Raw genomic sequence first — 71851 nt, 5'->3', positions numbered from 1 at the left:
ATGGCATTTTCACTGCGTCAGCACATTTCGTGTTTAAACTGTTGTGGTGAGGCATCATTTGTTGGCAGCTTTCCTGCAAAAACAAGTTTAAAAATGTGACAGTTTCTGCAGAATTTAATGTGTTTTTTTATTTTTTTCATGAGAAAAAAACAATCACAGAGTCAAAATCTGCTTCCACTTTATTTTCATCATGTTTAGCTCACTGCACCACAGTGCTTATTTTTGGTTTGTAGTGTATTTCCTCTTTTAGTTACCTTCACGGGTTACATCCCATGTTTCCCCCTTCGTGTCTTTTCCCGAACAGGATGTGACAGATGAGAGTATGCGAACTAAACACACAGACTCAGATCAGTTAACTGATTTTCAGTGATGTAACAGAAAGAGTCTAAAAATACCATAACACTACAGAAAAACCATAAATCCACATCGTACCTGTGTGTCTGAGGTCTCATAAAGCTTTGTTGTTGGACTGCAGCCCAGGTAGTGCCGCTGTCTTAAACTGGCTGCAGGTGCAGGATTCATCTTCGTCCTTCAGTGCAACCACATGAAAGTTACAGTAAGGCTCCATGTTGTCCTAAAATGTTTCATATTCACATCTATAAATTCTTATATATGGGTTAAACCAGAATATTCAATCTGACATGTTATACTAGTTCCTTCATATGTTTGTTTGCTTGTTTATTGTTTGGTGTCCTGCAGTTATTTTTTAACTCAACTTCTGTGAAATAAATAAATGATGTTCATAAAAACTTCATTTCCTCTGATGTTTTGCTTCAGTCACTCTTTGACTTCCTCTTCTGTTCAGAAACCTGAGAATAAACCAAAGTGTTATCTCAATAAATGATAACATCGTCAGCGTACAGAGATATCCGACAACCTCCTCTTTCTATTTTGACTTCTGATCTAATCCTTTCAGTCAAAGGTTCGATACCTTCAGAATTTTCCAATAAAACCAGTGCTTGCATCTGCCAGCCACCTCTGTAGGACGAAGCTTAAAAGTTATACGTGAACTTTGTTCACCATTTTGCCAAATTAGCTAAAACTGATGGTTTTGTTGGATCCATCTTTGGATCTGATTGGTGTAACTGTTCGTAGGTGTTCGATTAAAAGATTTATGCACAAGAAAGTCCTGAAAAAGTTTCTTAAATTCTTTAATGCAATGGATTCCTCATTCCTTCATTTCAAATGTGTGATATTGGAAGTATTTTTGACTTAATGATGAAGTTGGTGTCATTTCATACACACTCACTGGATTTGCAGGCTGACCTCACGTTGCCTCACTCTGTCACAGTAGCACATTCACGGTCAGCTGAGGACTTGGCTGTGGTTTTGCACTCTGGACGTCCTGAACTGGCCGGGACTTATCTTTCTGTCCCCATCTCTTTCACCTCTCTAACACCCTCTCACCTTCTCTCCAGCTCTTTGCCGTCCATTCACCCTCCCCCACCCTTCACTCATCGTACTTCACCTCACCCTCTTTGCAGCGTTAAATACAGGATTTGGCCTTTTCCACGTCTTTATTCAAGCTACCACGATCTGTCGCAGCCTCCATCTATCTCATGTCCACCTGTTTGAGCCGTCTGAACTAAAATTAATCACCTGACTGTAAATACATTCTGCACATTCTGTACATTCTGTACATTTAGGGCAATGCAGGGCAGTATGCAGCTAAATTAGTTTATCTTGTTGTATCTGAACTGAACTGAAAAGACTTTCACCTACACATGACCTCTTTGATCATGAAAATGTAATGGCATATTTAGAATTCATGTATCTGTGGTAGGACAAAACAAAAAAGAAAATGCTATTTTGTAACAGTATTTTTGTGCCAAGAAATGAACAAAATGTCCACAAATTTGCAGCTCTGGTTAAAACTGCAGGAGCACGGAGCTGCTTCACCTCCCAAAATCAAGAACAGGGTTTGGTTTCTTCAACAGGGACGACTAAGCAGTCAAAGACTCCAGATCGCACATCAACAGTAAACACACTTCAAACATTTTACCGTTTTTTGTCTCATGTTGGTGCTGAGCTACACATCACACCAGCGTCCTGAAAAATGAGCCGACGAGATAAAAATTCATAGCTGAGTGGTGAAAGGGAACAATAAGAATAATTAAACTGATTGAAGTTATTTTGATTGGCTCAAACGAACCTGTTCCTGCCGTCCAGTTTCTCTCACCGCTGCGCGCTCTGCGTGGCTTCCTGTTACATTTTGTCCTGGACGTGTGTGTCAGCACCGAGTTGTGTGACTTTCAACACCACTTCATCAGTTCAGCCTCGTTCTGCACCTGCTGTGCTCGGCGAACATAAACCCAGGCCGGCGCCACTGCCCTCCATATCCATATTATATGTTCACCTATTCAGTAATTACTTAAACTGCTGGTGATTTTTAGCCGTTTAAGCTGCTCTGGTTGCAGGATGTTGGAAATGTTGCAGATGCTGACATCTAAGGTGACTCGATGATGAACGAGGGTGGAAGCATCGTTAGAGGGTTGACGGACTTCAGAAGCCCCAACAGGCCTCCCACCATGAGCTCCTTCACTGTGCCTCATCTGGCATTTGACCTTCGCCCACCTTGAACTTTCTGCTCTGAATCACTTCTGTTTACGTTGTGATGAGATGAAGAACAGAAGCTTCAAAGACATAAAGCATCCTGTCCTTCTCTTGTGTGTGTGTGTGTGTGTGTGTGTGTGTGTGTGTGTGTGTGTGTGTGTGTGTGTGTGTGTGTGTGTGTGTGTGTGTGTGTGTGTGTGTGTGTGTTTACGTCTCAGGTGGAGTTAAAGGTGAACAACTGCTCACCCGTTCAACATACTTCATGCATGCTTGTGTTTGCATTCATGAGAGGACACAGGTCTATTAATGTGTGTTTTTATGAGTGTGAATGTGTGTATGTGCCACTGCTTGTTAGCGGAAGATAAGGGCTGTGTGTGTGTGTGTGTGTGTGTGTGTGTGTGTGTGTGTGTGTGTGTGTGTGTGTGTGTGTGTGTGTGTGTGTGCGTGCGTGCGTGCGTGCTCTGATGATGCCTCCGCTCTCTTTGTCTCCTCTCTGGCCAATCAGAAAGCCTCTCTGTGATGTTCAGACTCACGTGGATTCGGCTTCTTTTCAGACTCTCCTCGTCACATTTCTCTGACAGCAGACACAACAAGACCCCATTAACATCCCCTCAGACAACAAACAGCCCCTCCTGCGTGAGCATTACTCGTGCTAATGGAGGCTTTTATCTCTGGTGGCCTGAGTCTGAAGCTATTTAATGATTGTCTTTTCCATTCATTCCAGCATTGGTCAGTTTGCTTTGCAGAGCAGGCTGCAGACCTGCACTCGCAGTAGAAACACGTTCAGTAGATTTCTGTGCTCTTCATGCACTTGTGATGAAAGAATGGTTATAAAATGATGAGTGTGTTGACTGAAACAGTCGCTCATAAAGAGGAATAAACAGAGCTGTGTAAGAATGTGTGACACACTTCAGATGTGCTGAGTTAGCAACTGCCAAGCAGCGACGACTGTTCGAGCCATTTGTGGCTGCTAAGTGAGAACAGGCTGGACAAACCGGACTGCAGCCAGGATGTTTAGGAACAACAAAATATAACCTGGAAGAATTATTTCATTATTTCATTTTATGTGAATGTTATAATTGGTTTAAAGGCAGCAGTGTGTGTCAGACCTGAATCTATTTTAGGATCAGGGCATAAAAAACTGAACCCTTGCTCTGCTCCACATGGACCCTGACAGGTCTGTTGACACTCTGGATTCTGGATTTGGTCGAGCTGAGGTCAGGGCTCAGAGAGGCTCTTTGGATCTGCCTCAGCGTCTCTCTCTCCGGCGCTCATTATATTTCCTCCCCTCGTACTCCGCTCTCCCATCACCCTCCTCCCCGCTGCAGCTGATCACGCTCTCGCAGCGTGGACCCGGTGTGGGGGGGCATCGCGTTACAGTTACACACTCCTGCAGCAAACCCCGTCAGCTGCCGCCGCTGGACAGGAATAGCCGCCCTTCGTACTTCAAACGTGACCTCGGCTGGCATATCGAAGAGAGCGGCTACTTGCATTATGCTGAAAGTGTTTTTTGTGGAGGCTGTTTAGATGCAACAGAAACTGCTGGTGTCGTGTTTTATGAGACCCTCAGACTGTTAGCTGAGTATTAGTGCTTTCCACCGTCCATCACTGCCCTCTGAAGCTGCTCGGCCTTTCGATTAACTGACGATACCCTGAACATCAGCACACTCCTGTGCCACCACAAACCTGACATCACTCTCATTTACTGATATCTTCATGGACATGGATCAAACTCACACTTGGTTCCTGACGTCTTTATATTTGGAGGCACATTCATTCTGTTACCATTTTATTCTGCAGGTCGTTCAAGGTCACAAAGAATAAAATATGCAGAAAATATGTAATTATGATGATCGTAAATATACTAAGTGCAATCAGTGTTGTTGAATACCCATGAGTAAACACAGCCACTGCACGAGGAGCTCACACCATAGCACTTGACCCCGGTCACCCCCTCGGCCACCCTGTGGTCGGCGTTACAGGTCGCTGGCGTTGAAGAGCGTGAAGCTCTGCAGGAGTTTTGTCCCCTCTGCCGTAACAGAACTGAACAGGAAATCCAGACTGTGACGTGCCTGAGTGTGGGTGTATGGTGTTTGATTCACGTATGTATTTGTCAAATTTGATCCAGTTTGATTGCAGACTTAAATCTAAATCTAACATTCAAGTGTGCAAACTAACCAGAGACACGAGCAGTCTGATGCATGTAGGACTAAAAAGAAAAATGAAATGTACTGAGATAGGATAAAATAAGATAAGGTAAGATAAGATAAGATAACACTTAGGGGGCGGCAATAGATTTAGGAATATAAAAGGAGACATGTAACAGTAAACAGTAAACAGTAAAAAATAATAAATGCACAGAGTAGCAGTAACGGCAAGGACACACGGTGGTCTTCTTCTTCAGTCAGGTGGAGACGACGGGTTTCTTTCCTCTGTCAGGACTGTGTTTTGGAGCTGAATGGGAGCATTTGTCCGTCTCAGTAACTGCTCTTTCTTATCACTCTCACTCGTTCTTGAGCAGGAAAGAAGTGATCGCCGCAGACAGATCACTCACTGACCTTCTGAAGTGGCCGTTTGACCCCAGCAGCTCTTATTATCATCGTGAATACGTTGACCTGCAACAGATAAGAAGAAAATGATTCTCAGAAACGAGGTGAACTCTAGTCGGTTATGATTTGGAGAAGCCTTTTGCAGCTTTGAAGCGATCTTTATCTCAGCTTGGCTCGCTGTCTAGCAGAGCTTCGTTATCTCCTCGGCTTTGCTTCAGCCAGCTGTTTACAGCCTCCGTCGCTCTTATCTCTGAACGACCTACTTTAAACACAGTCTACAGCCGTGCTAACAGCTCACTGTGACAGCCAGGTTTAATTTAGCATGTTCACCATTGTACTTCAGTGCATTAGCACGCTAACGTTGACACTTTGCATTAAACACAAAGTGCAGCTGTGGCTGATGGAAATGTCATCAGCTCTGCAGACGTCATAAACCAAAGCACTGGATTGGCTATTTACAGGGGAGGGCCTTGGGGACAGGCAGGCCAGGCAGCCGCTTGGAGCCCCCGGCCACTAGGCGGGCCCCGGCCACTTATTTACTGCAATGATTATTGATAGGCCTGGGCTTTCAGGGACCTCTGTTGGTCCCTGGACCTCACTTTGAGAACCACTAATCTATTTTTTCAGTATTCATCTCAAATGTCCCAGAAATTGTGCATTTATGTGTGCAAAAAACACATTTTTGCAGTGTGCACGGGTGGGGTGGGGGCCTCAGGGATTAATTGCTTGGAGCCCACTGGAAATGGACCTGATCATGGTGCTAGAAGAAACATCAGAAGATCCTTCTGTTGTTGTCGGGACTCATTCTTTGGGTTGTGTGGATGTCTGCAGCAAATGTCAGGGCAGTCCATCAGATAGCTTTGAGACATAAAAGCTCACAGCGTCTGAATTTCAGATAAAACGTCCGTGAAAAAGCTTTAATGTATTCTGCTACATTTCTCAGCTTCCAGTGAAGAGAAACCTGGAGCTTCAAAGTACTTTCCCCAACTCGGACTAACAAACAGACAAAATCCTGACACGCAGGTTTATTTATGAAGGCTCTAATAACTGGTTGTAAAATAACGTGCCGAGGCTCTTTTGCTTGTAAACATATTCCGGAGTCGTTGCTGCACGGCTCAGCCTCAGGCAGAACAGCCTCTTTGTTATTCATCGAGCATCTTGTTTCTGTTTTGAGTTTGAATCAAAGATGGTTGATGGTTTGATTTGCAAAGTGTTTCAGCATATTTGGTAAGAAAAGCGTTGCCTGATTGTCTGCGTGTGAAGACTTAAGCCACATTTAAGCTGCCATCTGCTTTGGGTTTGATCTGTCTTTGAATATTTTCACTCAGGATGAATGATGGCGATCATCTGTGTGAGCACGCTGGCAGCACTTTCTCTCTGTTTGTCAGATAACTGAATGAATGTTTTATACTTGAACTCGTATCTTTAGCCTGCTTCCTCTCAATCATTGCCTGTTTCTTCTGTTTGTTCAGTGATTCAAATGCGCCTGCGTTTCTGCTGGTTTGTGCTGGTTCCCACAGTCGACCGACCGAGCGCTTCGCAGACAGGTTAAGAATGAGGACGTGATCCTCCTGCAGGAGAGCCAGAATCCATTCTGACCAAAAAAATATATGTTACAACATAAACTCAGCATCTTTCTTCAGCGGACAGAAGTGGTCGAGCCAGAACAACCACCTGCAGGAGCAGGTTAGACTGAAGCTCAGACAGGTTAGATCTCATGGTCCTCTCTGGTTCTCTCTTATTTTAAGTAGTTTACTTTGAAGATAAACTTTCAGAGACTTGAATTTGAGCTGGGAAAGAGGCTCTGCTCAGCTTTGTTTACATTTTTGCTGAAACATATTTCTGCCACAGAGGAATGAACTCATCCGTGTTCGAGTTCAGGAGGCAAAATATTTCTGACCTTTAAGTCTGAGCTTCATCGCTCAGACACGAATACACACACTGACGCACAAGCAGACGACCTGTTCATGGTAAAAACACAACAGGTTTATGAGCTCGAAAACTGAGCGGCCCCCACAGCTCGCTGTGTTTATCATCAAACAACGCTGCAAACCTCCCCTGGAGCAGGGGATGAAGAGGAGCCCTCACCTTCCTCACCCCTCTATTGATCTGAGAAGCTGTAGTCTAACAGATCGGTGCAGTCCAACGATCCAGTGTTTGCACTCTGCTGTCACCTGAGAGGAATCTCATCAAACACTGTGAGACCCTGAACTCGACACTGGCCCCCTGACCCCTGACCCCTGACCCTGACCCGGGCCTTCATGTTGCCAGACACGCCGCAGCACATGTTACAGAGAGTACGTTACTGTACATCACGTGAAGTGAGCTGCAGCAAAGAGAGGAAGATGTCAAAGAGGAAGCCGGCCGGCGCTTGGCTGATTATGAACTGAAAATATGTCTCTGATTGGCTGGAAGGTGTTTGATGGCTTTAGTTACTTCTCAGATTAGAGTTTTTCATCCCCCTCCTGTCCCATGAAAAGCTCGTATCTCCAGATGTGTTGAACATTTGTGCTGAGCTGATGGATGAAGCGTTCCTCTATGTCTTGAGGAAAGGTTCATGTGCTATGAGATGTAAAAATGGAATATAAAGGTATGCTTGTGCTTTGTTCGTCTCTCTTGTTGCTTCCTTTGCAGAGCCAGAAGCTCCCAGGCAGCCGTCTCTGTTTCTTCCATTTAATAAAGTGCTGCTGACGGGCTGACGTCAGTGGACTTTATTAAACACAGGATGCCATTACGCATTCTTTTTACTGCGTTACGTAACTGAACTTTTATAAAGAGGCTCTTTGAGGAGCAGTTTGCTACTGGGCAACAATCAGGGACTCTGCTTTCATCCGCTGTGCAAACACGCTGAGCTAAAAGGTTTGTATCACTGAAGGCTGATCAGGTGGAGAGGCAGCTTTCATTAACCTCTGCGCCATCAACTCATTAGAACACATTCAAACAAAGGGCTCCTCTGGTCCTCGTTAAAGCCTGACCCTGAACCAGGCAGGTCCCCCTGAACCAAACCCTGGACTCGTTTATCATGTGTGATGTACTGCAGTACCTGGGCCAGGAAAGTTCCTGCTCTGCAGCTCTGACACACTCCGTGTTCTCGCTGCCACTTTAAAACCTCGTTTTCTGCAGCAGCAGAGGAACATTTAGTTCTGTGGAGCAAATCTGGTACCTGAAACAGAACTTGTACCCAAATTTGGTGTCGTGGTCAAACCCGTAAACCACACGCAGCCCTGCTGATCTGTCGTAAGATCCAGAAGTGAAACTGCTCTCCTGTTTCACGACCTCCTCGACCCTCCTGCTGCCTCTGCTCCTGGTGTGTGAAGCTCAGCCTCAGAGACGCACATTCAGGCTGTGTGACAGCCGCAGTGGACGCGTGGAAACAAGGTCTTTGTTGTTTGCTGCCCCACCTGAAGCCCACAGAGACTCCACTGTGCTCCTGTTGCTCACGGTTGGATGTGAACAGAAGTGTTTTCATCCCCTAAGCCTCCTGTAGGTCAGACCCCCAGTGTTCCCACCAGTCCCCCATCGCCTGACCTTCCGGCCTGTGCCTGGTCCCTGAGTGGATGATTTGGCCTTCCTCTCCTGTCTGCTTTTGGGTCCAAACCTGGAAACAATGACCTGTTTTGTGCTGATCAGTGAATCATGGTCCTCAGAGGATTTTAGCTCTCTTGGCATTATTGCTCTTGAATTATTCATTAATCCATTAAAAACCATTATATTTCCTGTGGATATTCATGCTCCCCTCTGGATGAATCCTATGACCTTTAATGACGCCCTCCTCCTTTCTGCAGCTCCACCATCCTGACGAACTCACTGGTGGAAAAGGTCGTCTTACAGTTGTGAGACTAATCACTGTCATGAAGCAGCAAAGGCAAAGCAGGTTGATGTGTTACAGCATCAAAATGTGACAGGAAGTGTTTGACATGAGACATCACGTCCACGCTCATACCCGTTTCTTGTCATGACTCCATGACTTTCTCTTACGGCAGCTTGTGTCAGCTACCTGATAGCACGAGCCGTGACTCACGTCTGAGTGCTGATTATAGTTTTTCCTCTGATGTATCTGCGGCTCATATGTGCTCCTACATGCCTACATGCCTCTGTCATGTACTGACAGCCTTCATGGCGGCCTTCCAGCGCACACACGGCCTCTCGGCTGCGTCGAGCAGCTCTTCAGGCCAAAGTGGACGACACACAGACTATTTCCATCCTGGTTAACCAGCGTTACGCTCCTCCTCCTCACAGCAGAACAGAACGTTTGTGCTTTGACAGACACGCAGATCTGAACCCGTGAGCCTTTAAAAGATCATCCATAAAATGCTAAATGCATCTCTGCCGGTGGACTGTCTCACATGTTTACTCTACTTGACTGTGTGCTACTTCCTCTCACATAAATCTGTGATTATTTAGAAAAACCCGAAGTGCTGGGACCACATGCTATTTATGTTATAACATAACTACATTTTCACTACACTCCCCTTTTTATCAGTCACCTCATTTTGGGGTTAACAGTATGTTTAGGATCAGTTATTCTGCTTAACGTTAAGTTAGAGATGGTGTAGTTTCTTTTAAAAACCTCTGACTGGGTTCTCCTCTTATACCAAAATCAGATGAAAAGTAATATTTATTGTTATTTTATGAGCTTTTACAGCTTTTATTTTAAAGACAGTTGCTTATAAAGGACTCTCCATATTTGGCTTGTGCACAACTAGGACTTAATTTGTGTTTGTAAGGCAAGCCAGGGGGGCATTCCTAATTTTCCAGGTAAAAACTTTTGTTTCACCTGCTGTCACTCAAATTCATCCCATATGAACATTTAAAAGCACAGCAGGACAAAACATTTCCCCTTCATTCATTCATTCATTCATTCATTCATTCATCCTTTTTATCGCGGGCAGTCTTGCATCCTGCTGCTGCGTGGACGAGCGGAGTGTGTTGGTGTTCATGTGTTCACATGTACATTAAGTATGTGGAGATGTGCTTGGGTTCATACACGTGAGCAGGAGTTATCACTGAAGGTCAAAGGGCAGTGATAATAATGGCCCAGCAGTACATCAAACACATTGTTACACTACCGACATTTCAAAGCCTTCTGACTGGAGACCGCTAAGTTGTACAGTACAGCTGAGCTGGTTCAAGGCAGCGCACTTTTATTTATATAGCGCTCTTCAAACACGGAGGTGAAGCACATAAGCACTCTGCTCAAAGTGGAAAAAAAAGGTTTTCTCACATCCTTTCATTCTCGTTGGTTTTCGGTCACATGTAAAAAGTTCAAAAGTTGAGCTTTTGTCAACGTCTTCATCAGAACATCACATGAACTTCCACTGAAATACATGGAGCTCAAAATGTTTCTCCTAAACGACTTAGTGGGCGGCTGTGGTCGTCCACCTATCAGGAGGTCGCTGGTTCGATCCCTGGCCTCGGCAGAAGTATCCTTGGGGAAGATACTGAACCCCAGAACCGCCCCCGATGCAGCGCCATGGGTGTGTGAATTCATGTGTACGTCGCTTTGGATGAAAGCGTCTGCCAATGACGGCCTGGAACTGTAAAACAAATGGCTTCTGGATTTTTTTATTGATTATCACAGTCCTCCTCTGAAAATGTCACCGGACAATCAGTAAAAGTAATCAAACACACAAACACGTTAAAAGAATACCAGCCGTCCCGACTCATCGCTTATCTACGTGGCCACGTGCTGGAGGAAGCCCTGTCTGACGACCTTTGACCTTTCCACTGAGACAACATGCATGTACAAGCCACAACACGGGCAGGCAGCCTGAAGGACGTGAAACGATGAGACGGTCAGTTCCTTTGTGCGACCTCGTGAAGTCCGAGCACACACCGACACAAACGGGTGTTTCTCAAGTCGTTCTGCTCACCTCAGAAAACAAACGAGGACAGGTACGCTCACACGCCAGCATCCACCTGCTCACCTAGTTTCCTCTTCCTTTTTTCACACAATGAACACGTTGTTGTGTTTCTGTTTGTTTTATTTTCAGCTGGGAGATTTATGAGTTTGAAACATTTCACATCTCTTTTAGTCTTATAAATAAACAACATGAACCACAAAATCCCCACAAAGGAGATATTGTTCCCGACCAATCAAAGGCTTTCGTTCAGCCTGTCACGACACATTAATGTCACTGTTTGTTCTGGAAAAGTCTGCTTTGGTTTTTTTCTGTGTTTTCTCCTCCTGTGCTCCTCCCCCCACCTGCCTTGTGTTAACCTCGTTAACTTTGCCCGTTGGCTGTGTTTTCTCCTCCTCCCCTGCTCTCCTGTTCCACCTCACCTGAGCGTCTCCGCCCTTCTCTCCACCTGCACCTCATCCCCTCGTTAGCTTAGTCTGGATTTTAGTCCAGTTTCCTGCTCAGCCTGCTCCTCTGCCTCGCGCTGCTCTGCTCCTCTTATGACAGGAGAGCTTCCTCTGGTGACCCAGTTTTTGTCACGTAGTCTTCATCAGCTTCACATCAGAATCGTATCCGCAGCTTCAAAAGATCTGCGTGTTCTCGTAAATAAAGATGAAGAATTTGTCCTTAAATGACTTGGTAACCTGTTTGAATCCGACAGGCTTGGGTGTGTTTTTGTGACCTTACTATCGTTGCATGGGAGGATTCTGTCTTCCTCATCATTGCATCATTTACATCCAGTCGTTCTCCCGATGCAGCCCGGCCTCCGTTAATGTTTGACCAGTGTCAGACTGCGAGCTACATGTGACTCCGGCTGCACATTTCTTGGCCGACAATGAAACTACATATTTTGTAAAGCTGATGCTTCAGGCGAGAGAGAATTAGTGTAGGGAGGCGTTGTTTCTGTTGAATACCTGTAATATTTTACCTGACGCTGAAATGTGGGGCGCTCAGCTGGCCTGTTTAACCCCATGTGTTCACCACTTGGAATCTCCCACATGTGTTTTCAAAAATCATTTGCTTATTGGTCGAAAGGCGTTTATTTTATAATGACAATAAAAATCAGAACACCTCAAAAACAGTTCAGCAGTTTAGCGTCTAAATCAGCAGCCAGGTTGTGTTGAACTGCAGGGATTCCTTCATTCTTTGCTGACATACCTTTCAAATTGACCACTGACATGAAGACAGAAAGGACAAAGGAATGTAAACAGGAAAACCGAACAGAGAAAAGGAAATGAGAGTAGGCCAGGCAATAAGCAGAAAGACAGCGTAGAAAGAGATACGTACATACAAATGCAATGGGAATGAAAAACAGAGAGATGGCAGGTTGGACAGAAAGAGGCTGTTTGCTGTGATCCATCAGGAAATTACAGGTATTAAAGGAATGCGGTTCCATCGGCCGTCAGGTGGAGATGAGCTGGAGCCCGGGGCCGGCTGAGGTCAGGACGAAGGTGTCTTTTGAAGCTGATATGAGATCAGCTTTCCATTTTCCACAATAAAGCCCACAGTGAGAGCAGGAGGAGCAGGAGGAGCAGGAGGAGCAGGAGGAGCAGGATGGTGATCGTCAAGACCTCTACCGATCTGTAGATTATCCAACACGCTGAACAAAACACAAAATGTGTTCTTCCATTTAAATTCCTAAAATCTCTTGTTGTTGTTGTTGTTGTTGTTGTTGTTGTTGTTGTTGTTGTTGTTGTTGTTTTTGTTGTTGTTGTTGTTGTTGTTGTTGTTGTTCCATATGAACTTGTGGGATGTCTCACGTCCTGCAGGTTGTTCCATGTTTGGATATCATTTCTTTGTTTTTGTCTGTGTTCCTGTTATCAGCCATGACGAGGCTCAAAACCCTGCAGCTCAGTCACCAGAACACAATACCTGCACTGACGTTTCTACGTCTCATATGAGCCAAAACATGATCTCAAACAAAGCGATTTTTGTAGTTTAACCAAACAAAACATTAACAGCATTTTCATGACATAAGAGTGAAAACTGAAACGTAAAGAAACATAAAGTTTGAATGTAAAGTTTTGTCATCTAAATGTCTCCAGATATAATCTTTATGGGTATTACAGCCATGTAGATCAATCCCAACTATCACTGACATGATTACTGGTTAAATCACCACTGCTATGCCCCACAGAAATGTGATGTCACGGTACTGTTAAGTGCTTTGAGCGAAGAATCTCCGTATTGAAGAGAAATACCCAGAAAAGCAGAGTTAAGCTTGTACTCAAAGAGTTAAAGCTGTGATAAAGCAGGAATTTGCAGGCCTGAGAAGGTCATCCTGGGCCAGCCTGGGGTCCTTCCTCTGTGCATGCCAAAGACAGGGAGTGAGCATTCTTCCTGCTGAATATGAATCCAGCATGAACAGCAGCATGGACAATTAAAATGAGTCTGAGTGAAGCAAAGAAAAACGCCTGCAGGCAACGGAGGCTTTTCTCTGCTTTCATCCTCGTCCTGAATGTTTGGCAAACGGACGCGTTTCTCTTACTTTGATAACTGTACTGCTAAAGTGGGTTTTAAGCTGCAGTGTCGGAAGCTATGGAGTTTAATAATTCAATTTCAAGGTCTTGCAAATTAAGGGAAATTGTGCAAGATTAGTCATTAATTCTAATAAATGAGGTGTGCATTGTGTGCAGAATGTATTTGAATGTAGACTCAGATATCTGAGAGGCATTTTACATGTGCTAGGCTTCGTGTCTGGTTTGGTTGTATTGGTGGCCTTTGTGTGAACGAATGCATCATGTAGGTCAACATAAACTGGCCGACTGACGACTGGTCGCACTGTCACAAGAGGGAAGCTTCCTTTAACCTGACTCTGACTTTAACCTGGCATGGCTGTGCAGCTGTGTTGGTATTTGTGGGCTTAAAGACAAAAACTTTTTCAAAATAGTGTAAGTTAAAGCCTTTTGCTGAAATGATAAGAAGCTCTTAATGTTTGCTTTGGTTGTCAGTACGAACATGCAGTTACAGGTACTAATGGCCTGCAGAGTAAATTCAACATAGTCCTGTCAATCTCAACCACTCTGCTGTTGAGCAGAAGTTCAGATTTATTCATTATTTCATTCGTTCGGATCGTTTGTACTTCACCGAACTCAAATGTTAAATTATTTCACAATAAAAGTTCTCCAGCTGTGAGGCTTTTAACATGAAATGTGAAGGAAATTTTTATTTTGTACTTAATTTATGGCATGAACAGTAAATTGATGTATAATTTGTAAATGTGTAAATAGATACAGTAAATATATACACAAAGAGCTGTCTCTAATTACAGCTCCTCTCAAATAAAGGCCTGGTTTCCTTTTGTTGAGGTAAGCGTAAGCCCCGCCCCCTGACCCTGCATTCACATGCATAAATTATTAACCTAATTTAATGTTTGTAAACACAAGTTTTTTTTTCTCCTGTGTTTACAAATATCACTTATGTAATCAAAGCTTTCAGAGCATCATGAGTTACGTATGAGTTATGGTTCAAACTGACCTGCGGTCAGATTGCAGGTGGACGCTTCCAGCTTTGTGTTTTGATTATTTGTGTTGGGACTTCTTGTGTGTTTATATTTGCATTATGCATAATTGTACTTTTTGTTTATGTCTTCTTCTGAAGTGCACATTGGGAAAGCATTATAGAAGACACAAAGTAAAGAAAGTGAGAAATGTGTATGTGATACTGCTAGAGCTGAAAATATATTTAAATATTAAAACCATCACTACAATTTTGACTTTTTAATGAGTATTACTGCATTTTTAAGTAGTTTTCAATCAAAAACTCAAACACCATAGTAAACAAAAGGAGTCACAGTATATTTTAGCACAAATATAGAAATTTATTTCTGAAAAGGAAATACATGACGTGGTGGACGTCAGCAACACACACCTTCAAGTGAAATGAAATGCTGGGGCGCAGACCTTTTCTTTACTGTGAGAGAACCATCACAACTCCAGCCACACATACTCTACACTCATCACATCATTGCACTTGTGAACACAAGCAAACATAAACATTCGGTCGTTGCATCGTTCCTTTTCTTGACGTATCGTGACCACAATCATTTCCAAACGTCTTCCCCGTTTGAGACAACCAATCACGTGCAGAGTCTCTCTTGTGACATTATCTGTAGTTAGCAGCTCAGTTCCTTAACAAACTTACTTAAAAATTACATCAGCCAGACTTTTTTTTTTTTTTTTTTTGTTATCAGAAACACATGTGCAATGTACATGGAGGGAAAGAAAGGGCTGCATGACTCACACTAAAAATTGAGATCATTTTGAATCATGTTTGATTAATTTCTTTTTGAAGGTGCTAAAGTTTAGTGTGCATTTTTCTTTAGAAATGAATCAGCTGGGTTTCCTTGAGCAGAGAAGCGGTTTGTCGCCATGCACTCCCCGTCCTTTCCCTTCAATATGAAGGACTTAATCAGCTCCGATTCCACGACTTCAGCTTACAGACATCACATTGAGAGGGACGTCTCAATCAGTGCATATTTAACAAACAGTCTGTGTTTTAGTGGGCAGGCACTCTGAGAAGGCACATTAATATTTACAGAAGGGGAATCTGTGAAACATGATAGACTTTACAGGTTTATGCCTCATCCTCCAACCATAGATCATCAAGTCTCTCAGGCCAAACGACCACGTTACAGCAAAAAGCAGGTCAGTTGAGCACGTTACGGCTCAGTTTCTGTCTGGTTTGTGCACTTCCTCCTCTAAAAAGCAGAGGTTGTTTACTTCAGTTTAGTTTCTGGCTGAGAGCCAGTCTAGGCTCAGACCCACAGCTGGATTCGAACTGAGTGCCCTGTCAGTGTCTCTTATCTTAATTCAGTGCCGTTTCAGCAAACATCCTTGTGTTTTCACCAATAAGGCACGGTGTTATCAATCTGACCCCAGCTCTGCCAGCCAGGAAAGAGTCCGCTGGACATGCGTGGGCTGCCAAACTGATCAAACTCCATCTCCAGCACTTTCACACCGCCATTTTTGTGCTCTGAAGGCTTCTTCTGCTCTGCAGAAGTTGGCGGCGTCGCATCGTTCAGGTCCTGTCCGTTCCAGCCAACGTGCTTGAGACAATAGTTCTTGCCATCATTATTGTCCCAGAAGGTCTGGTCCTGGACTTTGAAGCAGATGCAGAACTCGACCCGATTCTGTGGTGGGATGTAGGTGGGCAGTTCCAGGACGAATGCGAAGGTGTCAGTGTCCTGGCAGCTGTAGATGTTGTTCATGAAGGTGCACTCGACGTCGGTGAAGCTGACCCATGAGTCGAAAGTGGCACGCAGCTGCACCGTCTTCTCAAACCCCATGTTCCGGACCTTGATGGTGCCGGTCAGCGAGCGCTCCTGCAGCGAGCAGTTCTCTAAGCAGACTGAGTTCTGAATCAGGCGGTTCCGGAAATCCAGGTAGTCAGCTGAGGGCTGTTTAAAGTCCAGCGCCAGGCTGCGCATGGAGCTGATCTTTAGATCCATCGTGGCTGTTTCCAGGTCTGTCATGTCGAACTGCAGCTCCTCCGCGATTCCCTGACAACGCTTGTTTTGATATGGCTCATCGTCGAACTTGGAGAAGACGTGGATGGCAGTGAGCGACATGCCCTTGGTGTCTGCGAACACCACCTTCTTCTTGCCAGCCTTGTTGCTGTTCCAGCCCACGCACGAGGCATCATCATCCGCCGCTTTCTGCTGGTTGCTGAGGCAGGGTCGCAGGGGTTTGTAGAGCTGAGGCTTGTGGCTGCAGGTGGTGGACTGGTTGACCCGGTTCTTGGTCCTCTGCAACTCCTCATAGGAGCTGAGGAAACCTCTGAGAGGAGGCGGAGAGTGGCTGATGTAGAATCTCATAGCCACATCCATCGGCATTACTGGGCCAGGCATTGCTGATGGACTGAAAGACCTGAGCACACTGAGGGCGGGAGAGGGGGAGAGGAGGGAGGATTGTGGGAGGGAGGGAGGCAGAGAGAAGGAAATTGCGAGAAAATTTAAGAGGGGGGGGGGAAGAGAAGGAGAAGGAGAAGGAGAGGGAGAGATTAGAAAAGTGAGCAGTCATCAGCTTTTAAAAAGCAGCTTCACTTTTCTGACTTTAAAAAAGCTCCAGTTTGATGAATTTCACTTCAGCAAGATATGAATTTCTGTTGGAGTCTCCATCTCACAAATGATGCCTTCAGTTTTATAAAGGCTCAACTATGAAAATCAGATTTAAACTACCTAGAATCAAGAACATTTTCCACAATTCGGCATAATGTAGGTCACTTTTTCAAAACCTAAACCAGACTCTTTGTGTGATCCTTACCTTGCAGCACTCATGGAATAGAATAAGCAGGTCTGAGGAGAAAGCTGTTTAAAGTTTTCAGTCCCGCTGACTTCAGAACTCTCTGCAGCGACTTCTTCTAGAAGAGCATGCCGTCGTCACTCCCCTCTTCTTCCACCTCTCTCTTGCTCTCTTCCTGCCTCTCAGTGCCGGGCTTCTCAGCACTCAGGGATTTCAACTGCCACATAGAGACAATTTGCATATGCTGTCAGATGGTTCCCCAAACAGCCAATGAAAAGTTAGAGGAATTCCTCACAGACCAATCAGTGCAAGCCTGACCTGGCGGCCAGCCAGCTGATAGGGGAGTGTCGCCAGCATGGGCCTCAGGGTCGGGATGCCAAAGCCTGTTGCCTCAGCTGCTATTTGAGAAACATGATGGACCCCTGCTGGTGTTTCAGATGATCTTCAGATTACTCAGCATTGCATAAACCCTCTGGATCTCACCTGACATGTCTGGGACTCTCTCAACATGCCACAGCAGCACTACTTTTCTCAGTGCCTTGTAGAAAGAGGTGTAATTCATTAAAAGATTATTAAACGTGTTCAAAAAAGGCTTCCAGAAACAAATGAGTCCATAATTTTTTCTGCTATGATGGCAGTTTCAGACAGAAACTTTAATTGAATCATTATTGAAATGTTATACCCACATTACATCACTTCTTTCTAAGTAAAAAAAGGACAATTTTAATGTCCCGAAATATTATGAAACTGAAATTAAATGTCAATGAGTTTCAAAGAAAGCAATATTTTACTTCGACCACACTGACATCAAGACATTATTATTATTTCTGGACTGTATTTCGCAGAGGTTACATCATGAGGGTCAGGAGTTGATCTGATGTGATGGCTTTTTAACACGTCAGGTAGAAATGAATTAATGGTGATGAGCTTTTCTTCCTCGTCTGCGTGTTACAAGGGTGTGAGCGCAGATCAGACCAAAATACATTCGATATGAGAAAAACCATTTTGTAATGAGTTGTTACTGAAAAAACTTGTGTTTTATTCAAAGCATTAAAGATGTTAAGTAAAACATTTTCAAGCCCAAATATTACAAACATTATACTGAATTAGGCTCTAAAAGTTGAGTTACTGACCCTTCTCTCGGTCAAAGCTGTTGCTGTTTTGGCCTCCGTACGTGTTGACAGAGATGCTATTTTAAAGCTTGTTTGCTTCATTGATTTTCAGCTGTGGGTTAAACATTACCCTGCAAAAAATCAAATGAACAGTGTTGACTTTATCTGGAGAACAGAGATCAGGGAGAAACTGTGCTGTTCCAACCCAAAACTAGAGCACAGTGGGACAATTGGTCCAAAAGAAACTGTCCACAGGTTGGTCCAACGTCTGCGTTCAGTCCCATCTCATTCACCTGCATCTGCAGCCCTTTAATAGCTGCAGGAGAAAGCCCTGATTTACCCAATCAGCCCGTTTCAGGGTTGGGGTTGTCTTTGAATTAGTGCCAGGCAACTTTGGTGAACCTGTAGGTCAGAGGGCAGGAGTCCTCGTGTCGCTCGTGTAGGGTTTCCCCCCCAGCGACACCTCTGTGTCCCTCTGAATCATCTGAGGGGAGACTTTAGACTCAAAGTACCAAACATGCCACTTTCACATGGTCAGAAAGACAACAGGCAGTATTTATCAGCCTGGTCTGCTTGTGTAAGGGTTACCGACACCAAGCTCAACATGGACTCAGGATTGCATCAGAAAAAAATCCAACAAAAAACAAATAGATAGATAGATAGCAGAAGTTATGACTAAGTATGTCCTTCTGCAACAAAAATTGTTTCCACCTTCGGACTGATGAAAGGCAAACGCTAAAACACTTCAGAACTGATAACAGATTTATATACAAAGACAAATTGAGCCTTACTTCAGAGTTTAGACAAACGTAGTTTCACTCATTTGATTGTTTATGTGCAACTTTCATTTTCACCGTTAGTGAAGAAGTTCATGTTTCCACCCACGTTTTGAGTAAAGATATAAACATAAACATATAAACTGCTTTTGTCTGGAATTTGCTGGTCACGCTGTCCTCTCCGCAAAGATCAGCTGTTCTTTGTGGTGGTGATAAACTTAAGAGATTTCCAGTGTTGGATGTTCACCCTCTTTGAGCACCAACTATCAGGCAGTGTTCATGTGATCGTGCCAAAGTTAGAAGTCTGGGATATCAACCTAGAAACAGGTCAGACGAACTGAGATCTCAGTGAGCCAAGCTGTGCAAGTCAGGATGACTTTCAGAAAAAACAAAAGGTTGAATTAAGTGTGAACACAGATGTGATGATAGATGGGAGGAGCCGTGCAGTGCCAGCAGCTGCCGTCCACGCCCTCAGAAGATGTTACTTCACGTCTGTTGCAGTTTTGTGGTTGTGGCTTTTTATCAGAAACAGTGTTGCTCAAGAAATTTGCAAAAAGGGAATTATCTAAAAACAACAAACAGAAGCTGCTGACTGATGTTCCACAACGACGAGAATTCTGCGAAATGTCAGAAAATAGTGAAAATGCCCGTCAAAGCTAACGTCTTCTGACTGTCCCAGACTTCAATCTACAATCCTCATGTTTGAGAAACGGGAACCAGAGAATTTTTGGTATTTTGTCTTGACAAATAAATAAATTAACTGATTGGCCGATTTATCGATTAATTCATTCAATCACTTTTCTAAATTCATCTATTTTAGCAGGGGTCACACAGGGCCTGAGTCCCAGCATGCACTGGGCAAAAGGCATGTAAACAGGCTGCATGTCATCACAGACCAACAAAAAAACATTCATCGTTAACATTTATTAACAAATTTAAAGTTAACCATGAATAAGTTTAAATTGTATAAAAGTCAGAAAGCATAGGATAAATATTTCTTTCAGTTTTCTGCTCTCTGTTGGAGCTTTTCAGCTTTCATTTAATCTCTTTTTCTTTCTTGAAATTTAAATTCAGTGACCTTTTCTGATCTGTGCTGCTTGTGTACATATTGCTAAAGCAGAAATTCAGACCTAACAGACAGGGATGAAAAACCGTAGAAAGGAAAGATCAGCAATGAATCAACATTTACATATTTACTGTTACATCAATGCAATATGAAAAATGTTGAACAAAAACGGGGATAGATGTTTCAAGGACAAGCAGTTGCTTGAATAATTTCCTTCATGCTGTACTTTGTTTCTGATCATTTCAGACTCAGTCATCATTTACACATTTCTTAATATTCTAATATGTTTCCCACTACCTGAAAGCTATTACCATCTGTAAAATTAAAACTATGTTCACATAGTATGTAATGTCAATAATACCATAATACATACACTCAAATATACTAATTTTCTTAATTTTTCTTAAATTTGCTTCTTCTGTACTTTTATTTTGGTAAAATGCTGTATTCTTTTTGCATTGGCACATATTCATATTGTGGTACTGGCATTGTTCACATTATCTAAGCAGCTTTATGTTCCACCTCCTGTGACCGAGGTTTCAGATTTAAGTTTCTGTTCTTAGAATAATCTAATCTGGGAATCCACAACAGAAAAGAACATTTCTCTGCAAACACGACTGTACATTTTTTCTTTTTCAGTCTGTTTGGAAATTCACAGCATTACAGCAGAAACCCAACCTGATCTGAGGACGACAGGAAGGTTGTGACACTTTTAGTAACACACACACACACACACACACACACACACACACACACACACACACACACACACACACACACACACAAAGAGCGAGAGAGAGAGAGAGAGAGAGAGAGAGACCTTTTGACATCACTGGCTCTTGTGTGATTTCCAGGCTGCCAGCTGGCCCAGTGACTGTTCACATAAAACCACTCGATGGCCTGCAGACAAAAGCTATCAGAAGAGGCTATCAGGCACTGTGATTGGCTGACTGCTGTCACATACCTTGGATTTATCTTAAGAATGTTGACGGCTAAGTATGATTCTGTTTCCCACGAGCACCGAGGTCCAGCAGAGTCGAGTGAAATATCAGGCATACCTGTCAGACACCCAGAATAGAAATAGTCATGATTCCTTCCATTAATATTTCATGTCATCTTCATTTACTCAGGTCATTACAGTGACAGCAATGATGTTCCAGGGAGTGGTCGATGGAACCAGAAGCTTCAATATGTTGTCTTTTATCTGCATATTTTGAGAGAAGCCAGAAATCCTGCACACGTTCAATCTCCAAGTAAGTCAGTGTGTCGACGGGCAGCCATTCTTCATTCTTCAAATTCAAAAAAGCAACAATGTTTTATTTTAAAAGATGTTTAAATTGATCTTTGTATGCAGCCAAAACTGCTAAACTATTATTTACAAATTCATTTCTGCCCTCATTTGCATATAATAGAGTGTCATCTGCATAGAAATGTAATCAGCAATTATGAATGTGCTGCCCTCGCTTCTTAATGTCGACCGTAAAGAGAACGGGAGTTAAATGGATCCGTCATTGATGTTTAGTTCACAGCACAAACCTTCAGCCACAACACATTTGGCCTCATTAACTAATATGTGCTTAGAAATGTTCGTACTTTGTGCACAAAATAAATGCGCACACGTGATGGCACATGCGCACCAGCCAGTTTTGGTCTTCCCACCGTGTGTGTTATGGTGCAAAGCAATCAGAATAACATTTCCCTTTTACTCAAATGAAAATAGGATTGCAAACAAAACTTGTCATATGAATCATAGTTCCAGATAATGCTGGAGTGGCAGCTGACGTGCCTTCGACCTCTCAGCTGCCAGCCACACGGTCCACTTCCTAAAGCATGGCAGTTATCTCATCAGCATGCCGGCGTCCTGACCAAAAACTTTGTCCACAATCAGCTGGCACTCCTGGATGTTTTGAAGTGACAGGCATAGAAAGACTGTCTGAACACTGAAGCATCATTAACGATTACTGGATGTTGTCACTAATAAATAAGTGCATGTTTGAAGTGTTGTGTCTTGCTTGCTTCAGAAAAAATAGATACTGCATGGTAGCCTGTGTTGTTCATAGTTGCATTAGGGGTTCCAATTTCGGGTTTAAGCGTTCAACATGGAAAAGCCAGTAATTACATAACAGTATTATCCAATTTGTCATTTTAAAAATAGGCCCTGTAGCATCCCGTCATTAGAGATGATCTGAGCTGCAGCCCTGCCAGGAGGTTCCACATCATGTGGCTTGCAGTGTAGTTGCAGCTCTGTTGCAGGTGGTGGATGAATGCAATGAGCTGTTGTAATGTTGTGAAGGACGCAGCATGTCAGAATGATCCTGCACACCTTCTCAGCAGTTTAAAAGCGCTTTCCCCAGATGTGTCCACACATATCCAACAGCCCAAAGGTGCACTCTTAGAGTTTATGGGATCGGTTAATGGGGTCATCAGTCATGTTTTTAGGTCATATGCCAAATCACTTCAACAATATACAATAAAATATTTATTTTTCCTCAAACGAAGGAGTGTGTTGAGTATGTGGCGTCTCAACTGCACGTTGATGCAATGGTCATTTTTCTGGTTCCTGGATTGGATGGGGTCAGTAGATGGAGCTTTGAACACATGTGCAGTTTATTGCTCCAATATTGTTTGGTATTCCAGCAATGCCATGGAGGCCCTGCGTCATGTTATTCTGATGTTGTTCAGCAAAAGGGAATTTAATATGGTTGGGCCTCAGCCTTACAGTGCCATTTAAAACCTTTGGGATAGCTCAGAGATCTGAGCTGCTATTTCCCTCTGAAATGTCCCTCTAGCCAGGAAAATGATGGTAGACAGGACTTGAACTTGAGATCAGTATCAGATGAGAGCAGTGACTTGGATATCGTTCCAGGGAATTGCAGAGTTGCAGCAAAACGTCCTGGCATTCAGAAATGGCTGATAAGACATCTGTCACTCTCTTCAAATATGTAACGTCAGTCTCTGAAGATGCGTTTTCTCCTGAAGGCACAAACTGCAGCATCTCCCAGTAAAGCTAGATAGGCCATCTGAACACCTGCTTGGAGGTGACCAATTAACCAGTGGCTGACCAGTTAACATTGGCTATATATATGTAATTTAATGGCACTAATTGGTATGAGTAGCCAATCATTACAAGCCAAGTCAATAAAAACAATGAAAACCAAGACTAAGCTTGGACTGTGGTACTCTATGACTGAATGTTTGAATTGTATTGAAGTGATGAAGCACTATTTGGCTTTTGAGATTAATGAGGAGCATTTATTTCTGCAGTGCCTTTCTGCCAGTCTGCCAGAGTCGAGGTAGAAGCCTAATCAATAGTCCAGGCTTTATCTGTCATATGATGAAACAGAATGAAACGAGTCAACAATAGATTAGATAATCCCGTACTTTATTCTCGGAAGCACGGGACATTTCTACATGGAGTGTGTTTGAGATGTGTGTTTTCACTGAGGACCAGGTCACAGTAACGTGAGTTTGAGGAAATGAGGAGGGGTGAGTGGATGTGAGGAAGATGAAGAATGTGGGGGAGGAAGTTGTGAATTTCGGCCGGTCTGGGACTGAGGTAGTGAAGCCCGGGGCAGAGGAGGCTCAGTGTGGAGGATTAATTTCAGGTGCTGAGTCACCTGAGATGATGAAAAGCCCGAGAAGGTAAAGATGTGAGAGGTATGTAGACGACTGAACGTGAGGTTTTCTTTCTTCAGGGTCAATAACGGCTTCTCACCTCTGACTTTTAAGGATACTTCTCTGACTTTCATTCAAACATGTCAAGATGCTTTTTTTAACCTCTGACTTTCAAGAATTATCTCTGACTTTTCAAACATACTCACAAACTTTCAAGCTTCCTCATGACTTTCCAAGAAAATTGTTTTCAAGGTTATTCCAAACATTTCAGATTCATCTCTGAATTGTTTCTGACTGCATTTTAAAGTTTATTGAAAGTTTTCAGGATCATTGCTGAATTTTCAGGGTCATCTCTGACTCCTTATGCTTGTCCACTGTTTTTCTGGGTTGAAATTTTAACATTAAAGTCGCGTGCATATGGTCTGTGGATGAACTAAAAAGAGCGAAACAGCTAAACTACAATACAGTGTCTACAGTACTTACAAAGCATCTGGATTTTTACATATTTAGATAATTTATTTGTCTCTATGGAGACAATCACAGTGCTTTTCTTACAGCATCATAAAAGTCAACACTACACATACACATACCCATACACATGCTCTGCACTTTGCAACACATTAGGTGAAAGAAAGAAAGAAAGAAAGAAAGAAAGAAAGAAAGAAAGAAAGAAAGAAAGAAGCTTTGAGGGATATGGCGTCCTTTGTGACCCAGGATGAACTGCTCCCGCATCACCTTTTCAAAAACTTTTGGCTTGAAGAACGAATGAATTCTTGGATCTATCTTTGTTGTTGCCCTTCATCTTTCTTTGTAAGTGCATTCCAAACCTGGCAAAGGATCAGATTGGCAGATTGCTGAGTCTTTTTCTGTGCCTCATTAGTCGCCTGCATAATCGCCAAACCAGCAGAGCACAGGACCGTAGACCGTGATAACCTTTATTCTACTTATAGCGTGGTCAGTTGGTCAGAAGTCACGATCCACTTCAAACAATGCAGTTCATCTTTGCATCATGTATCACAGCGACAGGAATAGAAGCAGCTTTTAGTGCAGAGACGGACTCTCAGGCGGATGAAGCAGGTCAGATAACAACATGCTGGACGCGAGAGGAGCGCCGAGTGAGCCGACTGTCCAGTGTCGGCTTCAGGTGACAGAGATGTTAGAGGAGGAGGAATTCACAGGAGAGGAAAGAGACTGCTGTGAATGTTATTCACATTAATGACACTGTGACAGCCACTGCTGTCACAGAATTCCCTCAGAGAGATCAGCTCTGATAATTTCAGATCAGTCTGTAGTGTATTCAAGAGGAGGGGGCAGCATATTTAAAAGCTTTTTTCCCAAGTTCTGTTCTAACTCTGGGAACCACCGTCTGCTGAATGGACTGAGATCGAAGGCCACATTGATTTTGATTTCTACACATGTAGGAGGAAAGATATGGAGGGACTAGGCCAAGAATGTTTTATATATGAAAGTTAACCAACGCGAAAGTCTGCGTACATGGAGGGACGGTCAGCAGTAACATATAAAATACAGTGATGAGTGCGGTTTCCACAGCCAGTAAGAAAACGCAAAGCACAGTGGCATCTGAAGCATTCAAAAACAACAGGTCACCATAATCCAGCAAAGGTAGAAAAGCTGTTGAAATCAAATTCTCCCTTGTTTTGAGGGAGAAGTTTGATTTGTTCCTGAAAAAGAAACCCAATTAGATTTTCAGCTTGGAGACAGATTTTCAGTGTGTGCTTTGAATGACAGTTTCTGATCGATGATGATACCTGCAATACCCTCAGTGTGAAATAATTTGTAATTTAGATTAATTCCACCTAAAAATCCAGTTTATAACAGTAACACATGCCGACCATGAGAAAGATGAGAAGTGCTAAATATATTTGTACACTAAATATCAAGAACCAACATTTAAAAGTCGAGCCTCGACTTGCTGAGGATAATTTGCTGTTCCAGACATTAGACCTGTTATCAGTCTCATGTTTTTACTGCCTATCACTAAATCGCAGCCTGAACGAGCTCGTGCAGGTTAATATTAGCAGCCAGACAAACACCTCAAACATCACTGTCTTTGTGTTTGTGTAGGTGAGGCGGAGGTGTGGGTGTGTCTGCAGCAAACTGCCGATATGCATGACCCTGCCTGCAGCTCCAGGAGCCTCCATGCCTGATGTTGAACATTTCTTTTGGGTTTATTGTTGAAATTCTTAATTGGAATTCCTCTTATCTTATCTTGTCTTGTCTTATCTGTAATTCCTCTTATCTTCGCTGCTTTTCTCGCTCTGTGAAGCTCTTTGAGCCGCATGTTTGTGTGAAAGGTGCTAGATAAATAAAGTTGGGTTGAGGCGAGTTGAATTGAGTTATGGCCTGGAGGACATTGGTAGCGATTAGCCAACTGAAGCATCTCTCACCTCACCTGAACTTAATCCTGAGTTTAACTTTAGAGGACAGCTCCAGCCTAACTACTCATCGGTCAAAGGACATAAAAACATATTAACGAACTGTTGTGTCCTACAGACTGTTTCTCTGTAACATAATGTCCCTGCAACAACCTCACCTGCACCGCCAAACGTTAGACAACATTAGTGTTCCTCCTCCTCCTCCTCCTCTTCTTCCTCCTCCTCCGCCTCCTCTTCTTCCTCCTCCTCCTCCTCCTCTTGTTGATAAAAGCTTTAGGAAAAGCAGTTTCATTAAGCTGTATGTTCTGAAGGTTTTCCAACTTCTGAGTTGATTATTAAACGTAGAGAACTGCAGAGCAAAGTGTGGAGGAGGCAGCATTCATGTAAATAATGGTCCACAACCCTGAATGTAAGCGTTTTCCTACCTGCTGATCTGCTTTGACAATAAAACATCCAGCCCAACCTTCAGTTCCTTCACTAAAAGAAAGCCTGTCATTGATCCAAAGGCCCAAGCCTTTGAAGGATGCTACTCTTTCAGCTGAGTCCCCTCCTACGGTCTGAATGCTAACATCATCTGAGATTTGAGAGCGAGCTCTGGAAAAGATTGTGAATTTCGTGGGACCGACGTGGGACCCTACAGTGAGGCCTGCAGCTGTTCCAACCTGGAACAAATGAAATGATATGCAGGGAATTCCTGAAGCCATCAAAACTAATCTCATCAAAAGAACCATCGAGGTGTGATCTGTCTCACTCCATCAGCCAGCAGACGGAGACGCATCACAGGGACGTAATTCAAGTGTCAGTCCTGAAAAGGTCTAACCAGCCAGAATAACTGAGGATACCTGTGCAGGTGTTGCTGAATGACATGAATTCTTTTACCTGTTTCACACACAGCTGTTGTCTTCTTAATTCCGGCTCCAGTTATCATGCAACTACATGCCGCCCTTTCAAAATAAAAGCAGCATGAGGAGAGAATCACAACATTCATATGACTGTCTGATAGGACGCCACAGCTGACAGAGACAGCAGCTCAGTTTGTTATGAAGAGAAATGTTTGTGCGTTTCAACTCAAAATGAAGAGTCATTTTGGCCAGGAATCTAATTAACAGTATGTTATAATTTGCAAAACATGTACTGCAGGAGAAACTTAATAATACCAACAAACATGTGTTGGGAACTTCAGGTCCTGGAGGAACACCAGTGAGCAGCAGCGGCAGGTGTTTGAGCTCCAGTAGAAGCCGTCCAATGAGCTGCCACCTCCAAAAAGCTCAGGTGACCTGCAGTGGAGGACAAACTGATCCTGGTCTCTGCTGAACTTCAGGAGGGTTGTCCCCGCCGTGCTAGGACTGCAGCCGTTCTGCGTGTCCTTAGTTCCCGTGTCAGTGGGCCATGAGTTAAGAGTTAACTTTCTGAGGTGTGTATGAGGTGTCCCCCTTTAACCCTCACACTGGCACACCTGAGGACACACACACACAAACACACACACAGTCTTACAGCATGTGGAGTGTATTATCTGTTATGCATTGATTGAAAGGCTCACCGTATGTTGGAACATTTCAGGCACACTCTCGTCCTTATGTGAGCCGCATGAACATACACACCCCCTGACACACACACACACACACACACACACACACACACACACACACACACACACTCGTAGGCAGTGGCAGCGTGCCACCTCAGGCTCAGCTGGTCTTGAAATAGCCAGGCGTCCGTGGCCACGCTGTAATCTGACTGATGTTTGACTGATGCTGCAGCTTGTGTAAATATCCTGAGAGCAGCGAGAGCAGCTCATCCTGCACGAAACAGCCCAGCAGTCACTTCGGTCCAACGCAGGAGGACAACAAAAGTCAGAGGGCTCATGTTATCGGGCAGGAGCAGCGTCACAAATTAACGGGAGCAAATCTCAGAATGCCCCTAAAAACAGTGATTGAGGGCTCAACATTGCGTTCATTAAATTTCTATTTTCGTCTCCAGCACAGAAACTCACAAAGAGCGCTGCTGTTTACACAACACTGTTGTTCTGATACCTCGCAGAGGCCACGCAGTCCTGCTGCTGTGGTCAGCTCCTCATTAAATATCTCCAACTGTTACTCGAGAAAACAACCCAAATCACGAGCGTCACCAACACCACAAATCCACAAATCACATGGAATAAGAGCTGCTGCTTCTGCAGTCGAGGAGTGGAACGTGGACTGGCTCGGTGTTGAAGTGAATGAGGCGGCTCTCCTCTTCTGTATGATGATGATGATGATGGGAGCCAATCAAACACAGCCAGACAGCTGGAAGCTCATCACACAAACACCTAAAAAAGCAGCAAACAAGCAAGAAAGCATCATTGATTGATTAACAGCAACATTAGCCACTTTAAAATGTCTTTGCTGTGTTAGCTAACGGTGTTAGCAATAAATGCTAACGGTGCCAGCTAACGTTAATGTTACGACTACATGCGGGTCTTATGCCAGGATCAGAGCGCTGTGTCACGATACATCTTATCTCACGATTATGTGGAAGTTCAGAGGTCATAAGTGTGAGTGAAGCAACTGTCAATCATCAATCAGTCAATTTATTTCAATCATGAAATATTGTTCCAGTGATGTATCACACGTCTTTTATCTGAGTAATTAAAAGTACTGTTTCCCAACAACTTATCTCCAGCTTTGTTTCCTTTATGTTGGACAGCTTTAAAATGAGAATCAGATGTTTGAAAATCTCACAGAAAATCAAGTGTTTGTCTGTGAAAGCGACAGACATTCAATCATTCTGCTGTCCAGTCGCTGGAACGCTGGACTCACCTGCTGGGCTGGGAGTGCTTTGTGTGTTTTAAAGTCAATGAGTTGCCAGACTTGTCAAACTCATTTATCACACAGGTGGCGATGAGAACGAGGCCGAGGCGAGTCACCTGCTTCGCGTGTCAACCTTTGGCTGAACGAAGCTGATTCTGATGCAAGAGGCGGCGGCTGCGTGAAATGCCCACTTTTCTTAACTAACCTGCTGCTGTCAGGTGAACTGTTCGAGGACGAAGCCGTTCACAGCTGAGACCAAACTGTAAGAGATTACAAACTACAAGATCAAATTTAATCAAACTGTTGATTAATAAATGTTGAAATGAAGCTTCGGTGATGAGGAGAGACACATACACGTCACACACATCTGTGTGAGTTCCTGCTCTTTCACACACACTCACGCCTCATGTGGTGTTTTCAGTGATCAGTGACCTCTGGTGGTAAAATCTTTTGTCCTGTGTCAATGTGCAAAAATTACACTTATGAAAGTTAAATGACGTCACCTCAGTGTCACTTTAAGCTTGTTAATAACATGTTGGAACAGGCAGATAATGGAATCTGTGATGAGCACTCAGGTCAGGTCTTATCTTCGCGTGGGAAAGCTCTGAGATTTAGCATTTGTTCTAGATTTTAAGTTTTATTCGTTTAAAGCTAACATTGCAAACATAAAGCTGTGCCTTTTATTTAGAAGTTACAGTCAGTATTTTGTCTGACCACAGGAAGACCTCCCTCCTTTAATTTCTGCTGAATGTCTCTGGATTCATTCTGGATTTATTAAATTTGGCTTTGACGAACATGTTGCAGTTCTAACTCTTCTCCAGCAGAGGGCAGCAGGGACTCGTTGAATTCAGGATTAAACCAGTGCAGCTGCTGGTTCATTTCAACCAGGGCTGGACCACATGAGCTGAGGAGGGAGCAGAGCAGCAGCCACACAGAGATGGTTTCAGAGAGCAGGAGCAGATCTGGAGTCTGCGAGTTCTTCAAATGTTCAAAATTCAAACAAAAATATTTACTATCATTGATCTTTAGTGTCAGTCCCTGAAATGATATCTTCCATCAAATGAGTCATGGGTGATGTGCAGTGTATTTTCTATCGAAACACTGCAGCACAAATGCTCTTCACCACAGTCAGTTATCACCACCGAAGAGTTTTCATGGTGCTCTGACTGACTGAAAGACGCTTTAGGCTGCAGAACATTCAGAAAATTATAAAGAACAAACTCTCTACAGAGCCAGAATGTTTCAGTCTCACACGACACACAACTTCAAAATGAGTTGGACTGAAAGCAAAACATTAGTCCTGAGTGTCTGCTAAAAGACAGCAGGCGCTGAAGACGCGAAGGCAAAGCTGGCGACAGAATCACGCCAGAGCAGCTCGGGAGGCTCTTCGCAGCTCAGTGGAAGCCTGCATTCGTTTGGCAGCGTGCATGAAGGTGTGTGCCCACAATGAGCAAAGAGAGGAGAAATGAAGACGGTGGAGAAAAGCTGAGGAATAAAAGCGGAGTGGAACTGAAGCGGCGAGCTGCCAGACCCTCGCTGTGCCTGAGTCCTCACAGGCAGACAGCCAGCGTCCAACATGGGGGGTCTCAGTGTCCGAATCTATGGAGGATCTGACCCATGCTGCTCCCTGCTGTGCGTGTGTGTGTGTGTGTGTGTGTGTGTGTGTGTGTGTGTGTGTGTGTGTGTGTGTGTGTGTGTGTGTGTGTGTGTGTGTGTTGTAAAGGACAATCAAGCCACCATGGAAATGTGAAGTAGGAGAGGTGATTATGATGTGGGTATTGGAGTCCTGGATGTGAGAAGCCTGTAATAATGGACGTAATAACAGACGATCCAGCTGATGACTTTCTTCCAGTTTTGCTCGTCAGTCCAGCATAAATACTAATGTGGAAGATGATTCAGACAGACAAAAAGTGTGCACATGGTTGGCAATGAAAGGAAAAGCTTTAATAAATGAGAGGAGAAACATAAGATGCCTCCACACAGAGCATAAAAGCCCAGTGGATGGTTTGATTATGCAGATGATGTCGATCATAAACTGTGGAGCTGCAGCGCTCAGCTCTCAGCCCAGTAACACCTCAGGAGGGAATATTTCTCACCGACCTGCAGGATCTCTGCCAAGGAGCACTTAAGCTGGCACTTAATGTTCATGTTTCCAGTAATTTGTGACCTAACTGTCCGCCCCCTCGCAGCAGGAGATCTGTCAGGCTTTAAGGTCGACTTGCTGATGGTCTGCTCGCCTGCAGACTCTGCAGTAGTGCTGGATCACTGCTGATGCTGCTTCTAAGGAGTCCTTAAAGGAAAGTTATCACCATCGCTCGCCAGCCTCTGCTGTTTTAATTGGTTTGGCTGCAGAACAGGTTGTTTGCAGACGACGTCACGTCAATCTTTTGTGGTGGCGTGAACTGCAGATGGAGGGCAGGAAGTGATTTTCTGCATAGCAAGCACGATAATGCACACTCAAAAAGCTGATGTTTTGTGTCCTTTACAGAGAAAACACAGGAGCTTTTATTGAGTACCAAGTGTTGTTGTTCATGAGGGTGAAAAATGAAAGAAATTTAGCGAAAACGCTGGAAAAAACAACTTGTTAACTGTCTGCGGTTGGGAGGAGCCGAGTGGGTTAATGGTGGAAATGGTTTAACATTAGCGACTGTTTTAAATCTATGGTGAGAGATTTAAAGTCATAACTACAAGCAACACCACCAACACCTGTTAAATCAGCGTTTCACATGAGACAGCTGAAGGTAAATAACTTACCCTGTCTTGTTTCGTAATGATCCACGTCTTTCGTAGAGTTTCAGCGACCTTTGTGAGCGGTTACCGAGCAAACAACCTGAACGTAAACGCCAACATTCAGCACCGCAGCGGTTGCTGAATGTTGAAGGTTTGCTGCTTGGTTAATCCATAGGACATAAAGCTACACACCCTTAAAAACCCAAACGACAGTCATCCCGGGGCACTTTGGTACCGAGGTCGTGGACCCAACCCTTGTTTGTCTCCATGCTTTCGTCTGTTTTCATTCATTTTTTTTAGAGCAGAACGAGCAGTTTAACGTTTTGATTCGGCTCTGCCGCTCTGAGCACGTGTCCTCAGGGCGACGAGGAGCATATTAGCATGTTAGCTTGTTAGCATGAATGAATGGATGAATGTACGATCACCATGTCTAACTGAACAAAATACAAAGCTCTGCAGGTTCACACTTTAGTTCTTTAGCATAGTGCATGTGTGTGTGTGTGTGTGTGTGTGTGTGTGTGTGTGTGTGTGTGTGTGTCAGTGCCAACAAGTACACAGGGTCATACAACCCCTTTTAACAAATTGCAGGCTACACTATACATTCTGCCAGACTGCAACAGATCTTACTTCAACACACACACACACACACACACACACACACACACACACACACACACACACACTGCACTTGGGCTGTTGACATGGCAACCACTGAGAGGTGTCCAGGCTCTCCAGATTCCCGTTTCCTCCCTCTTTTTCTGTCCTTGGGAATCACTCCACCACAAAGTTAGATGTTCTATTTTTAAAGCCGAGCCTGCTCGCTGACTGGAATACTGAGTGGACTCGAACCAGGAGGAGAGTCACTGTGTCTCAGAGAAAAACCACAGAGATGCTCCTTAACCAGCTCCTCCAAGGTTTTTATCTAAATGTCAGGCACGCTGCTCCACCCACCCTCCCAGAGAGCTGCTCTCCTCCACCCTTTGGCCTAAAAGGATCCAAATTTTCTGATTTTCCAGAACATTAGAGACACTGCCATCATCTTCTGATCCTGAACCTCCATCAGGCGCTGGAATTATGGCGCTGTTAAGAACTTACTGCTGGAAACGATGTCGTCTCAGCAAAGCTCTGCTGCTGCCTCGAATATGTTTAGTCGCTGTGACCTCTCACTGCAAAGGTGGGTGCTTTCTCTCAAGGTTACAGCTGTAGAGCTACACATGACTGATTCCCCCATCTGTCTGTTTTGTGTGGGACAAACCTTTGTTTTCTCAGAGGCTGTAAGAAAATTTGAGGGGTTTGTTTCCATTTCACAGAGCAGCAAACTGCAGCCACAGATCAGGGGAAGAGCCCAGCGAGGAAACATGCAGCTGCAGCGTTCAAGGTGAAGCAATGACGACGGACTTGTTCTGCAACACTGCGTCAGAGCTAATGGATCAATGAAGTGGACAACGACAGGAAAGCTGAGAAAAAATGAGTCCATGTGAGGCGGAGAGAGAGACAGAGTTAAGAAACAGGAAGAAGGGACATCAGGCGACTCGAACGACTCATCCATAATGTATGACTTCATGAGACGGAGCAGTGAAACATCTGAAACGTGGCTACGCCTGAAAGCTTCGCCTGAAGGGTCATCAGACCGGATCCAGAGAAATACCCAAAGAATGCAGAACTTTTCCAGGATTTCCTCTTTGAATGTTTCTGACGGAACATTTTCATGAAGAGAATATCAGACCCTAATATTACCAAGACGTTATGACCTCTGTTCTATGAAACTACATATCATATATGTATCTGATAAAGTGTGAAGTACATGGCAAGTGGAAAAACATTTCTCTGTTTCAGGTATTTTGTTTTTATTGTAGAATTCCAGAAACAGTGTTAAAAGTCTGTAAAAAAAAAAAAAAAAAGGCTAACTGACACAAATCACATCAAAGCAGACTGTTTTTACAGAACACTTACACAAAGTTTACAGAAAATATTAGTCACACGAATAATAAAACACTCAACATACAGCATCTATTCACCTACTGATCAATACTGCCACCGTCATCGCGATGGCGATCGATCGATTGTTTTTCTGTTAGTCAGCTCCAACATGACACAGTTTACAGCTTCAGTTTCATCTGATTAAACGTTTCTAGAGAGCAAAACAAACTACAGCAAACTTCATATGAAAAAAACATCCCAAAGCTAAACGAGCTCGTTAACACAAACTGTCATCTGATTGGTCCTTCGTCGTTCTCTCCGCTGTCAGTTTACTTCAGCAGATTGTCAGCGTATCGATCATTAGAGTATCGTTCAGATTGCCAGGTTTTTGTACGAGATTCAGAAGAACAAAGTGTTTTATTTCTGACCTAATATTCAGTGATATTTGAAAATGTGATGCTCTTATACTTCTGCAGCTCAAAGTTGAAATAAAATGAGAAGTACCATCAAAGAGGAGCTGGCTGATGACATTTAAAGAACATCTTTACGCAGACTGTGAGCTCACGGCATCAAAAACGAGCTTCCGTCATCGTTTCCCATCAACCCTCAAAAAACTTGACGAAGAAGGAGCAGACGGAGTGCCACCCCTCGCTGCAGTAACTCTGCACCGGCTCCATGTCGTTCACCACTCCCTCCTCCTCAAACCCAGTCCTCTCCTCCCTCCTCTTCTTCTCCTCTTCCTCCTCCTCCTCCTTCTTCTTCCTCCTCTCTGCCTTCCCTCCGTCTGAGCTCTTGCTGGCCGTCGCTCCCTTCTTCTTCCCTCCCTTCCTCTCCCCCTCCCCGCTGCGATGGGCGAGCTTCATGTGGGCCTCGGTGGGAGCCTTCTTGCAGGTTTTGGCCTTCAGGACTTTCTCTCCTTCACAGGCGTTCTGCCTCTTCTTCAGCTTCCCCACCAGCTGCTTCCAGTACTGGCTGGACTTCACCCCGTAGGCCTGGCAGAGGTCTGGCTTACCTGCATAACGACACCAATACCTGCAGGAGAGGAGGAGGAGCGGGAACGGGAAGAGGAAGGAGTTTGACAAAGACAGGAAGCTGCAGCTTTAATGAGATCATGAGGCTTTCAGACAAACCGCTGAGGTACGGAGCCGTGTCCATGGACACAGCAGGGCCGATACGTTTGATGCACACCTGTTCTCTTAATCAGCCCTCTAATCACAGCAATCAGGACTGAGGGTAAAAATATTCCTCTTCTTTTCACTTTAGTGACAAACCTGCATGTGATCGAGTAAAAAGAAGCTCCTTTTGATTGGAAACTTAACATGAGAGATAAACCTGGTCCATGACGTTCAAAACATTCAGGGAAACGATGGAAACTGTAATTTCAAATGTGTGTTTTTAAATGTAATGTCATTGTACAGTTGATAATAATATTTGGAGAGATGTGAACAAAAACATCCAATAAACTGTGAGCACTGAGCAGCGTTCGTGGAGACGGCACCAGGAGTTCGTGTCAGTGCTGGTCTCACCTCTGCTGGTCTCCTGCTGTTTCCGTGCTGCAGTTCACCATCAGGCTCACCAGACCTTCACCGGACGTCTGCCAGACGCAGCGATGGCCCTCCTTGGTGGTCAGCTCTCCGGAGCCGGGCACCGAGCGGTTTCGAGGTCTCTTGGCCGGTGGGGGTGTCGGCGGAGGCTGGCGGGGTTTGTCGAGTTTCCCCTGCCCGGGCTGCCGCTTCGCCTCGCTGGGGACAGGGAGGCAGAGGAGGAGGAGGAAGATGAAGCTGCACTGCAGGACACTCATGGTGGCTGGGAGGAAAAGAAGATCTGAAAGTCAGTTTATTTTCTGGAGCGTCTGAATGCTAACATGATGATGTTCAACAGGCGTAATCTGACCATGTTCCATGTGAGGCACATAATCATGGGATCACCAAAGACATTAGAGTTTATTCAGGGGGAATTTCTGGACCAGATTTCACTGAATCCAGTATTTGTTGAGATGTTTCCCTCAAAACCACAAGTGTCTGAGGATCAGCATCAGCCTTCGTCCTCCATTAACATCTGTACAAGAGGCTGACAGATCTTGACTTTTAGTATCACATACTGTTCAAGAATAAGAAGCTAAAGGTTTACAGTCAGTGCTGGGAATGGAGTGACTGGGATTGACCTGGACTGCCTGAATAATCCTGCTGCAGAGTCTTTTATCAGAGCTCTTTGTCTGAGGAATGCCTTTCAAACCCACATCTCATGACGTCACCGGCGAAACTTTTCTGACCAGAGAAACTCGCTCAGAGCCACAGAGGACGTGATGCAGCTGCTCTGCAGGCTGAATGATGTTCTCTGTTGGATATATTGACTGTGCTGCTTCAGCATTATTAATCTTTAAGTAGCTTGGACTCTCTGGTTTCAGGAGCTCAGAAGGTCAGAGAGGCACAACACGAGTGTTAAATGTTAGAAATGGACAATGGACCCAGAGAGGGGGCGTCGGTCTCTGTCAGCGGCTTATTGAAAACCAGCCGAGCGTCAAAAACACTCCCCCAAGAAGAGTGCAGACCGGACATGTAGCTATCAAACGGGGGGGGGGGGGGGGGGGGGATTACAGCTGAACTCACACCTCATAATCTGTCACTGGTTTATTTCTTAGAAAAACTTGTTTTTATGAGGAAAAATACAAGTATGTGGTGCAAATAAAGAGGAAATAAAGACAGAGCAGTAATTTAATATGTTGTTGACTGAATAAACATCTAGAACTTAAAAATAAAAACACAAACAAAAAAAAATTGGACTCTTGACTTGAGAAAAGTCTCTCAGCTTCTTTGTTAAATTAACTGTGTTTGCACTCTGAGTTAATGAGTGAGCCTGTGCCCTCCGGTCAGCACGGAGACACTGAACGCACCGTTAATGATGTGATACAGCGAGAACAACAACACCGTAATTAATCCCATTAATAATAATTCAGCAAAATGAAATCTAAAGTGCACTCTGTTCCAGAGCGTCGAGGTGTTTCAGCTGATGAAGAGTTCTTCAGTAAATGATGAGTGGGATTTCTAATCAGGCACTTTAGCACAATTATTCTCTTTTTTTTTTTTGTTTGTCACGGCGGGGACCAACACACACACTTGTACTGTCAAATGTAAGAAAACAAGCCAGAAAAACAACCAGAAAAACGTTCGTATCGTCTGACTACGACTCACCGAACACCTACTGTCAGCAGCGACCTCTAGTGGCTGAAGTCAGTAAGACGGAGGCAAAGAAGGAAGTCAGGTGATGCAGTGTAAAGAGTTATGGAGGAAGGCGGGGTGGATGAACGGGTCTGACATCAAAAGTCAACGTTGGCTTATTGTAACTTACGTGAAGTACTGAAGTTGTGTTGAGTACGTAACAGTAACTCAGTTTCCAAAACTAAACAATTTCACAACGTTAGCGTGACGATGAAGCTCGGCACGCCTGCCGCTCTCCAACAATCAAACATGTTGTTTCAGGAAGATTTCACTGAAGTTTGACCTGTTCAGCTGTTTAGGTGTGAGGACGTGTTGAAGACAAAAGATGTGATGCCTGAAAAGACGACATCATTGTCTCAGGAGTTTGTGGAGACCAAACCAGAGAGACGAGGACAGCGAATTTTAAGACTCCAGTCAGTTTCGTTTCAACACTGAACAATGAATTTCACAAATTAAAAGCCCTCAAATGAAGAAGAGGAGGTGTGCAGTTATTCTCCCTGTTACAGGAAATGAATGGACACAGCACACTGAGGGAGGCCCTCAGCATCCACACCGTGCTTCATCCTTCCATTCAGGCAGGGCGGGTGGAGTCCAACACGAGTGTCTTTTATAACATGAAACTCTGTGAACGTAACCAGTGGTGGCTTCGATTTCCAGCCTGGTGGAAACTGCTGGAACCAGTTTATTTATGACAATAGTTACCAGAAGACGAAGAGAAGCGAGCTCATCCTGATGTGCCGACGCCGCGAAGCTGTGACTGAGTGAATGTCTGACAGGAGAAGGTCGCCGGAGAAAATAAAGTTTGATAGATGAATGAATGAATGTTGAAGAGAATCTCAACAGATTATAATAGTAACATTACGCACTGCTCGTTCATTCCTCGAGCGTTGGCTCGGCGTCGGCCTGCGAAGTGATGCGGGCCTGATGGGTGTGTGAGCCTGATGTATGTCGACATTAATGTTAGCAATGAATTATTTTGGAAAATAAACAGTATCTGAAATGAAATAAATCTGTCAATTATGAATAAAATCATCCTCAAGCGACGTTAAATTCCTTGTTTCTGGTCCAGAGCAGCTCTCTGTGCATCTTTGTGTCAGTCAGACAGGATCAGCGTCTCCATCCAGCAGTAAACAGAGTTTTTGGATATTTTCATGTTTTTCATTGTTTTTGAATGCAAACCTTTTGTGTTTAACTGAGCCTGAAGGGATTTCATGTTCAATATAACAAAGCTCTCCTCAGCTGAGCTGGAGGTCGACGCTGAGGAACAACAAGCTGCACGCCTGAACTCTGCAGCTGTTACCTGCCTGTCCACCTAAAGATGAAGACATATTTAACTTCCTACACGTAGAGCAGAGTTTCCCTTTTTCCTCTCAAATGATTTTTTTCATTTTAATGCAAAATATTCTGGATAAAAACATGCAGAAGCAGCAGATTACACGGATCTCTGCGGGCAGTAAAAGCATCTGCTGCGGCGTTGGAGCAGGGGTTTGTGGGACATGAAAAACAAAGACGAGCTGCACCAAAACAAAAATAATCCCCCTTCCAAGCACACCCCCACCCCTCCAAACACACCCCTCATCAATAAGTCATGCCAAAAAAGCTACTATTTCTTCATCATCTGCTTCTGCGCTCCAACATTTGCTCTGACGGTTGGAGGAAGAAGCAGAGAGGAAGAGGAGCTGAGAGTTTGTTGTTCAGTGTGAGCAGAGGCCCGGTGTTCTTACCATGTGATGCTCCACGGCTTGCAGTCGCTGTGAGAATGTGGGGGCCACGAACACTCGGATAAAAGAGGGGGGACGACGAGGATAAAGGAGGAGGAGGAAGGAGGGGGGCAGAGGAAGAACTGCCCACCCAAAACTAAGACCACCTCCCACATTCAGCCCCCCCTGACAAAACGTGTGTGAGAAGAAGACAATGGACACGCTCGCCAAAGGTTGCTCTCTGAGCGACGCTGACGGCGCCTCGAGGCCCCTGATGCTTCAGTGACGTTCAGCTCGCGAACAAAACGCCTCTCTGTTCATCACTGGAAGGAGTTTTCATGTTTTCATGTTCATGATGCTGCAGCAGAGTTTGGTTTTCAGCGCTGCAGGTGTGAAGGAACCAAACTTTTACTGCATTTTGACGTAAACCAAAAGCAAATATCACGATATCTGCTCTTTCCATCAGTTTGAGGTTCCTGGTGAGTTTGTTTCAGACCTTCTGTTAACCGGACTGAAGAGGTCGTCCTTTGAAACTGTTTGGAAAAGAGCAGCAACGTTCCAAAAATGCTTGGCAGCTGATTGGATGAACCATCTGTCCATCACTGTCTATCAAAGAGTGTCAACCAATCAGATCAACGAACCAAATGACATCATTGGAGAGTGAAACTGTTTCTGGAGAAAAGTCTTCTCAGCTCCGACCTCTTCAGGAGCCTCCATTAAACCACGCCCACCCATCGCTGCCAGTACATCCACGCTGGATGCTGATTGGTCCGAAGGGCTGCAAGTTCAGCCAGGAGCGCGTAACTGCCACCCCGCGTGATCTCATGTGAATCCTCGCAGCTGTAAGCAGAGAAATGAACCACAGAAGAAGAAGATGTCACTGTTAGCTTTGTTTTGTTTAGTTTTGCTTTCTAAAAAAATAAAAAAAATCTACGATATTTGCATAAAAGTTAATTTAAAAACTGTAAGAATGAAAGCAGCCAATCGGAATCAGAGCCTTCTCAGTGACGCTCTGTGTTGAGTCAGCTGGTAGAAATCAGTCAGCTGTAAAGAAGAAGAAGAAGAAGAAGAAGAAGAAGAAGAAGAAGAAGAAGAAGAAGAAGAAGAAGAAGAAGAAGAAGACACGATGACACGGACATTAAAAATGTAAAACTAGTAAAATCAAATTTAATTTTTCCACAAAATCAGAAGGCTTCAGGCTCATAGAAGAGTGTTGTTGTTATACATGTTGATTTTTTTGTACCAGACTCTGAACGTTGCACATGATCAGCTGGATTTATGACGTATTGATTTACTCTTCGGGGTAAAACAGCCAGTATTGATTCCTTTCTTTCTTTGTCTTTGATATCGGCTCTTTTGTGCAGTTCTGCGGTTCCTCGATTGAAGCTCCACTACGCAAGTATTCAAGCAAGTTTCTGTACATGTACAGTTACTATAGCTGTTGTTTAATAGCATTTCAAAGACTGCATTTGGCTGTTGAGCAGCTCTGATTTGCACGTTGAAATGAAGGAGTCTCTCGTAAATATGTAGAAAGACTAAAGGTGCAGGGAAGCTGAAGCTGACTATTCCCCTGAACCTGAATGCCACATGAGCTCCTGCAGAGCTGTGGCCTTTACGCCACAAATCTGCAGCTGGTTTTAGAGTAAGAGATAACAAATACAGTAGAAACAAATATCCAGCGAGCTACTCGTCTACATGCAGCCCCAAAATAATCCATAATGCATGACTCACAGCTCACAAGCTCTCTGTTCTGCATTTCTATTGGCCCGCTCTCTTTCTGTCTCTCCTCTGTCACTGTATTTATAACAGTTAGTAACTCGGCCCTCAGCGAGATGAATGAGGAGAATCTCCTCTGTCCTCCAAGACAAAGACTCGAGCAGAAATCTGGGTCACAGCTTAACCCCCCGCCGACACCCTGTCATCGCCGCCCAGCTCCTTCTCATTCACCTCAGGGGTCGGTGGAGATCCGAGGACGGCTCTTTCCACGCACACGCTGCCAAGAATCTGCTTGGCGAGAGGAGGATGCTCTGAAAAACAAGCCAACAAGTGCAAGCGTGTTGTTCCGCCCAGTCTGGGCCAATCAGGAACAAATATGTCACCTCGTTTTCAGCTCTGAAGGCGCTTCGCTCTGCAGGCAGGACGGAGCTGTGACGAGCATCAGATCAGTGGAGTCAGAGGAAATGTGTGCAAACGAGGGAGATCTTCTCCATCAGCTTCATCTTTGTGTTCACATGAGTTTACGCTCGGCAGTGGAAGAACAGAACCTTTATTTAATACAATTAGCAGCATTACCAAACAAAAACACAATTACAAGTAAAATCCTGCACTCATCTTTCACTTCAGGTGGCACTGAAGTCATCACTCGGAGTCATGTTTGCCTCCACTAGATGAAAGTAAGTCAAGTCTCACCTCTCACTGTAGCTCTGTCTTCACCACCTGAACCAAATATCTGCATCTTTAGCCGACAGATTTTCCTCCTTATTCCAGCTTTGCAAACCTCTACCCACCCCACACCCACAAAACTCAGTTATCCCAAAATGAATTCAACCTGACCAAAGCAGGAGAGCCCAGCAGCCCTGGAAATTAAACAAATGATTAAAAATAAATGATGTTGTGTTCACTTGCATTTCAGCTTGATGAGACCAACTCGTTCACAGTCGTGTTTTGTCATTTTAACATTTAATCTAATGTAGATTTAAGTAGAAAGACACACAAAGTGCACAGTGACAGTTGGGATGTTTTGAGGAAGAAACTGCTTTCCTGATCTTGTGTGTGTTTGTTCCTGAGCTTTTGTGCACATTAGGAAGTGTGTGTGACAGTGTGTCCTTGTGCTTGCCACATGTGAGGGTTCACAGGAGAACAGGCAGCAGCCGGGACTCTGGTGCCTCCTACTGGTGCTTTCTGGAAACAAACTCATGAGAGCTGATTAGAAAAAGGAACAGTTCGTCTGTAATTGTTGGAGGAAACGGTCTGACGTGCAAAAACTAGATGACATTTTACTGTTTCAAGCAACTGCAGATTTTATTTTGCAAGCACATTTGTACAGGCTGTAATAATCCCTGCATGGAAATCAAAACTACGTACAGTAGCAGCAGTGCACAGACCGTGAGCGACAGCAGTATTCATACAGATCAGTTTCATGGCTGCTGCAGGGTTCGTTCTGCCTCCTGCAGGCTTGATTTCAACGTCTGCTACTAACTTTGTCTCTTCTCTGGAGAAAAAAGTGTGTGTGTGTGTGTGTGTGTGTGTGTGTGTGTGTGTGTGTGTGTGTGTGTGTGTGTGTGTGTGTGTGTGTGTGTGTGTGTGTGTGATGAGCTGATGATGACTCTGGGTCCTTGACAGCAAACACAGGCATAGACTTTCTTCTTCTCAGCGGCCGTTGAGAGGCGGCCGCAATCAGCGCTCCATCGCCGCCGTCACCTCCTCTGCTGTGATTACTGCAGTGATTATGACACCAAACCACGGCCTCGAGTGTGTGTGTGTGTGTGTGTGTGTGTGTGTGTGTGTGTGTGTGTGTGTGTGTGTGTGTGTGTGTGTGTGTGTGTGTGTGTGTTATAGAGACAAAAGAGCGATGGATAGAAGGTGTAATGGCCACAGACTGGACGAGCCTGAAGAAGAGTCGTCTGTCATTGAAAAACCGTTTAAAGCTGAGAGGGCTGCTCTCTCAAACCGCCAATGATGTGGAGGATGTCACGTCTCAGCTGGACTGAGCACCGGTGAGCTGGAGATGGTACAATTCATCTCATGCTTCTTCTCTGTCTTTCATTTGAAAAAGATGTCCTTACGCTGCTCTTTTGTCTCAGCAATTTCTATCTTTTATGTGCAGCGGCAGGTAATCCGGGAAGCAGCTTGAGCTTCATGCAGAGCCCGAGAAGGACAATCATGGTGGTCAGAGCTTCACTCAGGTTACATGCTGTGAAGTTCTGATGCGTCCACGACATTTGAGCATGAGCCCCAGGTTCACGTCGTGCCACGTGGGAGTGATAGGAATCAAAAGCAGGCATGGACGGACACGTACGCTCATGCAGATGTTTTCGTTAATTAAACTTCTGCTCTGCTTGGAGCAACGCTGCAAATGAATGAATCAATGAGGCTTTGTGGCTATTGGGAAGCAGCAGGTGACACAAAGAGAATATTAACGAGAGTTAACAAAAGAGCGTATGAATGAAGCCTGTGATGCCTGGAAATTAAAGTTTAGTTCCACAGAAGTTTTAATCCTTCTTCATTTGATCTGAAGCAGCTGTGACATTCAAACCATCTGAGCTGCTTTCTGCCTGATCAGCTGAGCATCCCCTGCAGGACGCAGCCGTCAACAACACCGAGGAGGCGACGGCACCTTGTAAACGCTAAAGCTGAAGGTGTGTGAGTCTGTGAGCGAGTTTAGATCAGAACATTTAACCAGCAGGTTTGGGGGAGAAGGTCTGAGGCCGTCACCTTTCAGCCCAGAGGCGGCTGCACGGCCGACGTCCAGAACACAGAAAACAAAAGCACACGTGAATAAATTAGCATGAACGTAAGCAATAGCATCACTGAAGCTCAAAGGAACGTGGAGCAAACTTTGTTTACCACCGACATTATAAGAATATGATTTTTTTTTTTTTTAAAGCTGAACTTAGCAATAATTTTTGTGAAAAGCACGTAACAAAAAATAAGTTTCACAAATAAGTTTACAAAATAAAGCATCTCTTGTACTTTTCCTGAAATGTCTTTTTCCATCTCCATCTTCTTTAGTCTCCACCTCTCGGACATGGTTTGACTATTTCTGTGTTAAAAATCAGTATGAAGTCATGTGACTCATGAAGAGTAATGACATAAAACATGTGAGACATGGATTTACCTTCAGAGTAAAAAGCCTTTATATTTGACACCAGCTCTCAGAACTTAAACCTTACAGTTAACGCTGTGACGATCAGTAAAACACAGCAGGGGTCATCGTTGGTGGTGCAAAGAAGTTGATGAACAACAAGAAGTAAATCTTTGTTGTGTCACCAAACAATAAAACCTCATTACAGGCTCATATTTCTGCATCATATGTCCAGATTTGAGCTCTGTATCGTAGAAACGTTCACCCCGACCTGACGTTATTTCAGCGTGTTTTGTGTTTATCGTTAGGTGGTGCCCTCTAGTGGCTGTAGTAATTATGGCGGGAGCAAAGGAGGAAGTCAGGTGATGTAAAGAGCAAGAGAGTCCACAGATGGAGGAAGGTGGGGTGGATTTTAACAAAAAACATGAACTTTTCTTAAACTTCACCTCATAGTTTTGGTGCCTAAATGTAAGAAAACGGTTTCAACATGAGGATGAAGGTCGCTGGTTCTCTTCAAGGGTGAGAAGTCATTTCGTCACTGGCAGTCGACCTGTTCAGCCGCTGAGGTGTGAGGACGTGTTGACTCTTTACCTCCTGCTGTCTCCTCACCAGCTTCCATGTGTGGACAGAATGCAGAGCGGAGGACGCAGACAGACACCAGGTTTAAATGCAGGACATCACCTGGTCGTTCATTACCTCCTACAGCCTGATGCAGACTGCATCCTAACACCAGCTGTTCAGAGTGAAGAAGAAAAGGAATGGAGGGAGACGTGTGTGTGTGTGTGTGTGTGTGTGTGTGTGTGTGTGTGTGTGTGTGTGTGTGTGTGTGTGTGTGTGTGTGTGTGTGTGTGTGTGCACGCGCGTGTGTGTGTCGAGCTGGAAACAGGGAGGAGAAGTGTGTGTTCTTGTGGACTGTGACACCTGGTGTCACATCGTTTAGGAGGCAATCAAAGAGCTGTGAAATGTTAACATTGCAAACATCGTTCATTGTCACTGCAGAGCTTAAAAGCAGGATGAGACTGACTTCACCACCTGATGAGGTTTGATGTTGACCTCCACATGTGATGAAGCAGTGTCAGTATGTTCTCTCAGGGCGGAGTGGACCGTCTCACAGGACGGAGGCTGTTTCTATCAGCTGACCGACGGCTTCTGTTCCAGACATAAACTGTGGGCTCTATCACTGGTTTCAGTGGAGGGACACAGCAAAGATCACGTTTGCTCCTCGGAGAAGACAAAACAAACTAAACAAAAACAAAAAACAGATTCATTCATTTTTTTTTTATCTTGGTGCACTTTGAGCTGCAAATCCTGTATGAAAGGTCCTACAAATAAAGTTTATGATTATTATTGTTATTATTATTTACTTAAAGGTTCAGGGTGTTTAATTTAGTGCCGTCTAGTGGTGAGTTTGCAGATTGCAATCACCTGAACACTCACCTCGCCCTCCCATACAGGAGCACCTAAAAATGCAAATAAAAACCATGAGAAACATGAAAGCCGTTCTCCAGAGGCAGCGTTGCTTTGTCCATTCTGGGCTACCTTAGAAACATGGTGGTGCAACATGGCGGACTCTGTAGATATAGAGAGCTCATTCTAAGGAATTGGAAACGCAACGGTTCTCATTTTCAGCTGATAATTCATCAATGAAAACGCACTTAATGAACATTAAATTCCATTTCTGCCACTCGCACACTGAACCTTTAAAGTTTTTATTAATGGTTTTTAGATGGAGTTTAGAAGAAAAACACTTATTTAAATAAATTCATTAACACAAGTCAACAGTAAAAACACTGAAATAGAGTTTTAAAATAAGAAAATCGCACACAAATTACCTCTAAATCTTACTGATATACTCAGATGTACACTGACAGTGCTGACTCAGCAGTTTAAGGCTCCTCAGGTTCACTTCATGTTGGTTTAAGTTTATTTTTTGTTATTTAGAGTCGATTCTGCGGCCTCGCTGGGTGTTGAATGTGTGCTGTAACGTAAACTTTAAGCATGTTTTTGCAGAAGTGAGTGAACAGGACACAGTAAAGGAAAGATCAGCGTTGCCTCGGGTTGCATCAGCGTTTGGATCAAACGGTGTGAAGCGTCAGAATCACCTCGATAAATAAATAAAAAATATCCCAACAGGCCTCACATGACAACCAGTGAGGGCGCTGCAGGACGGAGCTCAGCTGCTGGAGTGTGTGTGTGTGTGTGTGTGTGTGTGTGTGTGTGTGTGTGCTTTATGAATCAGACAGAAACCTTTTCATCCTGTCCTCATTTTATTAATTATCTTTGATGGAGTTGAAGTGCGGTGCAAGTGTGCTTGTTAATATAGAGGTGTGTGTGTGTGTGTGTGTGTGTGTGTGTGTGTGTGTGTGTGTGTGTGTGTGTGTGTGTGTGTGTGTGTGTGTGTGTGTGTGTGTGTGTGTGCGCGCAGTAATTGCCTCATGTGTAGGGATGTGAGCGCAGCGATGAATGTGGTTGAGATACCGCCGAGCCTCTGGAGCACCAGCAGCACTCGTCCCACAGCTACAGTCATGACATTTAGTTTCCTGTCCTGTTCACAGACAGACAGGGACAATCTGAGGACGCTCTGACCTTCATGTCACATAGAAAGTGTCTCAGCAGACACAAAGAAAGAAGGAAAGAGTGAAGACAGAGAGGAAAAGATTTTATTCAGCTGCTGCAGACAAAGGAGGCGAGCCTCACATCTGTGGCGTCATTTAAAGCAGAATAACGTCTGCGTACCGTAATCTTTGTCTACATGTATTCATTCTGTCCTGTCTTTAAAGGACGGGTCAGGTATGTAAGTGAACATGTTCTGGATTCTTCCTTTGGGCGTCGGGTGATTTCGGGCTGCAGAGCATATCGTGATGCAGTACTGATGTGATGATGGATGTTATGCTCCGAGGTTGTTTGAGGAAAACTGTTCATTTCCTCACAGTGAACCTCAAATTGCAGCTTTAATATTAGAAAAAAATCTCCTGACCTGCAAGTGAATATTGTGATCTCCCCGGCCAAAAAGCCTCCTGACAACTGGGCTAATTTCAGTGCTTGTTGTGAAAGCATAAAAACTAATTACAGAAGTAAAAGAGATGTGAGAGAAGGTAAAAAAAAGCCTTCAGCTCATAAAGTGAACGTCCACGTCATCGAGAATAAACAACGCTGCAGCAGTCAGGTAACAACAGCACAACATACCCAGGCAACACACAGTGTGCTTTGAGCTAAATGCTAACATCAGCATGTTAGCATATCCAGAATATAACATCATGCTAGCATGTTGACGTGTAGCAGGTATATGTTTTACATGTTAGCATGTCGTCCAGCCTGGTTCAGACCACACTATTTCTTTGTCTTCAGCGATGGTCGCCAGAGAAGACGTATGAGCCCGATCGATCGATCGATCGCGGCACATCTTTTATCAAAGTCCATCCAATTTATCCTCAAGGAGCCTTTTCAATCTGCACCACCTTTCATGCAATCTGTTCATTAGTTGAGGTGTTTCAGTCTGGACCAAAGTGCTAAAAATTTTTAGCACAGCTAAAAATGAATTTTTTCCTCTCACAGACTCTATGCACCTTCGTCGGTTCACGGTCAGTAGATCTCATGTCATCGCTCTCTGTGTGACTGATGACCACACTGACGCCAAATCAGGCCAATCAACAGACTCTCAATCAGGGTTGATGTGATGTTTCTCTGTGCTGCAGGTGAAACGTGTCTCTGCCCTAAAGTTCAGATTTCACACAATCAGCCTGTTTTAAATCTTTTTTTTTTTTGTCAGGGTCTTACCTGTCTCACTGTCAGACTCTGAGTTTCTGTCCTCACAGCACACATCGTCTGCTGTCTTTACAGACTCCCCCACAGGTCCTCACCTGACCTGTCACCTGCTCACACACCTGTTCCCTATACATCATTAGTCTGAGGGAATATATACCTGCGAGCCTGCCCTTTGTCACACTGTGCACTCTGTGTGTCTTCTCCTGTCTGTCTCTGCCTTCTTTTGGGATGTCTCACTGTTGATTGATTATTATCTGGTGCTTTAACCAAGTACAGGTTACAGTTTGCTGCACTTCTGCTTGGTTAAGTGGGGAAATGGGCTTTTGGTCAATGTGATATGTTTCCTGTGTGAAAAGCACACATACAGCCATCCACCCACCCACCAGCCCGTCCTTCACCAGCCCCTCCTCCACCAGCCCGTCCTCCACCAGCCCGTCCTCCACCAGCCCATCCTTCACCAGCCCGTCCTCCACCAGCCCGTCCTCCACCAGCCCGTCCTCCACCAGCCCGTCCTCCACCAGCCCATCCTTCACCAGCCCGTCCTCCACCAGCCCGTCCTCCACCAGCCCGTCCTCCACCAGCCCGTCCTCCACGCTTCAGTAAAGCAAAGTTAGCGTCACAGGTTTAACACACAGTCCACTCTCTCTGAGCCGCAGCCTGAAACGACAGCACTCATCCCTCTCAGCCACAAACACTGATGAGTGCGAGCAGCTAAACCTGCAGAAGACACCTGTGGGGTTCAGGGTGTCGTCCCCTCTGGGCCCCTGGGGGCCTCCGCTCCGTTTCAACTCCACTACCGACCGAAGATGAAAGGAGCGAGCAGAGTGGCTGAAAATAAAAAACTCAATCAAAATGGGAAAACACAACGAGAAGAAAGCCCAGAAACGCTCTGTTTCATTTGCTTTTCTTTAATCATCGAGCACAGCTGAGAGGTTCCTGTGACCGGACCGTCGGCTCCTTCCAGGTTTCCTCTTAATTGATCAGAAAACATCACCAGGACACAAAACTATGAAGAACTGGGGGTTCAGTTTAAAAGCAAAGGGACATTTTGTTCTTCTGAACAATCTGACGCTGGTCAGGTCACAGACTGCAGGAAAAATGATGACACACATGTAACATGTAACACGCCTGCATTCAGAGCTCTGACCTTTGACCTTCTTATCTTCAACTTCACCACATGTTAAACCAGATTAAACTGAGTCTGGTGTTTTAATGGTCCTGTCAGAACTGAGTTTCCAGTTTTGATGTTCTGTATTAAATGTTATGAAGTGTTTTGAGCTCTACAAACAATTTTCCCTTAAATAAGAGTCATAAAACACTTTCTGCTTCGCTGCCTGATGACTGGACCCATTCTTGGCCTACTTTCCTCAGAGGTCTGTAATGAAGCACGTATTAAACAGCTTATCGGCTGTTATTGTTCTCTGCATTAATATTAAAACTCTGCTTTCGCACTAATTCCTTATTAATGACTTTAATTTTCTCAAGACCAAACCCAGAAACACCAGGCGAGCGGTGAGCTGATGGGGCGAAATATGAATGAGCCTCGACGTGCGAAATGTTTTCGATGTGCAGCAAATCTTCATAACAACCTCAACAGACCTTTCAGACGTCAGGAAGCTTCAGCAGTAATCTTATACTAACTTTAACTATAGTGACTGTTAACCACGTGCAAACTTTAAAGGACCACGATTCTCCATTTCAGCCACATAACGACAAACTGCCTTTACCATTTAATCACCATTAACAGTTCTTTTAATTGATTTTCTTCCAGAAAACCGTAAAAACTCGATTTGAAAGTTGTTCAAAATGGCTCATCTGTCAGTAACAGTTAACATTTTTGGGTAACTTTACATTAAAGCCCGCTTGAAAACACCTGACAGCTGCAAAAGAAAAGATAAGTTCAGAAGAAAAAAGCACGTGCAGAGAAAAATGTGAATTTGGTGAACAGGTTGCTGCAGCAGACCTCCCTCAGCTCTCAGAAGCTGGATCGTCCCCGGATGCAACTCCACAACAAAGATCCATTCATTCAGTTGATTTAATGACGTTTGCTCCAGAAATCAGACGACGAGTCTTTTGATGAGCAGTTCTATTTTGACATACATGCAGTTTAGACTTAAGAGCATAAAAAGAAGCTCAAATCCATTTTCCAACCCCCCCAAACACTCGACCTTCACTGGACGCCTCCTTCAGAGGAACACAGCTCGATGTCGCTCCGTTTCAAAGACTTTTTCATGAAAGATGCCATATTTTACATGCATGCACAGTACAGAAATGGAATTGCAAACACAAAATTGATCAGAACAATCACAGAAAAAAGTCAGTAAGTTCTGATTCTAGTGTTTTATCTGAATCATAGGATAAACAGACAAGTGTCACGTTGCTGTGGGGAATAAAGTCCTTATAGTCGTCCATTATTTCAAATGAACCAAAACACTGTGAAGGACAACTCTGATTACAGTTTAACTGAAGGCTATGCTTTTACTTTGAAAACAACACAGTCTAACTTCCTGTTTGGCTATGGCTGTCAGTCAGATGCTTCCTGGTGGACTTGTCCTGGTATCAGAGCATCGCTCTCGAGCCTCGCCACCGAGGTGAACGGCGTGATGGTTTCCAGGGAGATCTCGGGGTCGTCCTCCAGCTGGACGGTGGCAGGAAGCAGCAGCAGCCTGTTGTGGCTCTGCGAACCGTTGGAGATGATGGTCTCCTCGTCAAACTGCGCGCTCATGTCGTCCAGGTGGTCGGACCCGACGGTGATGGTGCGAGGGTGCTGCTGCGGCTGCGCGGGGACCAGCGCCTCCTTGTGGAGCGTCGTGTCGTGGTGGTAAGAAACAAGCTCGTCGCTGAAGTTCACCGCTTCCACCGCGTTGTTGGGGCAGATGTGGTTGCAGCCCAGAATGGTGGCGAAGGCCCGGCGGAAGTCTGCGTTGAATGCGTAAATGACCGGGTTGAGCGAGGAGTTGGCCCAGCCGAACCACACGAAGACGGTGAAGGTGGTGTCACTGACGCAGGGCGGGTCACAGAACGGGACGGTGCAGTTCAGGACGAAGAACGGCAGCCAGCAGAAGACAAACACCCCCATGATGATGGACAGAGTCTTCAGCACTTTGGTTTCCTTCTTAAACGAAGACTTCAATGAGGCTTCATCGTTGGGTCTGTGCTGCTGATGCTGGTTCCGGTTCACGCCGTGGCCTTGATTCTGGGCCTGCTCCGCCGCCCTCTCCAAAGACGTGATCCGACGGATTTGGGTCTGAGCGATCCTGTAGATGCGGGTGTAGGTAGCGATCATGATCACCACTGGGATGTAGAAGCTGATGAAGGAGGAGGAGATGGCGTAGGTTTTGTTCAGGTTGGCGACGCAGCTCTTGGTGACGGTGCTGGTGTTGAAGTTGCGGCTGTTGGTGAAGTTCCTGCCACTGGAGACCATGACCTCCACCACCTCCTCCTCCTCCTCCCCTGCCTGGTGCCAGTTGAGTTGCACTGGGATGAAGGAGATCAGGATGGACAGCGTCCACGCCACTCCGATCATAACAAATGCCACCCGGTGAGTCATCTTCTGCTCATACTTGAAGGGGCTGGCGATGGCCCAGTAGCGGTCCACGCTGATTATGCACAGGTTCAAGATGGAGGCCGTGGAGCACATGATGTCAAAGGCGATCCAGACCCCGCAAAACCGCCCAAACAGCCACGTGCCGGTCACCTCTGTGATGGCCTCCCAGGGCATCACCAGCACGGCCACGAACAGGTCAGACACGGCCAGAGAGATGACGAAGAAGTTGGTGACCTTGGAGCGCAGGTGGCGGAACCTGACCACGGCGGCGCACACCAGCGTGTTCCCGAGCAGCGTGGACACGATGAGCAGGAAGAGCACGCAGCCGACGAGGACGCGCAACCCGCCGCTCCCTCCGCCGCTCCCGCCGCCCTCCTCCTCCTCCTCCTCCTCCTCCTCGCCGCCCGTCCCGTCCAGTTCGGACAGAACTTGTGTGAAATTACTCCACGTCGTGTAGTTTTCCATGTTTTCCACAGAAGGAGTGAAACAGGTGATTAATATCCACGTGTCAAACTGCTCCTCTTCTCTCCTGCCGCTCCTGACGCACAAAGCATCCTCTGATCTGCCGCCGGTAAAAATCCTCTGTGATGTTTGTGTTGAAACAGTGAGATCTGTCCTCCGGACAGCCAGTATGTCCTCAGGCTGAAGCACTGATCAGATGAATAAATGGAGTGGTTTGAAATGAGCAGTGAGGATAAGAAATCCCGTCGATCCGGCGTCTCCGCGGGGGGAAAAGGTCTCCGTCCCTGTCTTTTGTCCCCGTATGACTCGGAGTGGACTCACCTCTCCGGTGTGACGCGCTCAGGCTCTCAGTCAGGTGGAAGCCGCTGCGGGGCTCGTTAGCTCCTCGGCACAGGTAATAGATTACTGTCATGTAATGGCGTGTTGAGCGTTTCAGCTTTGGACCAAAAAAAACGACCTCAAATGAAAAGTTGGTGTCTGGATCGAGAGATCGTGTTTGACGGTTTGAGTCCCGACAGAAAAGCGTTTTTCACACGTCGTTGCTCTCGTGCGTTTGAGTGAGACAAAAACAAGCGACTTCAAAAAAGAATGAAAAAAGAAAGAAGAGAAATGACATTATTTTTAGTCTTGTGATCATAATGGCCGCGAGTTGGCAACTGAATCTGAAACGTTTCAGCAGTTTTTTACATCTTAATGAGACCGAAGTGACGAACATAAAACCTTGATTGGCGAATAATTTGCAGGATCTGCATTAACACTTCAAAGTGTGAGTGTCAAATGCAGAAATGAAGCACACACATCCACAGCCTGTTGTTGTTGTTGTTGTTGTTGTTGTTGTTGTTGTTGTTGTTGTTGTTGTTGTTGTTGTTGTGGCAAAGTAAAAAAAAAAACTTCTGAACACAGTCGTCATCCTCATCATCATCATCATCATCATCATCATCATCATCATCATCATCATCATCATCATCATCATCGTCATCATCATCATCATCATCATCGTCTTTGGCTGTTCGGCATCATTGTCCCGCACAGATGGACACAGTCCCACAGAAACACCCTTTAAATTCTACAGAGTGTATTTGACAGAGTTATTGTAAAGACAGAGACAAACAATCATGGATCAGTTCAGTTAGAAATGATTGAAAAAGCAGAAACAGTTGATCAAACTTCTGATCAAACAGTATGAGATCAATGTCAGCTGATCTGCTGCTGATGCAGCTCTGAGCCATCAATCATCAATAAATCAATGTTCCTTTCAAACAAACCAGTAACGGTGGGCTGTGAGGAGGCCCTCTGCTGGCAGGAGACGCTTCAGTCCAAAGAGGGTCAGGAGGACGGATCTTCTGTCCTGTCCAGGACGGGACAGTGTGTTCAGCATCTGTGTGAGCGGCTTCACATTCAGCCTCAGTGTGAGAGGAAAAACTCTGTTCAGAGCTCTGAAACATCGTCAGCATCGTCAGTCTTTAACTGTGAGGGTTCAGTTCAGGTTCAGGTGGAAGGTGTGCAGAAGAATGAACACGTTAAAGGACAACCACTGACAGACTCAGCAGTTATGAGTGAAGAGCAGAGTGTGCTTTGAAGAGCCTCAGTCCTTCCTTTAAAGCAGCAAACTTAAAAAGGCTTTTCTTTTTGTGGCTACACAAAATAACTGCTTCACACAAACTGACCTTGACTTCCCTCCAGTGCAGAGGAAGCTTGTACGTTTGACTCTAAACGCAGGAGTCTGACTTGAATTTTGCAGCTCAGTAAACTTTTCACATCTTGTTTTGTAAAATAAATGTATGAAACTGACTTTGAAGCTGATCTGAGCGTCTTCATCCTGCAGCCGTCCTGAATCATCACTGAAACATCTGAACTGATGACGGCTAAAAGACGACAAAGAAACTCTGAAAACCTCCATTTATTCTCCTTGATGTTCACCTCCTCCTCTGTGAATAATGTTGATTTCATGAAGGAAACCCAACAGGGAGGATGTGATTTAGCCTCTGTGCAGTCTCAGTGTGACTTGTCATAACAGGCAAAGCTTAGGTGTAACCACTAGATGGCGCCACCTGTCTTCTGTTTCGTCTTTATCCACCAACAAAGACTCAAATGAGTTACTCGCAGGTGGTCATGGGTTCATATTTGTCCTTCTAAGGTTTTTTAAGGTTATGTGATAAACACACGCGGCATTCATGACAAAGAACAAAATGAAATAAAGGCGAGCTTTAATTTTCAGTTTCAGTGTCGTAATGAACTGAAACCAAAGGTCGTCTGTCAGGTCTGATAGAGCTGTTTGGAAATTGGTGCACAGGGACGTCGATGTTGACGTTGATGCACATTATGTGCGTTGTACCCTGATCACTTTTGAGCCTTTCTGATTGATTTGGGTTTTTTAACACATCGACTGTTTGCTTCAGTGTCAACGACAGAAATGGAGGATCGAGCCGTTCATCTCATAGACGGCTTTCAGGCCAGTTTTTTACTGAGGATTTGAACTTTTGAGCTTGTTGATATCTACACACTCGCTGCCTCACAATAGTAAGAAATGCAGTAAGTCTGCAGTCTGACAGAGAGTCCGATCACTGCCCCATGCAGCCGTAACGGGTCAACACGAGCAATCATCATCACGATGAATCAAACCCTGCAGAAGTCAGTCAGCTCTCAGTGTTATCTGAGTCAAACAGACAAAACTGAAAGCGAGAACGTTTGTGGGGAAAAAAAAGTAAAGGAAGCTACTATAATCTACTATTGCCACAATTTTGGTTTCACCACTCCTCTTGAGGAATCAAAACATTGATTACAAAGCCGCCCTCAAGCCATGAAATTAGTCTGTCCTCAGATGAACTTCCAGAGATCACATGATTTCCCCTTCAGGTAAGTTCACACTGCAGGACTGCAGCCCAGATCCAGTCAGCGCTCTGTGAGCTGGTCCGAAGACGCGACCCAAGAGCCCACGAAAGCGCGCCAAAAAGAAACCACGCCCCAAAGATGTCAGCAGGCTAAATGTCTGGTGTCGTGTTGGGGAGGGGTCGGGCCAAACCGGACAAGAGGCAAGCAAAACGATATGTTCAGGTGCAGGAGACAGAACGAGTTAACCTACAGTAACTCGCCATTTCTCACATGTGCATCACCGTTTCCTCACCGTGCCAAAAGATGGCAAAGCCACCGGAGCTGCAGCCTGAAACCACATGCGCACAATAACTACTGCGACACGGATAACATCCAGCATCTGGAAGGAAAAACGCTGCCTCACATTTCCCGTGTCGGCTCTCTGCGCTTGTTTTCATGAGTGTAGTTTGAGGGCAGACGGACTCGTCGGGGGTTCGTCCGGCGGTGTGCTGGTTTGAGGGTTAATGTTTGGTTTTAGGACTCTTTGTTGTTTATTCTTTACTGAACTCCCATCAGCTTCCACAGAGGGGTCTGTCGTTGTCTCTGACACAACAGCTAACTCGCGCTGGTCTAGGATCAGGTTCATGGTGAGGAATGAGTCCTCACAGTCACAGAGGTGTCGGTCTGAATCTGCCGTCGAGCACAGAAACAGTGTTTGTTTTCATTTTCAGTGTGTGCGTCTGTGAGTGTGTTGTTGTGGTTATGTATACATCTGAACTGTGTGTGTGTGTGTGTGTGTGTGTGTGTGTGTGTGTGTGTGTGTGTGTGTCTGACTGGCACATACCTGAACTTTCTGCCTCTTTTTTCTTTGAACATCACTTCTTTGCGGTTGCTACTGTACACTTTGTTTTTACATGTACTCGTTTAATGCGTACCTGCATGCGTGCATGTGTGTGTTGGCGTGCGCTCTGCGGCGAGGTGAAGGCGCAGTCATCTCTGACGCAGGCGGGCTGATTGGGCTGGACCGCGGCCCGTCTCCTCCTCACCTGTAGCTACGCCCCCTGGCTGATCTGGTGGCGGCTGACGGTTCGAGGTGAAGAGTTGAAACTCTAATCACTGTTTTGGTTTGACTGTTGAGGGGCGGCGACGGACGGCTGTTTAGTGTGTGTGTGGGATGTTTGTGCAAGTCAGTGTGTTTGTACACTACTCTTTGTGTAGTTTATTGAGTTTGTGTGCAGCTTTTGTCTTTGCATCTTTGTGTGTGTTCCTATGCATGTGCAGAACTTTGTATGATATCAATGAAGAAACAGGCATTTCCTCTTCACTGTGTTGCTAATCTCTTAAGAAACGCTTGAAGCTCCTTCTTCAAACAGGCCTGTAGCAGCTGCGAAACCAAAGGCCTGTGTGTGTGTGTGTGTGTGTGTGTGTGTGTGTGTGTGTGTGTGTGTGTGTGTGTGTGTGTGTGTGTGTGTGTGTGTGTGTGTTTATGCAGCGAAGCTGAACTCGCGTGATCCCGTCATGCAGTGATCTCGACGGTGCGGCTTCATCTAAAGGTGAGCGCCTCTGCCTGTCGGAGGAGTCTCGCTAACATAAACAGAGTGGCGGCTGGCAGGGTGCGGCTCACCTGTTAGCTCGTCTCGGTAATTAAAAAGAGCCAAAAGAGAAGCTGCTTTCAAAGTGTGTGTCAACTACACAGAGCTCGATCAGATGATCAGACCGTCGAGAGAACTGGGCCATCAGGTGACAAAATAAACCTCTAATTCCTTTCATTTACAGAAGCGTTAGCTCTGCACGTTTAGCCCATCAGCTGCTGCGACGCTGCGCAGGAACAGAGCGCTCAGATTGTCACACATGATGAACAAACTCCGAGTTTCATCACATTATCCACTGATTTGGATGTGAAAATGAAAGTGAACACACCTGAAATGTCCTTTTGAGCCTGCTAAGCATGAAATCAAGTACAGCAGGTCAAATATGAATCAGCTGGTTGCAAATCTAATGGAATTTCATTTCCAAATGGACCAAAGTTTGTTTGCAGCAAGACTGTCGACTTTTGCTTCTGTCGTGATTTTGGGTGCAAAACTCAACAGTGTCGTCTGGGTAGAATTAACCAGCAGAAATGATGGAAAAATCTATGAAACTTTAAGCTTTAACTGCCGTACTAAGGCCTCAATCAGCCAATGGAGTGACGGTTCATGCTCATGGAGCAGGAGGACCAATCCCTCTGCAGTGTGTCTGTACTGTCTTCAGCTCTGCAAGACATACAATAACTCAAAGACATAGGACATACGTGAGAGTTGAGAGGAGGTGACGGCTGCAGGAGTTTAATGAGGGAGGAAAAAGAGGGAAAGCGGGAGCGAGAATAGAAAAAGAAATCTGACCCTCTGCTGAACTTTGGAGGAATAATGACCCTGGAGGACAAGTGTGTGTTATCGTGGTGGCCGTGCTTGTTTTAGATCTTATCCCAGTTTTCAGGGTTCATGTGTTTTACAGTTAATAGTTTTTATCGTGCTGTTGGCGCTTTTAAAAACACTCACCTCACCGTCAGGATATTTTTAGTTGTTTTGTTTTTCCCCTTCAGGAGCCTGCTGGTAGTTCAGACGGTGACTCAGCCGAGCACAGACAGTCGTTCACATCACATGGTCGTTCTATTATTAATGAAGTCGCCTCGATTTCTCTGTGTTTGTGATTTTATTTTGTCGGCTCGATGGTTTGAGAAGCTCGTCCAGAAGCTTGTGATCCTTCTGCTCATCTGAAAGCATGAAAATCCCGAAACTGGAGACACACAAGAAGCTTTGACCAGCAGTGACAGTGAAGCATCAGTGGAGCTCCAACACGAAGCACTTTTTACAGAAGTTTGACTTTGTTTCAAAGCTTTTCTGCCTCTCTGAAAGGTCCAGTCATGAATCCAGCTGTTAGACAGCGAACACATGGCAGCGTCTCTGTTAAAGACTGAAAGAATGAATAAAGTCACAGCGAAGAAGAAAAGCTGCTTCTGCTTTAAATAAGAAGAAATGATTAGTTTGACCGCTGTGGTTCAAACCTCTCAGAGTCTTTCACTGAATGAAAACCATGTAAACATGTTTCTGTGATGCTCTCCTGGGCACCATCTCGTGAGGTTAGAGACGAAGGACAGCGCGAGACGGCGAGCACACGAAGAAGAGACGAGCAGACTGAGTGAAGTGTCAGACTGAGCGGGGAGAGCAGCTTTTAGGTCTAACAGCGACGCTGAGTGAACGTCTGAGCGGCAGGACGATGAAGAAACCTCAGTCCTAAATATTTACAGTACGAACAGACAGGAGCCACTTTAAATGTAAAACCATAAAAGAACGAGGAGAGGGTCAAAGGAAGTGCACCTGTGTCACTCAGTGTGTGCGTGCGTGCTTGCGTGCGTGCGTGCGTGCGTGCGTGCGTGCGTGCGTGCGTGCGTGCGTGCGTGCGCATTCTTTCCATCCTTGATTTTGCTGATTTGGTCATTTTTCCTCCAGAATTGTGCTTCTGTTTTAATTGTATTTATTGTTGACGTATGATGAGAAGTCTGCACAGGGTGTTTTATTTTGAAAATTTACTGTTACTGTCTTCCTGTCTGGCTCATCTGCCATTTGTATCCTGCAGACTCTGTTTCTTTGATGAGGAACATTGAAGAGATCATTTAGAGAAAAACAAGCCAATGGAAAAGTACTGCGGAGAGAAATGCGTGAAGAACCAGCAGCTCCTAAGCTCCAGTCGCACCAGGCAGGTGATTTCACGATTACCTGGTTAGTGATTTTAACTTGTCTAGAGCTGGTTTGTGGGTTATTCTTCACCCCTACCCCCAGGTCACTGGTCCTCCTTGCATTTTCAAAGTGGGTCGTTGAGCTTTTCTGCAGGTAGAGCTGCTTTTCCTTCCTCTGCATTCAGTCAGCTCAGTGTTAAATTTGTATTGAAGCGCAGCGCACAGGCTGCAGCAGGTAGAGTAGATGAGGTGCATTCATCCAGTGAACGCGATAAATCTGGACCTGCAGGGTGCTAATGTGTGGGTTTTCATGGACATCATACTGTACGCCACTTTCAAGTGTCTGCAGGCATCGGCTACGCTAAGCTCTGTTAAAATAACAGCATACCAGTAGCAAAGACATGAACGCTGTGAGGGTTAAACAGACGGAGCTGCTGCCCCTCTCTCTAAAAGCTTCCAGCAGCCAGCAGCTCCGAGAGGATCAGAGCTTTCAGACCACTTGTTGCTAATAGAGGGATATTTACCCTAACGGGAACAGAGAGAGAGTGTAACGCCAGGTCACTGCACTCAGCAACAACACTGACACAAAGACACACAGACCGTCTGCTCTGCTTGTACAGCAGGGACAGACAGATACACTGTAAAAAATGTCAGTCTGCGGCGGTCATGTAAGCTCTGCTCAGACAGGCAGCAGGTTCACAACGGGTCAGGTTTGTTTTCCGGAGCATCCAGTTCGAGGTCTGATTCAACCCCTGCTGCTCTGCAGATTCCCGAGAACGTCGCATGTTTGCCGCAACCGGTCAGTGGCGTCACAGCAGGTGTTTCCCACCAGCACCTGCACCTGCTGCGAGGCGTGTGATGTGTGTGCGTGTCAGTGGTTTGGATGAGCAGCATCTTGAGTTTCAACCTGGAGAAATCAGAAGTCAACTCGACTGCCTGAAGAGACGAAGAGTCGAGGCTTTTTGTCCATTTCCTGTTTGGTTAATGTTATTTTGTTTAAGATGAATGAGAAAATCAATCAGACAGTGAGAATGTGGGTTTCTGGAGGTTAAAGAGGGAACATGGTGCTCTCAGTAGGTGCCTTTCCATCTGTCGAGTGAAATTTACTGTAAGCGAAAGTGTCGCAAAAAAGAGAAAAAACTAAGAAAATACGAAATAGGTAAGTTTGCATAAACTGATCTGGAGCGAATAAAAAAGGACACGCAAAGCGTAGTTTGGTCAGCGGCATAAGCTACGGTATGCATGGCTACAATAAACAGAGTAGAAGAAGAAGAGTCGCCGTTGCCACCTGAAAGGAAAATGGAGGTCTGCAGGAACTGGCTCCGCTGTTCTTTCATGTCAGCCATGTTTTCAGCACAATCATCTTCTTCTTCTTCTTCTTCTTCTTTGGGTTTTGTAGCAGAAACAGCTGATTAGTCGTTTGCAGCGCATTAGCACTTTTTCAAAAATGGCAACAAAAAAAAAAAAAAGATCTTCAAGCGAGCGTAAAAACTTTGCAGCTTTCAGATTTGTTGGTATTTCAGAATGTGCATAAAGGCTGGAAACACAGCTTGGGTCCAACGTTAATGTTACGATGTTAAGATTTTCCAGCTTTGTCAATGTGCTCGCGGCTCCATCCGTCTGTCTGTCCGTTACATAACTGCATAACTGGAGCTTCATTTTATTGTTTTTTGCAGACATACGGAGTCGGAAATCAGAAAACACAAGACAAAAACGACCAAAGTGCAATAAAGTTTCCATTAAAAGAGGGCGACTTTGGGTGGTTGTCAGTTCACGTCCCTTTCTGCTTTCATGTTGGTTCTTTGTTATCTGAAGAGGCTGCTGAATTATGACGGCCAACCATAACAATTTAAAGCCGATGAAAGGGAGCTATTAAAACAGGACCGGGGCCTGACCGGGCTCAACTGGGCCGGGTTAAGTTCTGCGGAGGAGGGACAGTGAGGGCAACAACAACACGTTATGTGAAAATTAAAACAGATAAAAAACGGAACACTGATCGAGTTAAACGTCCTGTGTTGTCAGCTAAGCTCCGGATTTGGGAAAACACCAGCAAATTAGCCGGAACAACACTCCGGCTGCGTTTGTTGTCATTCCAGAGCCAGTTATGCCTGGCGCTGGTTCGCTGTAACCCCGCCGTGGTGACACCTATCTCGGCGTTAAACAAATAGGGCCGGGTCCTGACCCCTCCGTGTTTGGATTCGCAGGCTGGGAGCCCAGACAGCCGCGCAGCGCTGCGACGCACGAATCAACACAGGCCTCCATACAGGAATGCAGCCGCGGCCCGTTTGACTCGGACCCCACCGTGACCCGGAGTGTGTGTTCATGCTCCTGCCCCTGACACACAACACGGCGATCACACACAGACAGGTGTGCACACACACACACACACACACACACACACACAGTGACAGCTCAGTTCCTCGTTTGAGTTCATTTTATTGACCATTTTGTGACAGTGTGTATCAGACGACTGCATTTGTGTGTATGATTGTCGGTGTCTTCAGCAAACCATCGTTTCACCGAAGCCTTGTCTGTGTGTGTGTGTGTGTGTGTGTGTGTGTGTGTGTGTGTGTGTGTGTGTGTGTGTGTGTGTGTGTGTGTGTGAGAGAGAGAGAGCACAAGTGCAGGATAAGGAGCACAGCTTGAGTGTTTCTTGTTAAAAAACGTAGCTGATTGCTACCATTAAACTCTTATTGGTGGATTTTAATGATGAACGCACTAACACAGACACACACACACACATTAACACACACGCAGACTTTAACACACCTGTGCATCTGTTATGAGAGAAAATAATCTTAACCCTGATCGAATCTGACTCTCGCTTTAAGCAGACACACCTGCTGTCCGCTGTGTTTCATTCACATGAGACAGGTTTTATTTGCAAGATGTACAATAAAGTTCTGGACTCAAAAAAAGGTCAACCAAACAGAATTTAACTAAATATTTTACAAACTGAAGTGCCTAAACTGAGCTAACTGGACGCAGAACATCAGACCATTTAGTTTGCACAAAGACAAATAAACCAGCGAAACTACAAACACAGTAAAACACGACAAAGATGTTCTGCATTTTATAACAATCAGCCAGAAACCGAAGCACCAAAAGAAACAAATTAACTCTCGAAACTAGAAATCACAATCCTCCACCGATGTGGCGGGCACTTCCTGTATTTCACAGCTCTGCTTCAGCAGGTGCAGCAGGTGCAGCAGGTGCAGCAGGTGCAGCAGGTGCAGCAGGTGCAGCAGGTGCAGCAGGTGCAGGCCTGACGAGCAATCACAATCACACCGACAACCCAAGAACTAAAACCCAACCCAACCCATTAAAAAGGTCTTGAAACATGATGACTAAGTAATCAAACATCATGCAAACCATCAGAAAAAATATGAGTAGATGCTGTTTTGTGTGCATAACGAGCGTTCGCCCCCACATCGTATTAAATGTTTCTGTTGTTGGGTGTGCTGCTGCCGTCCACTCCAGGTTTTGGGTCTTGTGTTAGCAGTTGTCCTGCCTTCTGCTACTGCTTTCCTGCCTTCAGCCGCTGGTTTTCTTCCTTCAGCCGTTGGTTTTCGATGCTCAGCCAGCGGCGTTCATTGCTCAGCTGCTGGTTTTCGTTGCTCAGACGCGTTCTTTCTCTCCTCAGCTGCAGGTTTTCTGCCTTCACCTGTTGGTTTTCTCGACTCAGGTTTGTGATGTTTTTCTGTAAAATAGCATAGGCTTCTTCCATTTTGTCTGGCTGCACCGTTAGATTGCTGTTGTGCATCTTCACGTTGTCGATGGTTAAGGATATGTTGGTGGTGATGTATTTGACGCACTCATCAGCTCCCTCTGGACCTTTCATCTGCTGACTCATCTTGGTGGACATGACACGGGTAACTAAAAGCAGAAGACTGTTGGTCTGTAAAAATTTGTTCCACAGCAGGATTATCTTCATATCACATTTCATGCATACAAGCACTTCAAAGTACACAATCTATAAAAGACATTAAATCAGAACTGTCACGTGTTACATGCCAGCAATCAACAATTCCTTAATGTATCTGACAGTACAACAAGTAGAACTTTATGTTTAGTTCGACCTCTTGGAAAATATACATGTTCACTTTCTATTTGAGAGTGAGGCGTTCATGTCAGCCACATGTCAGCGCGTCAAGCTGTTGTCCGGATGTGGTTAGCTTAGTTTAGCGTAAAGGTCTACACCAACGTTTGTCTATGTGTAGTTAGCAATAAGAAATATGTAATGCGCAGTTTCACTTTCACACTGAAGCCTGTTGAGAAACATTTCAGGTAAGAAAGAGGCTCGCAGAAAGTCCTGGATTGTGCACGGAGGGGAGGTCATTCACCGCTACCAGCGAGGGCGCAACGATCACCAATGACGTAGTAAGCCAGACGTTTCACAGAAGCCAGATCTTCTTCAATCTAGACTACGCCCGCTCCAGCCAGCCTTTTACTCTACAGGTGTAGATTACCTTGGACCCTACCAGGCCACCATAGGAAGAAGGAAACTTAAAAGTAAGACCAGCTGTGTACCCTGTCATACAGACTCCTTCAGTAAAGCATTTCGGAGATTCTCAGGTCACAGAGGAAACCTCTCTAGCTAAGCCCAGACCAGGGAACCAAGGAGAACAGGAACTGTGGCAGGTCTTTGCAGCCTGACCTCCGAGCCCACCTCGCCAACGAGCACATTTCAGTGGATGGCTGGAGAGGGAGATCTCTTCTCTGCAGCTTCCAGGCAACCCAGTGTGCCCCGTTGGAGACGGGGATTGAGGGGTTCCTCAATTCCAAGCCCTTTGGCGATGTCTCGTCTGGACCCAGTCTGCCCTGACCCCCTGCTGATGGGGCGGTCGGACGCATTGCTGCCCCAACTGGTGCATCCACCATCAGAGCTCATCTGCCGCAGGTGGAGGCACAGTTAGGTTTGGGAAAAGACCCTGTGTGGGGGTCTGTGAGGGTCGTATGTGTGATCTCTCTTTCGCCTCCTGCTGGTACTGCCTCTCATTGCACCCTCAGAGAGCAAACAAGTGAGCGTTTTTCCTCAGAAATCCAGCCTTCCTTGAGTGCTTTGCTTACCGACCACATGAGGTTTGATTTGTACTCACAGTGGATACGGACGGCCATGATTGCCAACAGTATCACCCAACACACTGCTACCGCTGTGATGGAGGGAGTCTTCTTATCTGACCAAAAAAACCCAAAAAACAGTTCATTTTAATCACCGCAACGATGTGATTTAACAGTCAGATGTGATTTTTGGCGATTTAAGGCAGAATTAAATGAATACAGCTTTAGAATACGCAGTGCCCTATGACAGCCTTCATGATCACCACGTATTCATTCACATGATTGATTGATGTGTCTGTGATTGGTAGATTTGTGCAGCACAAGCTGTTCATGTGGTTCATCAAACTCGTTAGGACATTGTGTAGATGATGTACCTGAAGTGGGAGGAAGTTTGTCCACGCTGCTTGCATTAATATAAACGATCTCTTCCTCAAGTCCCTCTGAAACAGTGCAATCAAATCCAAAAAATGAATTCAAGAATTACTTCAATGAGTTCAGCAGACGTTTATATGCAACAGCAAATGTGTTTTGACGCTTCCAGTCTGCTTTTTTAGAAATGTCATGATGAGATCATCTGCAAAGTCACAGGATGTTCATACTGAACTTATCTGTGAAACGTTCACGGACAAAGTGATTCTGCTAAAAACAAAGGTTTCTATGGTTCTGTGGAGGAAACTGAAAGCTGAAAAGTTTGTGGTCATTGTTAAATATTTGAAAGGCTGTTGACTTGATGCACGAGACAGATTTCTTTTTTTTTTAATTTGACCAAACCATGATTTTTTTTTTCTTCCTTAAGCAGAATGTTTGAGTTCAGCACACAAACCTCGACCCCAGAGTCTGAACATTGGTTGTTGTTTTCAGCCACAGGCTTAAATAAAAACGATGAAAATCTTGTTAAATGATCAAACAGAATCAAATCTTACCTGCGGACACACAAACATTTGGATTTTTCAAAGCAGCCTTCGGTTCTTGGGGTTCGGTCTTCATGTTGCACAGATCAGTCTGCAGTGTGAGCGGAGGGTTCACGCCTGATTCCTCAGCTGGGGGACGGTCGGCTGCTTTTGAGGGTGTGACGTGGCGTCAGCGTCTCTGAGTAACGCAGCCTGTCCGTCAGTCTGTTCGGTTGTTTGGTTCTCAGAATAATTACCTGTTATTGTTACGAGACCCTCAGGTGGGACAGGACAGGTTTAAAACACACAATTTGCTTCATCCTTAAGTCAAAACTTAAACTTATATTCATTTCTCAACACAGATGACAAAATATATGTACTTTATATACATATGTGTGTATGCAGTATATGTACATATATATATATATATACTTATATATACCTGGATAGATGAATTGATTGTGTTCAGCTTTAAAATTGTGAATATTCTCATTTCTCATTTGGGGTTGAAATGTATCCCAGCATGCATTGGGTGCATGCACAGTGTGCCAACTAAAATGCTTTTGGTTCTGCTTTTAGCTTGTCAGTTTTTTCATCTTTTTTCTTATCAACAGATGCCATCCTGGTGCAACAGGAAGTCTCTTCAAAAGAGGTCGAATCATGATTTGTGTGCTGAAGTCTGATCATGTTTCCGTTTTTGTCTGTTCTCTCTGGACAGATCAACAAAGAGTGACGGCACACAGGCAAAGATTTTACTCAAACATAGAGTTCAAACTCCGTTCGTAGCATGAGCGCGAGACGCCGTATGAATGAATTTATCGGTCTCTCCTGCAGATGTTGAGTCTGGCTGCAGGGATTTGCTCCCATTCAGCCAAAAGAATATGAGTGAGGACGCCGATGATGGTGATTTGGTTTGACTGATTCAGTTCATCCTGAAGATGATGGATCCACTTCCACTCCAAACTGGAAACCAGTGGACTTTGTGTTCAGGGGCACGAGGAATCTTTCTCCAAACTGCAGCCACAAAGTTGGAAGCACACCATCCTCCATCTCTTCTGAAAAACAGACAATCTGACATTTGCACCAACTTTACAGGATTTTCTGCAGGCAGGTAACATTGTCTTGTGTTCCACTGGTCAGCAATGGAAACCACTGGTCAGCAATGGAAACCACTGGTCAGCTTCCAACAAGCACTTCTTGTGCTGATGTCAAAATGATAGATAGATATACTGATGTGCAAAATGTCACACTGTGTAGTTTGTGTATGACAGTTCCTCTTAATACTTCCCTAATAACTGGGGCTTCCTGTCCTTTGCTGGTGCTGATGCCTAATAGGTCTGACACACACACATATATATATACACACACACACCCAAACACACCAATAATGCTGTTTATCTGCATTAACCGAAATACTTTAACTTTTTCACATGCGGGTGTGAAAATCTGGGTGATGAACCATCTCGTCCCACTGATCCCGTCCCGCTGAGCAAAACTTTATTCTTTTTTCTTATCTATGCTCTTCACGATCAGACGTCCTCTTAATCCTGAATCATTCGTCCCCTCTTGTGAATTGAGAATATGTAAAACATTGAGTCATTCCTTCCTTTGTGTCCTTATGTCGCCGCTGTCGGCTGCTCATCACTGCAGCCGTCGTGGACGTGATGATGGACGCGATGTCCAGGCGGTTTTACGACTGCACCGTCTTTACACACAGGAGGTATTTTTGCTGAGCAGCTCACATCTCTGAAGCCTGAAATTCACTTCTGAATGTGTACAAATACCTGCTGACGTGGAATTAATATTTAACTTTGTATATAATTTATTGCTGACTTTCAACTTAAGTGACAGTTTTTATTGTTTGTTTGCTTTGAAGTCTGGGATGAAGAAGGAATGCTTCCATTTCCCTGCTGCTAATATACTGTACAGATATACAGATACAGCATAAAGATAAGAGAGCGTGTGTACAGCCACAAAGTACTGGATCTGTCGCCACATCGATCATAAACGAGCTGCATTAAAAACAACATTTGAGATGTTTCTGATGAAAACAAGTCGGCTCAACGACGCCCGTCTGAAGTTCTTCCACTGTGCATTTGACCTGTGTCTGATCAGAGCGTGACATCCAGTTCACCCTGTGGTGAAAATAAATGCCAACAGTTTAATCTGTTCCACCCTGACAAGAGTCACAGCTGTCAGTCACAGTCTGTCCATGCCCACAAAGAGGTCCAATCAGGCAGAATAAGTGAAAGCACCTGCGTGGGTGGATCATGCGTGCAGGAGCTTAAACTCAAGCACTTCCATGCATACTGTAGAATCATTAATGCATGAGGACACAACAGCACAAACACACACACTCCTACAGAGGGCTTTAATGTGCCGTTGGCTGGGTGTGGTGCCCCGACAGAGTTCATGAATTAACTGAACTCTTGAACTGTACTCTGGTATGTGGCAGACAGTCAGTCAGACAACCAGCCAGTCACACTGCACAGCAGAAGTCTCTGTCTTAACAAGTCTGCCACCGAGTCCTCAAGTCTTGTTTTCAGGGATGAAAAATAAACATGTGGGTAGAAGTCGGCTAATGTACAGAATGACTGACTTTCATGTACATTTCACACACATTTATGTTGGAAATTGCAGAAAATAATTAGGGTTGCTGCCAATGAAAAACATTCCTCCAACATGTGATCAGATCAATCAGTGAGGTCTCCGTCGTCCTCTTTTCTCTTTCTTTGCTGCTTCTCTTTCTCTCTTTCATCCATCTTTCCTGCTCCTCACATCCCTTTATCTCTCCCACGCTTTCCTTTCCCCGTCCCGGCCCTCCTCCCTCCTGCTGTCTTCGTTTAACCCCTTAAGGGCAACACACCTGCTGCATCAGGTAGCTGCATCGTTTGACGTCTGAAGCGCAGCACGCGAACAGTCGTTGGAGGTAATGCAATATAACTGCTGCTTTTTTTTAATGCACTGAGGCTGAAAAATAGTCCACTATGGCAAGACGACATGTCTTTACACTCCCACGTGTTGTCCCTTTAAGTCACAGTTTGCTTTCATGAACTTGGCTGTGATCACTCCGGCCATCAAACGGGATAACAGCGCACACTCGTCTCTCCCCAAAGGTATCGCACACCGAAAATGATGGAAGAAGATATACTCAACAGTTCAAAACCTGCAAACGTTCACACCTGAACACCTGGACAAAAAAAAGACTTCTTTCCTCAGTAACACAGATTTTTAATGCGCTGCTTTGGTGGCTCAGTGAATCCTGAGCAGCTGCAAAATAACAAAGCAAAGTGCAGGCGAGAGTCACATTTAGTCCTAAAATGTGAATTTAAATGTTTAGCTGTGGCAGAACAGACCAGGTAAAACCTCTGGGACACGCCACAAAGGTCAGAGGTCATGGTCAGCCTCAGGGGAGACCGTCTTGGTCAAGGACACTGCAGCAGGGCAGACGGGGATCTGAACTTGTGACCCTCGGGCTGAAGGTTCAGACTCACATAAACATGAAGGTGAACTCCAAAGTGTCCGAGGGGAAGGCGGCGTTTCGCCTTCCTGTGTCTGGCCTCGTTTCTGTCTGTCTTTGCGTCTGTCTCTCTGAACTCTGCAGGCGGTTTTTAGCTCGTCCTCCTCGAGGCTGACGGCTGGAATGCTGACATAACAGATGTTGTCTGACAAAGCCAATAATTATCTCCTGTATGTCCGTACCCGCTCTTCCTCCTCCCTCTTCACATCCTCCTCCACCTCCTCCGACTGCTTCACCATCTAAGTTTCCTCCAGCTGGTCTGTGACTCCGCTGCACCTACAAACCTTTACGCCTGCATGTGAAAGCGACGTTTATCTTTTAACTTCCAGCTAAAGCTTTTAAAAGTTGGTTCACTGAAATTCCTCAGAAAAAGATCGAATTTTCTCACTTCCTCGTGGCATCTAGCTGTGCAGCTCATTTGGTTTAATTTGTTCGGATATCTGCCTCCACTGCAATACAACAGAAGTGAATGAAGTTTCATTTGTGTTGCCCACAGCATGAAACACATTAAGAAACATCTTTGAAAACGTCTCCAGAGACAGTGACTCTGGACAATCCTGAAAACACAGTCAACAAGTTAAACAGGGATTATTTCTTCCGTAGAAAATATTGATGATAATTATCCACAGTAAACATGTGGAGTTCCACTTCGGTGAACTTTGACATGTAAATTCATGCAATTGATTAATTGAATATCATATTTACAATGCTACTAGCTGCTAGCTAGCACATTTCCTCAAAGGTTTGCATCTTATGAAGCTAGCTTGAATGTTGGTGGTAAAATATTCTGTATTAAAATTGGAATTTTGCTTTGGGATGTAAAGTGTTTCTGTCTTAACAAATGTGCCACTTTCTGCTGTGAGCGGACACTAACCCCTAACCTCCACCGTAACATCCACATTTTGTCCATGATGCGTCTCATCGCTGCCATTCTGGACTATGCATGCAACTCCACCAGACATGTTCCGTCTCCATCAGAAGCGTCTTTCTGATGCGATATGTGACGAGTCTGTTTTTGCTGGACGAGGCATCAAACTGCACAGAGCAGATTGAGCCAGACAGGAAGTCAGACACAGGAACGGTGCAGAGAATTCAGTAAATTTTCAGAATAAAACACCCTGTGCAGCCTCCAGATTGTACATTGACTACATGGTCGAAGCACAAATAACAAATAATCAGCAAAAGGACACCGCAGAGGTGCACCCAGTATCTTAAGTACCTTGGTGCAATCTGAGCTTTATTGTCTGTTTTTACCTGTAGGAGTGAACAAAAATAACAACAAAAATAAGCCATGCAAGCTGTAAACAGGCTTAATGTTGTGATTATACTTTTGAGTTTGAGAAAATTCATCACGAATAGTTTGGTGTTGAGCCTGCTGATCAGCTGCTGAGCATCTCTCTTTCTGTATTTTTATCAACATCACTGTGGACCAGGATTTCCCTCACGAGCTCGCTATAAATAAACCTGACCCGACTGTTTGCTGAGGTGGTTTCCATCGCACCGCCGGCCCAGACCAGTCAGTTAATTTTTCTCTAAAGACCGCTCTTTTAACTCATTATAATAATTAAGTGCTCTCCCAATGACCTGAAACAGCCATTTAGAGAAATCATTATTGATGTGTATCTTTCGTTCTCAACCAGAACACGAGCGACACGAGTCCAGAGAGGTGAGGAGGTCAGGTACAGGCGGCGAGACGGGAGTCGTATGCAAGAGGGGAAAATGCTGCCAAATGCTAACTTTTTTCTTAAATATTTGTTTGTTTTTAGACCATTTTAGTATTTTGTAATTGAGAATAAATTGAAAGATCCACGCAGCTCTCATTCTGATGTGCTATATTTGGGTTTAAATGTGTTTATTCTTCGATTTGCCTCCGTTATTATGACCAAAGCACACAGGTGACGCTGCTTTTCCTCAGCGATCCCTCATTAATGACTCATTGATTGCAGCTGCAGCTCCACAGAGGAAGCCAAGCTGCACTTCACTGCCATGCGGTCGACAAACATCACGAGAAATCAGGAATAATGCACATGCTGCGTTTAATTCATGTGTGATGTGTGACCAATGACTTCTCAACAAATTTGTCATAAAGGAATAATTGTAGCTTGCATCCGTAATTTGATGCAATCTAAAATTTGTACTTCTTGTTTCGACGTGGCCTTCCAGTCACAGGGTGCCTTAAATTCGTGCTTCAGTATCACGGACGGTAACAACCGTCTGAAATGAAGCAAAGACTCTGACACGCTCGTCTTCTCGCATCAGACGCAGAATCTGCTCCATTATCTGACGTTTTGTAGTCTGGTCCCAGCATAAAGGGATCAAGTTACTCTTTAAGGAATGATGTGAGCGAGCTGGTGTGTGCACAAAACGGGAGAATATATATTCAAAGTGCATCGACCAGCTAAATACTGGTTGCTTTGGATGTGGATAATTCTAATTTTGCAGTACAACAAAGACAATGAACGCATGGGGCTGCTTGCACAGGACGGATGGACTGCTGGTGGAGCTGCCAGAATGTAACTTCAGTCCAGTTTTATTCCTGAAGTCACACAATGAAGCCCCAAACGTCCCTGACACTGACTCAGAACATAAATGGCAATGTAAACTTTCAATTACAAGCACGAAAAAGAAAAACCACCAAGATTGCAGCGTTGTGGTTTTTCCTGTGACAGCAGCAGCGATGAAAATAACCCTAAAGAAAACACAGGCTGGAGGTAAAGTATCTGGACTCACACGCACCGGCTGGCTAGCTAGCCGAGGAGCTGATGTAGGCCAGCGAGAGCTTTATCCAAGTAACCATCTGACCCCGTTTTCTCCCTCATTTTGCAAATCGTGTCCCTTATCGTGCCCAAGAACTGCCTTTGAACCGGAAAACACACAAATACGAGGAGGAGCAGCGTGAGGAGGCAGAGAAGCTGAGCAGTGGAAAGATTTTTATAGCTCAGAAGGAAAGAAAAAATAGATTTCATGGGATGAATAAAGAGATGCAGCAGATGCACATGATGAATCAGCCTGTTTGAACGTTTTCTTTCCTCGTGTGTCCATCAGTCAAAAGCCAAACACCATGAAATGCAAAGTGACAATGAACATTTCACAAAGGAAACCGACCTGAACGCTCACTTCTGTTCTTCACGTTAAGTAAACACAGCACAGCTGCCGTTACGTGTCTCTGGATTTAAATCTGCCCTCATGAGATCTCAAAGAGAGTAAGAAAACCTTTTTGAAGAAGATGATGGAAGGACACCCTCTGCCCGGCCAATCAGTGACCTCCTGTTGACCTCGATCTGCAGCCCCTCCTCAATGAAGAGCTGATGTGACAGAGGACGATGGCTTTGGCTCCTTCTCTCACGTTTAGCTGGAGAAGGATCTGAATAAGGAGCGTTTGTGGGTGCAAGACCCTGCTGCAGTGTTTTCTGACTGTGGGACTTGAACCCCAGAAGAGTATTAGTCATGTTTAATGCTCATAAGCTGCAAGAAGACATTTATCTATAGCTATGAAGTGTGTAACACCTTCATCCACCACTTGGAGGAAATGTACTGACCTTTGCGTCGAGGACATCCTGCAACAACAACGTCCTGCTGATTACTGTTTCTGGAGAATGTGTACGGAGAGAGATGAAACAGACATCAGCAGCTCACTGAGGCAGGCCTGTGAGCAGCTCCATGCCAGAAAGGTGTTTAACAGGGATAATAACTGTGTTTAATGTCTAAAACGGTAGAAAACATCCTGGCGGGGCTCGTGTTTGAAATGTAACTGCTCCTTTAGTTATTCTTTCCCGTTTGAGCGTGAAAGCATCAAAGAATTCTCAGGAACTAGAGACCAAGACGGATATTATGTTTGATTATTTCATCGCATCGTCTCGTCGACACCAGACAGAAGACGGTTTTCTGATGTGACGGCAGAATAAATACCAGCTGACATCAATCAAACCATGGTTCAATAACACCATCAATTAATCTGAGAGACTGAACGACAACATCAGCTTCAGCTGCGAATGCCTCAAAATGACACGTTCATGTTCTAGTCGCAGCGCCCTCCAGTGGAGGACTTGTTCCAAACGAAATGTGTCTCCTCCTGTCGTTACGCTGTGAGACAAAAGTGTTCATCAACAGAGCAATAAAAAAAAGTCCAGCAGATTTCTGTTTACTGACATCTTTGAAGAGACGTGCTCACCCTTTCATGCTGGACAGTCTGCAGAGTGAAGACTGGAGAGTTATTATGAAGCTGTTGGCAGCAGCTTCCATCTGTATGCTGAAGCACTTTGACGCTGAAGCTGCGGTAGAAGCTGCAGCCATGCGGGAACCAGTGAGTCTGCTTCATTGTTGCGTCAGTTATATAATGCACAGCCATGACTGCTGAGCTGAGCTGAGCTGAGCTGAGCTGGGTTGGGTTGCGTCCCCTCTTTGGTTCCCATGCACCCTCCCATCAGCTGACCGGTCGCTGACCTGCGCAGTCGGTGGCACTGGAGTGAACTTTGGTTCAAAACGTCGCAGAGTTCACAGTGACTGAGCGTCCATCAGATAACGACCTTGGCAGAGCTACGGGGCCCTGCAGCGGACATAATTAGGCCAGGCTGTTTGTGTCCCATTAATTTTCTGCCACATAGCTTCACCCCATTCTCTGCCTGTCAAAGAAGGCGGTCAGGTGGAGGGTGGAAATGCCTGGTGACCTCAGCGGTGACCTCAGCGGTGACCCCGACGGTGACCTCACTG

General features: G+C 44.9%; 3 protein-coding genes across 3 annotated transcripts; all 3 read right to left on the bottom strand.

Moving 5' to 3' along the window:
- Positions 1–14805: 14805 nt before the first annotated feature.
- On the bottom strand, positions 14806–17441 carry ppp1r3ca (protein phosphatase 1, regulatory subunit 3Ca). The gene is made up of 2 exons (XM_070978423.1): positions 17266–17441; positions 14806–16878 (listed from the first exon to the last, which is right to left on the bottom strand). The coding sequence occupies exons 1-2, from the start codon at positions 17277–17279 to the stop codon at positions 15846–15848; spliced, it is 1047 nt and encodes a 348-aa protein (XP_070834524.1). The 5' UTR covers positions 17280–17441; the 3' UTR covers positions 14806–15845.
- Positions 17442–33553: 16112 nt separating this feature from the next.
- fgfbp3 (fibroblast growth factor binding protein 3) lies at positions 33554–39610 on the bottom strand. Its single transcript, XM_070977904.1, has 3 exons — positions 38591–39610; positions 35175–35454; positions 33554–34680 (listed from the first exon to the last, which is right to left on the bottom strand). Exons 2-3 carry the CDS (start codon positions 35447–35449, stop codon positions 34248–34250), a joined length of 708 nt encoding a protein of 235 aa, XP_070834005.1. The 5' UTR covers positions 35450–35454; positions 38591–39610; the 3' UTR covers positions 33554–34247.
- A 9685-nt stretch (positions 39611–49295) lies between these two features.
- Positions 49296–50871, bottom strand: LOC139341382 (D(1C) dopamine receptor-like). The gene has a single exon (XM_070977892.1). It carries the CDS (start codon positions 50854–50856, stop codon positions 49660–49662), a length of 1197 nt encoding a protein of 398 aa, XP_070833993.1. The 5' UTR covers positions 50857–50871; the 3' UTR covers positions 49296–49659.
- Between the last annotated feature and the right edge of the window lie 20980 nt (positions 50872–71851).

This window comes from Chaetodon trifascialis, chromosome 13, assembly GCF_039877785.1.
Source record: "Chaetodon trifascialis isolate fChaTrf1 chromosome 13, fChaTrf1.hap1, whole genome shotgun sequence".
NCBI lineage: Eukaryota > Metazoa > Chordata > Actinopteri > Chaetodontiformes > Chaetodontidae > Chaetodon > Chaetodon trifascialis.
This window is presented reverse-complemented; position numbering and strand designations above follow the sequence as displayed.

Coding starts and splice junctions, on each gene's coding strand:
- fgfbp3 (XM_070977904.1), bottom strand. CDS start 35,449: ATGAGTGTCCTGCAGTGCAGCTTCATCTTCCTCCTCCTCCTCTGCCTC. Junction 34,681..35,174: donor ACAGCAGGAGACCAGCAGAG/GTGAGACCAGCA, acceptor CCTCTCCTGCAG/GTATTGGTGTCGTTATGCAG.
- LOC139341382 (XM_070977892.1), bottom strand. CDS start 50,856: ATGCCCTGGGAGGCCATCACAGAGGTGACCGGCACGTGGCTGTTTGGG.